This window comes from Melanostigma gelatinosum (assembly GCF_949748355.1).
Source record: "Melanostigma gelatinosum genome assembly, chromosome: 24".
NCBI classification, from domain to species: Eukaryota; Metazoa; Chordata; class Actinopteri; order Perciformes; family Zoarcidae; genus Melanostigma; species Melanostigma gelatinosum.
The window spans coordinates 8,372,752-8,433,699 of NC_136657.1; the positions used below are offsets into that span (position 1 = coordinate 8,372,752).

Below are 60,948 nucleotides of genomic sequence, written 5' to 3' on the forward strand. Positions count from 1 at the left end.
GGGGCATTAAGGCTTCAGTCCTACCGACACCCAGGGGAACTTGTGTCCTTTGTCAAAGCAACTGGTTCTGCCACACTGGCAGCTTCAGCTAGGAGGCGGCGTGTGTGTGTGTGTGTGTGTGTGTGTGTGTGTGTGTGTGTGTGTGTGTGTGTGTGTGTGTGTGTGAGAGAGAGAGAGTGACAGGGAGTATGAAAGACAGAGAAGTCACTGTATATACATACTCTATAATGTCATTAAACACAGTGGGTTCCCATGCTGCAACAACACCTTAAAAAACCCTCCATAAATCCAAAAGTACTTACAGTCACACTCAAACCGTTTGATTGACAGCTAGCACCAGTACAGCTACGAGTGCTTAGCAACAAGGACAGAGACGAGATGTATTATAGCTCTTAATCTGTCATCTTGACAGGAAGGAGGATTTTCCCCGCAGGAACTGCAGCCAAAAAACGCTGGACTTTCATACTGAATTTTAAACCTGAGACCATTCAATCTTCTTCAAAGGCTTTCGCCATTCTTTCATTATGATTTCATTCTATTTTCAGCTGTTAGCACTGCTGATGCCATTACCGTTGTTTTCTTTATGGGATACTTGTGCAATATCCTAAATGTTAAGTACGTGATAACAGATTAAAAAAAGAGAAAAGAACCGAATCATAAAATCTATAGTTGTGATATAATATTGCAAACTGCTTCCATTTCCAAGTTAGTCAGTGGAATCAACTCTTACTTAATTAATCTACTCATTCAAATATTTATTCTGAGTTCACACAGCAAGTCATCCAAACTAAATTACAAATAATTGACGGAAAAGAGGCAACCGTTGTAGATTTTGAATCTAAAAGTACACTGTTAAGTTTTGGGAAAGATCCCAGCCGTACTCAAAAGAAAACTGTTGATTGATGGTGGGAAAAGAGGTGCGAACAGATGTTTCTCATGTCAGAGGTCACACGACTTATGCATTTCTTTTGAAGAATCTGAGGTTATTGGCAGTAAAATACAACATTTTGTCACGATATCAAACTCACTTGCAATAACCTTCATTCCATAATCAATCCTGAAATGTTTATTCGAACTATTTTGATAATGGATTCATTGTTTCAATCGTTTTAAAATAATATCATAATTCATCATTTTTATCATAATTGTGATGATTTTCTGAGGTTAAATGCTTACAAATTGAAAATTGGTAATATTGTGTTTTAGAGTAATTGAGAAAATAACCAGAGGATTAATGATCCTTCATTTTCCAGCATTTTCCCATTCAGGTTCCCTGGTAAGAAACTACAAAACTATATTTAATTTCTGTCATTTAATTATTAATGCCTGATAAACTGTATGTCTACTGCATGCAGATATCTATCTGCAGCTTTTAAATATTTAATAAATGCAGTCTGGCTGTTTCAGTCAACTCCACTTACTTGAGGCCCCCGAGGTCCTCTCGAGTGTTTGTGTGTTCCGGGGACCTCTAACTTTGCTAGCATCAAAAACTGTCCTTCTGAGGTTCAGTGATGTTCCTCCATGTGTGTGCGAGTGCGTCTCCAGCCTCTGGCATGGTCAGGTCCGATTTCTATCACTGCACTCTTTGGACGAGATAAGAAAATGGTTTGCTCTGCCGCTGCAATGCACCAGTTATCCATGAGTTTATGTGTATTCTCATTCATTCATTCATTTATGCATCCATTTGTGCATCGATTCATTCCTCATCAAACCTCTTTGTAAATCATCTCCAGCCCAGATGTGTATTCTTGCGCTGCCTGCCCTGCAGTTACCCATAATCCCCTGGCTCATATCACTGTAGTTCAGCACATGGTTGCCTTGCTCATCAGCCTCATCTGATTTCACAGCTGTATGTGCCCGGCATCGTAACATGTCAGATCTCATCGGACAGTACGAGTCTAAATCCTATCAGGATTGTTCCAGAGGAGCCCACAAAATAGATTTCCGTCGTACAGAATTTGTTAGGACTCAATAGCAGTGTTCTGTCCTGTATTACCACCAAGGTAATCCTGGGATTGAAGCAGACACCCTGGGAAATATTATGTCACTGTTAACACCTCTGTGAGTCTGTCGGTTCAAAACATAATAAATATGAATGTAAATGAAGAGCATTTTAACGGCAACCGTTTCATCAGAAGAGGAAGAACCAAGAGGACTGAAATTATCAAACGTACACTTGCTAAAAGCTGCGTAACGCTGCGTTGTTGGGTGTCATTTATCAGCGAGCTTGGGACTACAAGTGACATTACACAGTCGTTTGATTCAAGGGTGAAATGAGATTATAATTGCCTAACAGGGGTTTAAAAGGAAGATGATGACACAAAAGACCCTCCCTAGAAAAGTGAGGTCAAAGGTACGGGAAGCAGGCTTAAACACCACTCAAACCACAAACGCTTCGGGTTGGCGTTTGTTTTTGATCAGGCGACAGCTCCGGGTCTGAAAAATGAAGCCAACACGCAAGTGCCAAACACTGCAGTTCCTTAAATGGCCAATTGACATTGGCTCCAAAAGCCAGCCAAAATGTTCTTCCACAACATCTCCAGAATCTCTCCAGAATATCAAGGTTAATATTTAATTCATCCTCCTTCAGAAAACAGCTTGTTGGATTAATACGGGAAATACAGCATCCCTACATGACTCAGTGTTGTCTGCTCATCAATATGTAATACAGCGTCCCTTGTGTGCGATGTGTTTTCTTCGGCGGCCCTTCAAAAAACTTAACTTCCTCATGAATAAATATTGCATCCTGCATCTGCATGGTACAGTATATTGTTTCTTTGTACAGCAACAAAGCAGGAACACAGTGTTTGAGCCCGGAGGAGTCAGACACAGTCAAAGTCCCTCACCAAACAGAAGTCTATTCATCATCGGTTTTTGCCAGGAGGCAGTGTGTACCCATTACTGGCTGCATTGACCACATCTGTGGAGCGAGTCGGGGGATGTTTTCCATTCGGAACATGGAGTTGCTTTGTGTGCAGCAGCTTCAGAGTTAAGGGCGAAGAGGGCTTTTAGAGCATGCTGAACGCTTACGGGAGGTTTATTGTGTCCACGACACAAGAGTGCTGCAGTTATGGCTATCGGGGACAAACTCAACATCAAAAGAAGATTGTTAGATTATTAAATGGAAAAAGGTTCAAAAGGGCTTCTATATTTCCTTTTAAAATACATTTGTGTATGTTTAAGTATAGCTTCTTTCTATGTTCATTGACTTCTATATTCATTCTCCACAATACTCGTTTATGCAGAGCCTGGTGGAATTTCTTCATTTTTGATGCGTTTAGAAAATTCTTTCACATCTATGTAGTTTAATGTAGCAGTCATCATGCACTTAAAGACGAGTTTGTGGGTTTTTCAAAAGGCCTAAAATATACAGACAAAGACCCAAGAGTGCATCTTAAAAATGACTTTTTATATCCCAACAACTGCAGTATTGCAAAGATTGTCATGAGATTTTGAACATGCACTGAAGGTGCCCAGAGTATGAATTCTAATAACCTTAGAGGGATGACCCCTGACTTTTCCTCTAGCGCCACCATGAGATTGACATTGTTCATATTTATTTTCTAGATGGGGCCAATGTTGAATAGCAGCTTCCACATGAATACCATCATATAACAGATTCAAGCAGCCAGACTGCAGGAACAAGAAGATAGATTAAACTTTGGTAGCAGACTAGATAAAACAGCTTACAAGTTTCAGTTTTGTTGAAATGTCAGTTTTATTTCTCTGTCTGCTCTTTCTAATCATTTATTTAATCACTTATCTGTTGAAAATGAAATGATGTGCAGCAGCGGCGTGATAACAGAAGCAAGTTTGTGCCAAAAGGATCAGGGGTTTAAGTCTCAGTTAAAACAATGGAATTACGACACAACTATTACTATTAAATGCAATGTAGACACTTGTCTTTACAGGGTATATGATGTAGCACTGTTATTCAATAATGAATCACACAAACTATCTTTAGGATTAGGGATTATCAGAAATATGATGTTGAATATATCGTCCACATAGAAGTGAAGTTTCATGCTATGTAGATACAGAAAAGCAGCAGGCCCAGACTAGTGCCTTGTGGACACCAAAGTTTACATTTCAGACTAACGTTGCATTTAGGATTTTCTAAAGGAGGATCTACCAACATATGTTCTCAAATATCAATGTAGATTTCAAGATTATGGTTATACAGGCAAGGATCCACATTTTCAAAGGACAAAATAGCAACAAGGATATCGCTGATCCCATCCATAACTTCAGCAGAATGAAAACGATCTGAAACCCCATAAAAGCAATTTATATGAATTGTTTTTGGCTGGCTATGCTCCAGTTATCTGACAGTCAGTGGTTACATGCTGTTGGTTACTAATGGAAATCAACATTGATTGCAGAGAAAAGTCTGGCAGAAAAAGCCAATATGACCCATCACTCTCCTACTTTGTCTCTCCCCCTTTAACACACATTACTTTACATAACTTTCTATTGATAAGTTGAAGCGTTCTGACTTTTTCATGACCTTCCAGTCATTTTGATGTATGAAAGAACTTTTAACTGTAAAATCACCCATTGGTAAATGTTCTTTTACCATTTAAAATTCACCTCCAAAAATGGTATGAAATTTCAGAAATTCCATGAAGGGGAAATTGTCTCACTACATGGGTACTAATGGGGTCAACTCAGCCCCCTTTTGTTGCCACTCTCCTGCATCCAACAATCAGTTGGATTGACTGTCACTGTGATCCACCTCGCTCTCTCCTTCACACCCTTCTGCCTCCATTAGGACCCTGGCACCCTGATAGGACACATGGGTGGTTATGAGGGCAAGCTCTGGTAAGGGTGGGGTGGTAATAGTGGGGTCTGCGCATGCTGGACTAGTTCATCACCTTGCTGGAGGCCATGGGCGGGGTTAGTCAACTTACAGGGCCCTGGGAGCTGCCCCAGTCCTTAGTGTGCCCACAATCTGCCATCTTGGTCCTAAAATCCCAGACTGCAATTCCTCTCTCCTGATAAGGAGCTTCCCCACATCTTAACCGGTAAGCCGTTTGACCTAAAGAAGTGTTAAAAAGAGCCTGAGTGAGAATGCGTGGCGCTCTATTTTACCACACTCTTCCTTTGCCTCTATCATTCAATGCGGAGCAAATTTAATGCTCTATTTGTAGTTCATCCCATGGGGGTGGGTAGGTCGAGGCATGGTTACCATTTTGTGTTGTATAGGTACAAAAAATTAAGAGCACATGCATATTGGGAGCATTGTTACAGAGCCATCATTTTGTTTGATATAGGACTAAGTATATATTCTTCATGAAGAGCTTCTATGCGAGACGAAAACAATCGACAATGAGGTGAAACGCGCTCTTCATTGTCTGCAATCCAGACAGCATAACCCCACTGTTTGCTTTCCCTGGCAGCTTCCTTTCAAACTGCTGTCCAACCCTAATATTGTCAGATTAAGCTCTGCACACAACTGTCCATCTGACATGATGGCTGGATTTGAGCTAGATTGGAAAATCTGGATGGGATGCCTCCAAAGCTCTGTAATTCTGCACACACACACTCACAGATAGCAGCAGATTAAAAAGCAGAGGAGCAGGGAGGCCGGGCAGGATATGCATGCCACCGTAGACTGTTGGTGCACTGTCGGGGTTTCGTGCGTGCGTTTGGTTTGCCCTCTACTTCTTTGAGGGGTTTGGCTGCATCACAAAGTTCCTCAACTGTCCTGAGTGAGACGGCAACGTCAGTGTGTTTTGAATCTAAGATTATCTGAAGACGTAGCTGGGTTACTTTTGTGTCGATTGTTATCGACAATGGCAAGGACGATGGTGGATTTCAGGGGTGCTCGACCCTCCCCTGGGATAGACGAGCGCCCTGGAGGCTACACTGATTCAGACCACCTTATACCCACCTTATACCCCCGCGATGCCCTCGTGCCTCACTAGGCATGCCCCCCTTTTGTTGCAGCCGAGGAAAGGGGGGCCGACAGGGCGGTGGGTGATGGTCACCCAGATTACGCCACATCATACGGCCTATTTACACTCGACACCAAACAGTATGGCAAACAGAGTATCGCACCGCAGCAACAAAAACTGTGCTCATTGAGGATGCCAGGCGGTTTAATTTCGTCATATAATTTCGAGAACGGTCACGTGTTCCTCTGGTCGCTCATGTGACCCTGTGGTACGGACCAATAGGGTGGCACGGTTTGTCCTGGGCAGACCGAAAGGAAGAGTGGAAAAAAAATAATTTTCCCTTTGTGATTTTTAATCTTGCAACGCTGAAAGTGGTCGTCATCTACTGCATCCTGCGCTACATGAAGGTAAACTCTTTTTAAGGCTCTTGTGAAGAATCATTTTGGTAAATTTTAGGTCACGGGGTGTATGTCTTCCATGTAACGCTAGTATTGAAATGTAAAATATATTTAAAATTTTTTTTAGAACACATTGTTTCTGAACTTCTACAAGCATCAAACTATTGAAAACTTGCATGAAATACTGATCCATGCTGTAACGGTAATTCCGTTTAATAATTAATTAACTTGATAACTTACCCACAGTCAAGAATAATCATTATCCTCATAATGAGCTGTGACACAGTACGACTTACTGACTCGTTATCTAATCTGGTTATTTGAAGTAGATCAAGTTCGCATTTTCCGAAGTTATCCCCAACGTGCCCTAATAAGGCGACGACAAAATAGTTTGGTTTTCCCCAGAGAATAGTCAATTTTATGGTCAGTCGATTTTGCTTTCGGGTTTATCTTGATCATCATTGTTTGGGTATTCATCATTGAGTCAAGCATGAGCGATTTTATTGTTTAAGAATTAGCCCTGAATGAAGGACAACTGGAAAATCTGCAGTTTATCTATTGCTAACTATGAAGCTGGACTGACCTTTCTCACAATAGGGTTGATAACGCGATGGTAGTGGAATTGATACATCAGTCCCCCTCCCCCACGGTCATTATTCCAATTATCATCACTCTGATATTAGCGCTGTGGATAGCCTTATTCTCCGCTAGTCATAGACCAAAAATGTAATTTGCCATTACATCAAACGCTGCGTTCGACTCGGAATACACCGATGAATAACTCCTTTGTTTGGGTAAAAAGCAGTGACAGTTTGGTGTGCTCACAAATCTACGGTGCTTCTGTAGGAGACGATACTAAATTAGAGCAATGACTGAAAGGGGTTTGGTCGGAATGACTCCCATAGAAAACGGGACGTGCTTTGGACCCGTTCTGCATGACTGCTCGGCAAAAGCGTCGCGTATGGAAGCCATGACTTTGTGACAAGCAGTGATCTCACATTACAAATTGTGGCAAATCTAAAATGGCCGACTTAACGCTCAGCTCGTCGCACCGCGTTTACAGCACAACATGGTGTGCCTGCATTGTAAAGCTCCATTTCATTGGAACCCCCCCACCCCGAGACTATTTCAAGTCTACACGTAGCACCCTCGAGGTACTTTTGAAGCTACTTGGTGATAGTTGGTCCCCGTGTCTTTGCTGGTCGTTGCATTCTCTGATTCGTCTGGTTGTGGTGAGGATGTGGTGGCCAGTTCTGATTGTGATTTAGGCTGAGCTATCAGGATGCTGGGCTGCTGATGTGGGCTGACAGCTCTTGAGAGCACTGTCATAGTGGCGTATAGGAAGGCCGATGGGGCCCCGCCCCCCTCCCCCACTCCGCAGCACAACACCGCACCGCATACAACAAAAGCCTACGCCAGACGAGACAAGAGCTGCTCATATACCAGTAAACTGAGGGCCAGATCCTCAAGACTTGGTGTAACTCCACTCCTCAATCTGCCTCCAGTTACCATTTCTGACAGGAGCGACCAACGCCACCAATTATTTATCATGCTTTTTTTCTCCTGCTCCTGAATTAAAGTCCTCATCCCTGTTGCTTTCCCTGCCACACACTTTGTCTGCAAGAGGTTTGCGCCTCCAAACGAGTTGAAAGAGACCTGAAAGTGAGAAGTTCCTTCATGCAGAAATTAGATGCTTTGAACAGATCTCGTGAAAACATATGGATCAACGAGGTCACCCTCTGTGCTCCCCCTCTGCTGCCCTACATGCACGCTAATTTTCCTTTTGTTCACCCTTAATTGGAGCACAAACATGTACGTGCGGAGATCTCCCCGGTCGTGGGTCAAACATATTGGCTTCATCACAAGTTATTTTTTGCTCCAGATGTTTACTTTCCTGGCTGACTGCATTGCTTTAAGTCTTCTGTTCGGTCACTCTCCAACCGTGAAATGCTAAAATGAATAACAGCAATACCTACAAGAGGATTTACAATATGATAAATATGATAGGTAAAATATTATTTTTACCACATGTTAGCATCGGACAACATGCAGAAGATACAGTGCTTAATCCACTAGAGCCTTCCACATTTATATTCAGGTTTTTATTGAAACCATGACGATTTAAAAAGCTCTCTAACAAAGACTGGAACTGCAAATATAAACAAAACCTTCATAGAAGCAGAAGTGAATTATCTTTATTCGGTTATTTGTTCAGTTAATAAAAATAGCCTTGCATTTAACCAAAACTTTCTCAGTCACCATCCTCAACTGAATAACTTTTTCAAACTTGACCTCCTGCAGAAAAGGCTTCTTACATAAGAGTTAACCTCAACATTTTAATTTAACTTTGCTTTAAATGATTGCAGCTGTTTATTTACAGTACATAAACAATCCTTAAAAAGATAGCTGTTAAAAAGGTCAAAGCATTCCAGCATAAATAGATAAACCTAGTTTGGGAGACTGGAGGAAGTTCAGGGATTCAGTCGCCCTTAAAACCAAATGCAAAACATCACAAACGAGAACTTTGACCATGAAGAATTTAAACTCCAAATTTAGTGATTTTACTTTAAGAAAAACTCCCCGATAATTTGCATAAAATGCCGTACGTCAACATTTTTTAATTGAAGCGACAAATAGGCTCAAAAGCTATTTTTCATGCTGCTTTTCATTTTCCTTTGCAATACACTGTTTATCTATTAATCCAAACAGAGACAAGACTCAATATATTGTTCAATATGCTAAATATTGGTCTTCCACTGCAGATTCATTTTGTGAAAGCTTGGCCTCACAGCTTCAGCTCAGGCTCTGGTGTAGTCATGGAGGGTTTTATATCAAAACATCATGACATATCTGTAGATATGTGGATTAGGACGGAACAGATGACAGCGGCTTTGGCCTAGATTAGAACGACGGCCGTCCATTTAATGATTTTCCCAACAGGATTTCAGATGTCTCCCTCTCTCAGCTGTTCTATTGATAGCAGAACGGATTGTATGGCAACATGATGTGAAAACATCCTTCAAAATGATGAGACATGCCATACTCTTGTCATGCAACTTATAAAATCTGTTTTAAACATGCACAGGATTTGGAATTCGTTTTTTTTTCCTTCAAATTTTCTTCAAATCTTATATCGTTGCTGTTTGGTGTTTCAGTGAATCATTTTAGTGACATATGATTCTCTAAATTTACTCTTAGTCGATTTAAAATTACAAATACAAAGAAATCTGAGCAGTAAACATATTTACAAATGCCCCAAAATACATGGTAGAGTTTGGAACAGTGACATCATTCATCTCTTAGAATGCAAAAAGAAACTGCTTTTGAATTGATTATTCTACATTGTTTACCTTTATGCGAGGTGCTAGATTAATTTATAAACATCTAAGATCTATAACAATGACTTTAAACTGAATTCATTGGCCTGAATTCTTACCAAAGAGAGGCGATTCAAAGCTATAAGAGAAAAAAGTCTTGAACTTTTTGTCTTTGTGTATTTTGAGATACACGCCAGTTTTTTCACATCTTAAAAAGGCATTTTTTGCAGGAGTCTGGTATGCCATCAACCACAGGCTCCAGAAATCATTCCCCCTCTAATCGACGCTGCATGCGACGCTGAGAGCTGAGGGATGTGTTGGTTGGAGGCCAGGGGAGGTCCGAGAGATGAGGACAGGGATTCTGTTGCCAGCTGTCTCTCCAATCTCCCAGAGGAGACCAGATTACATAAAAAGCCTTAATCCGGGTTTAAGACCCAAACCAGCGGTGCAGGTCCTCTCCAGGGGCGGGAGGGGAGGGGGTGAGGGCGTGGGGGACAGAAAAAACTACAAGATTTACGACAGGATTCAAGCGTCGTTGATGATGGATGACGCAGTACTCATCCCTTTTCAAGGCTACAGATTGAGGTTTTGGAAGGAACAGATGCAGATTTATTTTTCACAGTTAATGACTATATAACATTTTATACATGCCGTCTCATATTTTAGGAACACTGAGGCCTGTACCTACTTCCTTCGTCTGCTCTTGCACAGTAATGAAAAACAAAAGTCTTCAAAGAGCCTCCTTCCCTGTGATTTAAACACAAACTCTGCTGTCGATTTCGGTCAACAAGAACGAGATGAATGAGGTCAGCGTTAAGAGCTGTGCTTGAACAGTTGTGCTCCCAGACTGTATTTTGCTCATACATCCTGTAGCATAATAGAATTAGGTCAAGGCCCCGTGAATCATTTGCCCCAATGGGCTAAAACCTCGCAGCAATTCTGTTTTATTTTAAGGCACAAATTTCTTGCAGCATTTTAAAAGCAACCATCATTCCCCTAAAAGCTCATATTTCTACTAAATGTGTGGCCACTTCTGATCATTGCAAACATGCTGCACATGCATTGGTTTAGTGATTCACCTCCCCTGTCTCTTTGTTAATCAGACAGGAAGTTGGAGAAACACGGAGAGGGATGGCAGGGAATTTTTCATGACATCTGATGGGGAAAGTGGGTCATGCTCGGTGTTGCAGTGCTGCTAGCCTCCTCCTCTATGGCGGCTATTGAATTAATCACGCTTTACGCTCGGCTGGACAATGCGGAGCACAAAATGGCTCCCCCCCTCTTTCCATCTCTCCCCGAGTCCGCTCGGCGCTCGCCACAGAAAAAAAGACTTGTGCATTGCTCTTGAAGAACTTGAATCTAACATCTCCTCTCTTTTGATCTCTTTATGTGCTCTTAACAATGAGGAGATGCTGTTTTGCGCAGAGCCACTGATGTGCAATTGATGCAAAACCACTCGAAGCAAAGTTAAGAGGAGATATTTGGCCGGTGAAAGTGCATTTTGACGATGCGTTGGAGGAAAGTGCTGGAATAACTGATCATTATTAAATGCTATTCAAACTATATCAGTGTTTTAAAGGCATAAAAACTGTTGAGGATTATCTGCCTCTTTGTTCTGTTGGCTTTGAGAGGCAGGCATTGCTTCAGATATGGAGGCATCTCATTACAGCACTCACTGCATATACAACTAGAAGCCCCTCTTACTCGTACACTCCAGCCCGAGAGCCGCTGCACAGCTAAGTGACCATCGACTTGCTTTGGCCCCTTTTGTCATGATCCACTTCACTCTGTCCGAAAGTGTTTTAAACACATCTGTGGGTTTATTTTAATCTAGACAACACTTGAACAATTTACAATAATCTCAGAACGACGGCCTAACCCTAACTCCACATGCATGACATCCTTCTTCAGCACAAACTCAGCTAGTGTGACTTCTCATTCAGTCAGTTGAACTATAAAACTGTACAAATAGTGTTGATCACTAAAAATATCATTGTTGAACAGCTCAAGGTATTCAAACTGTTTCATTATTTATACACACAAATACATGATAAATAAATAGTTATGTTACTATTATTAAAAAAGTGAATTCGATGATGAAAAGCAGGGCTCCTACTTTTGACAGAAATGTTGAGTTTCCACCCTCTTAAATATGAATATTTGGATGTTTTCTTGCCTTTAGTTTTAGCAATAAGGTCATTTTAAATGTCCTTGTTAACTCATTGTTTATCTGTGAGTTTATTATGCGAGCGTGTGTAATCTATGCTGGTGCTATTACTACCGTGCTATCATTATGTGAGTCTGTATGGTCAACCAGTCAACAATACACAGACGTCCTCCCTAAACTTCCTACTTTACTTACTGTACACTTGACTGAGAATTAACCGAATTGATAATGAAGATCATTTTTATAGTTGTAAAAGTAAAACTTACTTTACTGAAGCTAAGAGCTTTTTCTGCACGGTTCATAAGACTAATACAAAGAATAAAACAGGACTTCTCTGTGAAGAATACTCCTAAACTTGTGTTGTCCTTTCGCTTTAAGTACTGAAATAATCTTCAATGCTCAGCATGTTAGGGATCTTGTTTTATATAGAATAAGAGCATTTCTTGCCGATAGTGCAGAGCCACCCATCTATGAAGATAGACATGCGTTTACAGAAGCTGAGCAGCATTTAGAGCAGTATGTTAAATTAGACTCATTGTGTTGGTGAACACGGTGACAGAAGAGTCAACGACTGGAACATCGACCTTTTCACAATCCATGACATGATCGGACTATCGGTCCGATCATGTCATGGATTTTGTTTGACTGATTCTAATTATCCTCATTTCTTTTCGTCGAGACTAAATCAGCTAATTGGAGAGAGGGGAGGGAGGGAGGGAAAGAAAAAAAAATCATTTCCATTTCCACATAGCAACAATGCCTCTGATTGGCAGATGGTGACATTGTCCGTCTCTTCAGTCAAGGTCAGTTGCTACAGCGGCTTTTCTTTTTCGCATATTCGCTTTCAGCAGACTACAAAAAACATGATTCATCTCATATTTAGTTCGGTTTCTCTCCGAATGTTTTATCATAAAGATGAAGCAAACTATCGCATTAGATGTGAAGGTTCATGGTGTGAAATAGATGTTTTAACATATTCTTGTATTACGTGACGCCCTGCATCTTTATTTACTTGGTACAGAATAAAAATAGGAAATCTCTCAAATAAATTAATTTCAATTCTCATTTTCACCCGTCTCTGTGCCCTCAGAATCTACCTGGTGTAATTGATCGTATTCCATTAATTCATTCATTTATATTAATTTTTTTTATCATTTGAGAAGTTAAGCTCATCATCTACAATCATTATTTCAGCTTAAAAACTGACTTCATTGCAGTCTTCCACTCTAAATGCGTTTCCCCTTCTAAGAAGAGGATACTTTTTTCAAATATAGTAGCAATCTTATTTAAAAAGTTATTTTTGTCATCATTTAGAGCCATTATCAACCATCTGAAATCTCATAATATAAATACCAGATCAAGACATTTCTGAGTGACTTCTTCACAAAACAAGTTTCAAATTTGGCCTCAAATGTGCACCAGATTAAAATACACCAGCCCCGACTGCGGTGAATGACAGATCCACCGTCAGGACCGCAGCGTCCTCTTGTGGTCGCTCTGCAAACTGAAGTCTCGCTTGACTCATTACGTCACTCGTCAGCCAGAATTCGATGGGTTCAGCTGCAATGGGCTTGATAAAAACAAATATGGCGCTCACTGTTTGACGGCTGACGGGACATATGCTGACCTACATTTCAATGGCTTTCATCGTAAACTATTTTGTAGCAAAGATACGGTCGAGTGGTTTGTAACCGAGATTGAAAAGAGTATTGTTGGCCGTCTGGTAATATGAGAAATAGTCAACATATAAACACACAACTGAAGTAATAAAACAATGTTTGTGGCTGATTTCTAAAGTTGTACTTACCCACATCAATACAAACCAATAAGCGTTGCGCTGATGACAGAGACACGAGGAGGGAAGTCAGAAAGTAAGAGAGTACGAACTAAAAGTACCTTAGTGAAATAAAACGCTCTAACCTCAGCAGGTGTGTCTGTATCTTTCCTCTCTGGCAGGTGACCGGTTGGCTGACTCCACCATCACACTCGCATTTGGCCCTTGAACTCCTCTCTCACGTGACCACGCCCCTTCCTTCACATCCAATCCCGACATGGAGCCCATCAAGGTCCAATCAGAAGGTGGACTGAATGTGACCCTCACCATCAGGCTGCTGATGCACGGCAAGGTACAAAAACACAAAAGAGGGTCTCTGGGCTCTTCCGTGACTTATTTTTTCTTGCTTTTCTTTCCAATTATCAGAAAATAGATTGTTTCAAAGCTGCCTGTGGCACAAATACACCAAACACTGTTTGTTTGTGTTTCTGCAGGAGGTTGGAAGCATCATAGGAAAGGTATTTATCACAGACACAACAAGCAGACCATGTAGAGCAGGGGTCTCAAACTCATTTTCACATCAGCATCACGGTCACCCTCAAAGGGCCGGTTGTAAATGTAAGACGGTGTAAATGTAACTACTCCTAACATGTTGTAACTACTCCTAACTGTCTCTGCATTTGATTATTTTTTATTCAAGTGTAAAAATATTGTACATGCAGTTATATAAATGTAAACATATATTTAAGCACATTTATGTTATTATAACTTCAATTATTTTAATTGAGGGTTAAGAAACCCACATTACTCTATCAAAGCTCAAACTATTAAAGAAAATATCAAAGACAAATATCAAACAAGTTATTACAATAACTTTGTTCAATGCTTAAAATCCTTTCAAGGGTGCGTTTGCACAATCCCACATGAAGTATTTCATGTGTTTTAAAGCAGGTTTAAAGTAGTCTTCAATGTACTCACAATACATTTCCATTTCAAATGTACAGTAACCAGCCAAAGAGCTGCTTCTATGTTTAAGTATCTCATCATTATGACTTTCTATCTCATAACTTCGACTTTCTATCTCATAACTTCGACTTTCTATCTCATAATTTCGACTATGGGGATATTTTTTATTATCAAGTCTAACTTAAAAAAACAAATTAAAAAAAAACAATTTTTACTTTTTTTTTTTTTTGCTGGCGGATTCGCGGGCCACATAAAATGAGGTGGCGGGCCGGGAGTTTGAGACCCCTGATGTAAAGCATCATAGCGCCTGTGGGAAATACATCATAATGTGTCCTTTTCTTTACCTCCAGAAAGGAGAAACGGTGAAGAAAATGCGTGAAGACGTAAGCAGAACTTTTCTGCAAATATTTTTGACACACTGTGTTTTTCCTCTCATAATGATGTGTTTTTTGTCCTGTAGAGTGGAGCCCGCATCAACATCTCAGAGGGGAATTGCCCTGAGCGGATAGTCACCATCACCGGGCCAACAGATGCTATCTTCAAGGCCTTTGCCATGATAGCCTACAAGTTTGAGGAGGTACAACATTCATCATATAAACACTACAAAACACCATATTATACCGAGTCAATGGCACCGGGGATGCTGCAGTGGTGGAGGACGTATGCAGATACTTTACTTCAGTAAAAGTACAAATACACAGTTACAAGCAAAAGTCCTGCATTGAAAATCAGTAAAAGTAATCAAAAAAATGCATTTCATAATTAGATTAATAAAATGATTCATGCAAAAGCAGCTTTTTATTGTGGTCGTTGGTTTAACAAGAAAAGAAACACATTTTAGAAGATGGAATTATGAAATGCTTTGCATTCTTAAAATGAAAGTAGAAGTAGAAAGTTGCATGAAAAGAAAATACTCAAGTACAGTACAAGTACCTCAGATTTGCTCTTAAGTGAAGTACTGAGTACCAGTACTGAGTTACATCCCACCACCAGTACGCTTCAGTATGTACCGACTCGTCCCTAAATGGAATACAAAGCAGGCTGGCCCGGTATGTAGGACAGAAATGTGCTGATCTAAGCTTGCAGCACTCTTTGAAAGTGGGCCAGTCCTGTGTTTTGATTTGGGTGCCGAATCAGCACACTAAACCAGAGAGTCTCCGAAACACTACACGTGAACCTGTGCTAGGAAGGAGTGCATGTATGCCAGTTTGGAAGAGGAAAAATATTGAAATACAAGTAAAGTGCAGAAGTTCACACACTGAACTGTACTTAAACCCCCCGAGTTATCAAGAAGCAGTATATAAAACATGTGATAAATTGTTGTTGATAACATATAATACGTTTAAAGCAGCAGAACTACACTCTACAAACGCATCCAAGCGAGAGTTTTCTCTACCAATGCAGAAAACATGCATGAAGGTGGATTTCTCCAATGCCACCACTTCCGATCCAGTAACAAATGCGTTCGTCTGATAACACCTGGTCTTTCCTGCCCTCAGGATATAATCAACTCTATGAGCAACAGTCCAGCCACCAGTAAACCCCCTGTGACCCTGAGGCTTGTTGTCCCGGCCAGCCAGTGTGGCTCACTCATCGGCAAAGGAGGCTCCAAAATCAAAGAAATGAGAGAGGTAGAGTCTCAAATCTATACTAATGATCTCAAATACCATATGAATTGAGATATTACCAGATTTTAGAGGCAGTGTTCCTGTTTTGGAGGGATTGAACCAACCAGAATACTTCTCTTTAATTGGTGCAGCCATGAGACATTATAGTCATCGTTCATATAAACTTTAAATCCTGCCCGTATGCTTTGTGCATATTTCCTAAAACAAATTCAGATTGAATAACTACCGGTATTCTTCTTACCTTTAGTCCACAGGAGCTCAGGTCCAGGTTGCAGGTGACATGCTCCCCAACTCCACTGAGAGAGCAGTGACGATCTCAGGGGCCCCAGAAGCCATCATCCAGTGTGTCAAACAGATATGTGTGGTGATGCTTGAGGTACAGAAGGGAGGAGGGGAAATGAAGGAACATACAGTATGTTTGGATTATGATATGGAAGATGTAGTAGTTTGCCTACCGTTAGGATTAGTTACGATTTCAGCCAAATAAACTCACTTTCATTTAATTCATGCCACGAGCAAAAAGCACAAGATTACATGCTGCATCATTTCCTGTTAAGCACCTGTCCATGTGAAGGCAATGTGGATGGTGGACTCCTCCACCTACAATGAAAACGGCAACTATATCCCAGCAAGGAATATAACTGGAACACAGCTAGACGTTAGATCTGCTGCATCAGGTGCTCTCTCATAAAAATATATCTATTTCTGTGATACCTGTTGCTAATATCATTTCCTAAATGATTCATTTGATTATTTCTTTTGGTGTTCTGACATCTTGATAGCACATTTTTCCCCCCAACTACAAATAAAGCAGAAACTAGCAATACAGTGCTACATGTCAAACCACAATAAGTCATAATGCTTTCATCAAAAGGCTCCACACTTTGTAGTGGTGTCTCTTTTTCTTGCACCATTAATGTGAACTATCTGCATAGCCAGTTCTCCATTGGGCCTTCATGATGGCACCAGCCATGGATACTAGGAGATATGTGACATGACTGTAAGTCTCCAGAATGTGGACTTTTTAAAGATATTTTAAAACACGGCATGAACAGTAGTCATCATTATCCAGTTGAAAGTGATGTTCCAGGTAAATCCAAGTTTAGTTGTGCACTGAACCACGATTTGGACATTTGATGTCAGCATGAACACGCAGTGAAGAGCACTTTTGTGTCACAGGATGTCTTCCCTAAAGGCACCGCCCCTCTATGGTTTCACTTTATGCAACTCTTTCTTTCTCTCTCTTTCTGTTCTAACACTCTCCACATCTCACCCCTTCTTCCCCCCACTCTCTCCTCCTTTGCTCTCCTCAGTCCCCACCGAAAGGTGCCACCATCCCCTACCGCCCCAAGCCTGCCTCCACCCCTGTCATTTTTTCAGGTGGCCAGGTAAGAGCAGACCCACTGGGGGCGTCCACAGCCAACCTCAGCCTCTTACTGCAGCACCAGCCACTGCCTGTTAGTGTCTCACCAGGTTTTATTCACTTTTCCTCCCTCCCTCCCTCACTGGCCCCCACCCCCGCGGACCCCCCAGACAAGCATGAAACCATCACTGCTGTTTAATGTGCCCTCACTGTCGCCCATCACCTGCAGCCACTCAAACCAGAACTGGGTTAAATGAAACTGGACAACTTACCCATGAATTGATGCGAACAGAGGCGGTGAAGGAGACTCCATGAGAATTCTAAATGGACAGAGCAGAAAAATCTTTTACTCACGAAATAGTAAACCTGAATCAAGTCAGAAGATAGAAAATCGCTACAAACAATCAAAATAACAAAATCACTTTAACTCTGATGTTGAGTTAACTTAGCCTACCAGGACAGAACCAAACTCGATTTTGGTTGCAGAGCTGGACTAACACATCCGTTGGCAGACAAACATCTGCTCATGTTGAGGTAAAAACTTGCAAAGCAAGAAAATCAAAAGTGACCCAGGCTGGAGAGCAACAGGTAAACACAAGCTAAAAGGAAGCAGCTTAAATCAGGTGATCTTCTGAGGAAGGAACACTAGAGGGCCAACTAGTGGACTGGATGTGAATGACAGGAGATGAGGACAAACAACAGAAGACTGAGGCTAATATTCATGGGAGACAGACAGTTATAAACGCTACCAGTAAAAAACATCTCACATCCACTACAATCCTCCGGCCAGCTACAAATTATTATTTTCATCAATGCATATGCGGATTATGTTATTAATCAATTAATCTTATGGTCCACAAAGAGTAAAATAATCTAATTAACAGGCTGCAGAGAAGTCTTGATATTTTTGTTGATAGATTACTTGATAACCAACTAATTAATAATTGGTTGATCAATTACTTCAGCGCTTTATTTGACTACCTTTAGCATGCTTCTTGTTCGGAATATATAAATGATCGTAAGTATTCTCATCAATCAACAAGAAAGCTAGCCAGTATTTTAATTTTTTAAATTTCATTCAAATTTCTACAGAGGACATTTTTAAGAAAGCAAAAGCATACCGTAATCTGGAAAACTTGTTTTTTCACCTACATGTCTATATTTCCACTCTACTGAACGCTGCAGAGACTTAACGTGTTATTTTCTGTGGTTACAGCTCTGGTTGCTGTCTCGGACAATAAATAAAATAAAATATAGCTCAGTTCTGACCTCTGTGGCCTTTATAAAGCTCACATCCAATAGGTCAAGTCCCATTACTCCTCTCAGGGCCGCTCCACTCCCTCCCTATCACTTCCCCACTGTCTGAGTTGTCCCTTATTGATTTAGTTCAACTGGATCCGATTGATGAACAGTAGTAGCACATGACAGGGAGTCTATAGTGCATGACTTTCTTGTAATATGGCTAAAAATACAGCTTAAAAGATAATAAAATGAGTCTGTAGAGTGCTTGTGTTGTAGAAATGTCAATTGTTTTCTTATTTAGTCTTTTGTTGTATAGTTTTAGTTTGTCATATTCAAATCACATGACCTGAGTATTTATGTGGGACTGTTTCGATGACATAACGAGATAATAAGCTCTTCTCCTCATGTTTGCAGGCTTATACCATTCAAGGACAGTACGCCATCCCTCATCCAGATGTGAGTGTAACCCCATGAGGCAGTCAACACTGCACTCTCTCCATAAGTCTGTCTCACTGCATCCACATTTCTCTCTTTACTCTCTTCTTCTCTACCCATATTAATATTAACTGTTAATATTAATACAGCTCTTTTTTTCTGATATGTAATTCCTATTTCTTCTAACTTTTCTGACCTGGCCTTTGTTTGCCATTAAACCTCATGGGGCTTGGCCTGGTGGCTGGTGTTTCACTTTAATTCAATAGGATATGACGACCAACTGGAACCTGCTTTAAACTGGTCATCTGAATGCCCAATAGTAACGCAGGTGGAACTTGGGCCAATTTGAAAAGTTATCTTTGTTGCCGCATTCGAAGACGTTCTGACATTCAAGACTTAAATGTCAGTTGAGAAAAAGCATTTCAATTCAAATCAAAACCGGAATAACACAGTGATTGAACTGAAGCAGTCATAGAAGGCTGCTTGGCAGCGCGTTGAAGAAGATGGAGTTTCCCTTTCATCGTATTTAAAACTCAGTTATCAACTCCGTCACAATGTGACAAAACATCTTTACGATGAAGAATTTCATTTCAGTGTCTTCAAAATACCTGAAATGAGTCGAAGCTGACAGCAAAAAAGCAATGCTCACTATATCCTCAACCAACCAATGTGGTCACATGGGCAATTTGACAACTCACTTAACCCCTCCCACAAACATTGATGTCCAATCACAGTTTAGCAGGCCTGTCTAGTGTTGGATTGCTCCACATGGAATGAGGCTGCAGTGGGAGTAATACTTGGAACAAAAAGAGTGTGTGTCCAGCATGTCCAATGCAATTTCTTTATTCACTTCTATCCACACACACACACACACACACACACGCACACACACACGCGCACACACACGCGCACACACACACACACACACACACAGGAGAGGGTGCAGACTGTTTGGTTTTCATGCAATGAAACTGCATTATGAATGAACATTTGCTATTGACGTATTATAAATAAGTTTCAAATGAAACTCTCGCCCAGGAGACGAAGATTCACCTTTAAAAAAAACGAGAGACGGAGTTTTTAAGATGTCCTTGCAGCTCCCCCCCAGTCTCAGGCCAAGTCCTCTATGAGCCTCTTCTCTCGGTCTTTGTCCTTCACGCGTCTGTGTTGTTACTTCTCCTCAGATCCTCTCTCTACTCTTGTAGCATTTCAGACAGACCTGTGTGTTTGTGTGCGTGTCTGTCTGGGTGTGTGTGTTCGCGAGTGTGTATTTTAACGATGACCTCATAGCTCTGCTGACCTCCTCCTCCCCCCCCCAGCAGTTGAGCAAGCTCCACCAGTTGGCTATGCAGCAAACCCCCTTTACCCCCCTCGGACAGACCACCCCTGCCTTCCCCGGTACGTACCCACCTACACTACGACCCTCTTTACCAAAGCTCCTTCTCTCGTTTTTACCTGTAGAGACAAAACACATTCTCCACCTCCTTTTTCTCTCTCTTTTCCTGTCTGTCCTTACTCTTTTTCTTCTTCTCGTCGTTCTCCTCCTAATGGTCTCTGTGGTGCACTGCCATCTTTGACATGGCCTGCTGGTGGTCTGCTCTTGTTGATGTTGAGGTTTCTTTTGTTCTTTGGTGTTCCCTTAGTATCCGATTTTGAATTATGCAACTGCCTCAGATTGTTTTTCCCCCTTTTAGAAAGTAGAATTCAACTTGTCAGGTGATAGGAGTTTTATAGCGTGAATGCAGGCTCTGCTCAAGGCTGAGCCAGATTTTCCAGTGATACAGAAATGCTACTGGTCACAAGCCAGGGAATAAAACAAAACTCCAGAACTCCAGTTAATCAATGTGCCAAACTCTATTTTATGTCCTCTTCCTTCCCTCTCTTTCTGTGTGCCTCCTGTGTTCAGCAGCAGGTCTGGATGCCAGTAACCAGGCCAGTACTCATGAACTCACCATTCCCAATGATGTGAGTACATTTATCAGGATGTGTAAAAATTCTTTATACTTTTCATTTTCCCTGACTGATAACACCACCTTTGCCCAAAATGAAAGATTTGCCATTCAAAAACTGACAGGTCATCCATTTCTTAAGAAAACAGGGTTCATTTTGCCTCCAGCGCCACAAGTATTTAAAGATAACATTGTCGACAGTATTGAATAAAACCTGTCACTTATTCAGCAGTTTTGATCATTTGTGGCTCCTTTGTCAATTTGTCTCTGCCACCGTACCTTAAAGTAAACCACTTCTTTTGAAACATCTTGGCAGCACTTTTCAGGTCAATGTGACATTGTGATTATATACCAACTCCTTCTTAAGTCCATTTATAGAGATTAGAAAGATGAATCCAGAAATAGCTGCAATGAAACAGAAACAAAGCACGACAGTGATCAGAATTTTACTGCCATCACAACACAAATTCACAAATGTCGTTGGACCATGACGTCAAAAAAACTCTGGTTTATTATCTTTTAACGTGGCTTCCTGTTGAAGCTTCCAGCGATACAATCTGACAGCAGATCAGCTGCGACTATTGAGAGCTCCTGCTCCACAGCAGAGATAAAGTACAGCCAAAGGCAGTCAGCTTCGTAAAGTGAATGTCCTTAATGGAAAAAACTTGTTTGACCAAAGTAAGAAATGTTAAAGTTACAGCTGAAAGGCTGACTTTGACTGGCTCGTATACTCCGATAGTGAATCCAGTCGAATATAGCTTCACAGTATCTTTCATGGTTCTAGCCATCCTAAGTCCCATCCCCATTTTCTTCCCAGCTAATAGGCTGCATAATCGGACGTCAGGGAACCAAAATCAACGAGATCCGTCAGATGTCTGGGGCACAGATCAAAATTGCTAATGCCATGGAAGGGTCATCGGAGCGCCAGATCACCATCACAGGGTCCCCCGCCAACATCAGCCTGGCCCAGTACCTCATCAATGCAAGGTCAGAACTCAATGGCTGTTCAAGACCAGCCTGATCTCATTTCAAAAAGCGTCAAATAGCCAATTTACGTCTTGGCCCTCGGCATCTGATACCAATGCACGAGCCATCTGTACGAGACCTACCGGGCTTTCAAGTAACTTCAATGTACACCCATCCAACCCATAGTTATCAGATGCTCGGAGTAACCGCTCTGTAAGTGAACAAACCCAGGACTTTCACCCAGGAGACCGCTGTTCATGCTAAAAGGTACATTTGTATGTAAAGTAGGCTACGTAACTGAAGTATCGTAACCCAACCACACTTTTAACCTAAGTGACACCAAGGTATTCTGAACTAGCGTCCGTTTGGGATGGTTTGGGAATGAGAACAGTTTGTAAAGCCTGGAGTGAAGAAGTCAAAAGGAATGGTCAAGAGAAAAAAGTTGTACAGATGTAGACATGCAAACAACTGAAAGAAACGATACAAAAACTACTGGGGGATAAATGCAGGCTGTTTTATTGGGAAAATTAGATTTTAATCGCTTACTTCCCAATGATGCTCCTCCAGGTTCAGAGACGTGGCGGCCATGTGGAACGACCCAACTTCCATGACCACATCCTGAGATCCCTGACTGGCTCCTCCGTTTGGCCCTTTCCAATGACAGGCTACCGCAGACAACCCTGATGAAGCCCTTAGGACTCTGGATCTGGCTCTCTGAAAACCCTGACCGCCTTCCTGCCCTGGTTCAAAATAGTTTATAAGTCAGGGAGGGTTGGTCGATAATTTTTATTTCAGAGAGCCAAATTAAATAGAAAAAAATAAGAATTACAAAAAGGAATTCTCTGTTGATTAGTTTTCTGTTAAAGCATGTTGAATGTTTATTAGGAACAACTTGTGTTCATCTTTTTCTCTCCATCTATATCGCTTTCTTTCTGTCAGTGCTGCGTCATAGAACATCATTAAAAGTATAAACTTGTAAAAGATTAAGAATTTTTGTAGAACGTAGTTATTTGCATATTACAGCTGCGCAGTGATGCTATCGGCAGAGTGTGTGGTGGGATGTAGCCATAGTATTACATTTTGATAATATATTTTGAAAAGAAAAAAAATTGGACTGTTCTGCTTTTGTCCTAATTTGCATCTTTGTCTACTTACAAATCAAATCTCTACCCATGACTCTTTGCTGCATCACATGACCCTTTTAAGCCAATGGTATCACTCCTAGAGCCTCCCTTCTCGTGTTGATTTCCTATATTTACATTATTGCTTATATTGCATGTGTTCAATGTCGAGTCGTTGTGCATTTCAGTAAACCTGTTCAGTGTATGTGTTCCTTCAAATGTTAGTATTATATCTTTGTGCTCCGTTCTTTTCCAAAAACTTTTTCAACATTTTTGGCCATTCACGTCTAGTCCTACTTCCTGCCCAAATGAGAAACTTTCCGAAATAGCCTCCTTCTATCAAAACCGATTATTAGTATTTAGATGCATGAATGGCAATTCGTGAAAAATCAGTGGCTAAAACACTAACTGAAAATTAAAATGATTGTTCACTAACTTCTTCTTATTATACTGTATTTGTTTTGTACAAGGACTTTTGTGATTTAGCACATTAGTCAACTACGCGGCGCTCATGCAATAGACTATTCAACACTTTACTCTGCACTGCCGCTGACGTGTGAGGAATTAGTTGGACTTAAAAGCAAAGTGTTGCGTCCAAACCGTTCGGCTTCCTTCCCTTGTATTGGAAAAATGTTGAGGTCTTTGAGAAAGCTTTTGAGAGAGCGAAAAACATGGGAAAGAAGCCGACTCGTCACGGCAAAGAGCCCTGAACGAAGCCGAATGGTATTTTTTGGGCCACGGAATGTTCAGGGGTTCATTGGGGGGGAACTCACAGGGCCTGGGCGGACGTGACCACTCAGTCTCTTTTTCAAGATTGTTCATCTCGTCTTTTTGTTGTCATAAGATTGATTTGACGCTTTAGGTTTGAATGTCTTTTTATTGTCATGACTATGTCAGCAACTTAATTGTTTTTATTTGAAAAAGGACAGGTTGGATGACATTTCCTGTGTCACTGGTTTTCAGTAAAAACCAGCATGTATTTATTTATGGTGTGGTGATGCACATATGACTTTTTGGTTGTTGATCATGAAACTTAAGCTAAGTTAGTTTTGTTGTATTGTATTTAATTTGAGAGGGAGGTGTGGATGATATTGGTATGGTTCAGTATTTCAACCATCCCTCACGTGTTTTACTGATGAGGATGCTCTAAATACGATTGGACAGCTTGAGTCGTCTCATTTCCGATCAGCTGAGAGCAATTACGTTTTGACATAATACAGCTGTTGAATGTTATTGTCGAATCACATTATCTACTGTCCAACACAGCATCATTCTGCATTTCCGGTGTCTCAATTTCTTTATACATACCACTACTTCTGTTTTATTGCTAGCCATATGCTGAGCTTTAAGGAAACATTTGATATCTTGGGAAATATGCTTTTTCGATTTCTTGCCAGATAAGAATTCCATTTACCAGCACCTAAAGTTCACAAGTTAAGTTAAGTTAATTTAGTTTTTCTTCCATCTTCACGCTAAGCTAAGTTAAGCTAACCGTCCACTGGTTTTTGCCTCATATTTAGCAAAGAAAGCAAATAGAACTCAGAGGGCTGAAACTATAATGAAATAAGTAACAGTCTTGACATCAAGCAACCAGCTTGAAGATAATCCAGTTAGTTAGTAGTCCGGATCAGTGCGGCTCATAACCGACCATTTACATCGATTTGTTGTTTTTACACTTTAGTTTATACAAATTTAAAAAACACAGCTGATGGGCAGATTTTGTTACCTTTGAACAGAGCTAGGCTAGCTGTTTCCTCCGTTTCAAGTCTTTATGCTAAGCTAAATTACCCAGCTGCTAACAGTAGCTTCATATTAAGAGTACAGCGATGAGATTGGTATCAATCATGTCATTTAACGCTCTGCAAGAAATTGAATCAACATATTTGCCAACAGGTCAATCTTTCCTGTAACTTTGGGTCTTAAGCGCTTCGATGACATAAATGTGATTATGTAAATAAACAAACGATGTATTGCTATACTGAACCATTCATAGTCTGATTATTCTGCAATAATTCTTACATTTTGATGTGAACTCAAGTAGTAGTGCTAGCATTGAAATTATGAATTTGTGTTTCTTTTTATTTTGAGTTGTCATAGCTTGTACTTCAATGGGAATGTTTGTCAAATGAATACAATTAAATTATGTTTTTGGGCAAACTTGCTTTTGAGAACAGTTAGCCAATACCTAAGAGGGCATTCTTTCCCAACAGTACTGTGACCGTAAAGAACATCCTCAAGGGTATTATGGCTTTTACACAACTGTTATCAGTGCATGTGTACCATTGAAATGTTTTACTTAAATTGGTACACATTGAAAAACAAGGATTACTAATGCTAATTAGCACAGTTGGCAGGTGCATTTGACAAATATCTTGTGTGCTATGAATTTGGTTGCTATGGCAGTGTGATTTCAATAACATCGATATTCATGTGTTATTCAGTGTTTGAAAACTGTATTTACATTTGCGTATATGCCTGAGTACTACAACTTTGAAACAAACTGCAACTAATGCAATAATAGGGTGCAATTATTTATTCAGTTATTATTAGTATAGATACAGGAGAACTGTGTAGCTTATTTAAAACACTTTTTAAATCCACTTTCCATGTGGCAACAGCAGGAAAAAAAGAATGACTAGACATGTTTTTTTCAGCTTTTGTTATTGCAGTTTGGGGAAAAAAGTGATCGAACTTGGTAACTATTTTCGATTGATTTATTTGCGATGTGCAGATCTATATTAGTTGTGAGTAATTACATAGGTTTTCATTTCAAAGTGTTGTAAGTATAAAAACAAATAAACTTTCATTTTTTTTCTTTCTGTGACTTGTTTTTCTCTGGTTTCTCTTTGTTGCCTCTTACAGAACATGAATGACTTCAGATCATTTCTACACGATGCCTGTGCACACATTAGGACCCGATGAACCATGAGCTAACATGGGCTATGTCGAGCAAAAATACCCCTGGGGAGATTGATAGTTACTGAATAGCTCCACACATAAACAATGGCCTTCAGTAAAACAGAAAGCATCAAGAGGCAAATGAATGTGAAGTTGTACAGTCTGAAGCAGGCAGGATCAGGGCTCTTTTCAAGGTTCAGTCATTATTCAGTGTCTAGTGTACGCAGCTCTCTCCACTTCTGGATTTTTAAAAATCTGTTAGTTTTGTGAGACAAAGTGGCCGAATGGACAATACGTCTGACTTCATGGTTGAAAGCTCCAGCCTGGTGGAAACATTATTATCTACTGATCTCTTGCATAATACAACTCAATCTGCCTCACGAAGTACAAAATACACCAACTCCACCAAGAGCTGTGAGCACGATGTGAAACTGCAAATAACCAACAATCAGTGCATCCGTCCACTGAGTGAAAAGTCTCTTCAACACTAGAACATGTGTTCTGACTGGACAGATGTCACTTTGTCTGAAACATTATTTCTTAAGTGGGACAATAAACGGGTAGAGGAGTACTTAAACAAATGAAAACATGTCACGTAAAACTAAACTTACTATTGAAAGCAATGCGTTTTCATTTTATATTCGTTTGAAGAAAAAATGGAAACAAACTCACCATCAACAGCAGCTTTTAAGCTTCAGTCAGTTTTCACCAACATACTGTAAATGAAAGCATCAAAGACAACAGGTACACAGATGATTTGTGTCAGTACTCTTATCACTTCCTGCGTAAGGTGACTCCCTTTAAGAAGTTCATCAAGGTAAGCAGCCTGAGTGTTTCCATGTGGAGCTCTGCTCTCTCACACCTGATGCAATTCGGCCAAATGGGTCTCCCTTGATTGGATCAGGTGCTTCAAACGGAAAGTGTATTTGTATATTTCTGCATATTGGGGCACCTAAACAGTCTTGGAGTTGCATGAATTGAATATGACTGGAAAGCTGAGACTCTTATGGCTCAAACATTTGAGAATATTGTCACACACACACACACACACACACACTTTCTAATGAAGATGGAAGGAAGATGCAGTGTTTGGGTTTATTGAGGAGCGAATCGTTCGCTATCATGGTGCTGCACAGGGGGGTGGTGGATGAACATGCTGAGAGAGGGTCGCTCAGTTCAGGATGAATTCTCAAAAGATATGAACGCATTTGAAGTGTGTTTGTTTGAGAGAGATGAGGCAGAGCCAGGTTACAAGGAAAGGTGAATTCTGCACTTTGTCATGTCATTTGTCTTTTGAAACCTGAACTAAAATTATTAAATTAACTGCTTTTATTTAAGGTTGTATAAAGACATACAATTTGCAAAAAGAACAAATACATTCAATTTTGTTGAGCTCATATTTACTAAAAAATATTTGTGCCGTCCGAATATTAAAACTATGAATAACCAGCTGTTTATGTGAAATACACAATTTCTAGCAAACCTTTAAACTTACACACAACCAGTATTGTTTATGTCAAATAATTTGTGTCCTCTTAAATTTACTGTTTCAGTTTTCAGGCTCCATTAATATTCATCACAAAGAAGATACAGCTTCAGGGGGACTCGAACCAGTCAGTGCCCTCAGCAGCCCATTATAACTGTGGCTGGGGAATTAATATTAATAACATTAAGACTGGACCATCCACAACCCCACATCGCCCCGTGAAACACAAACAGAAAAGCTTTAGAACTTCTCAAAAGTTTTGTCGAAACACCACGACGACAACAGAAGAAATAACAAACATTTAATCTGCGACTCTGCATCCCTGTGTTTTTTCAAACCTAGCAACACAGAACGAAACAACAATAAAGACCTTGTAGAAATAGAAGGAATGCACAGACCTATACAATGCAGAGACAAAGTACAACAAAGTGCTACAGGTTCAAACTAAGGGCTTTCAGATCTCTCAGATCTGTCTTAGTCTGAAACCGACAATCACGTCCACTCCAGTGCTCTCCTCCGAGGTGTGACGGAAGGAACGATTTCAACTTCTGGCTCAAACACTCTTTTTAGATTCTTCACCTTTTGTACGCACAAAGGAGTGCAACACCGTGAAAGCCTCCGAGGACTCAGCGCCATTATCCCCATTTGAACGATTGTCACATCTTGCAAGGCTCGAACACCCCGGCCTTTATCGACCGTGTAATAAGCTGCACTCACGTCGCTACCCAGGCACCCGTTCACACCTGGACTCATGTGACTCTGACCACCAGGAGGGCTAACGAGCTTAACGAGGCTCCGGGTGAGTGACCCTAGAAGAGGTCAAAGGCCCTGGATTCCCCTCCAACTGAAACTGAAGTTTTCAAAACGTCTATGGAAACACCAACAAAATGACAAAAAAAGATGCATCGAATGTGAACTGAAATAGCAGTTTGTGTAGCTTGGATTGCACATAAACACATTTGAGTGAAATTATCCTGACACTTTCCTGAATGTGACGTGTGTGTGAACATCAGTCTCTAATGTCTACAGTCAGTGTTACAGACAAATTATGAATGGACAATTTGGCGTGGCTGAGCAGGAAACACACGGGTATTATTAATAACATTAAGACTGGACATTCAATTCATTACTGTTCATAATACTTTGCGTTTCCTGCTTTCATATGTCAAAACTTAGGTATATCGTAAAAGTGCATTTGTTCACACACGCAAACCCATTTCCCATTGCAAGTTTGATTTATGCGAGACCAAAAAAAATGCAGAAAATGACACAATGCTTTAGCAAAAGCCTCAATTTAAGTGTTAGCAGCTTGCTTCTTGTTATAAACCGGTGTCCTCAGAGCCAACAATAACAGTGGTTTAGGTTCATGCGCTAAAGGTGAGTTTCTGTGCACAATTAGCCTTCTCTATTTACATAAATACATAACCATGTGTGACAGCTCAGTCCTTCTTCCCTTTACAACACATTGAGGTCCTCTGCAGTCTGGTAATCCAGGGGGGAGTAGCGGTCCCGCTCCTGGGCAGAGTTGATGGACGGTCCCTGGACGGGTGGGACGGGGCCTCTTTGCCTCAGCTGCTCCCGAGCTTCGTCGTCCAGACCCACATGTGTGCTGATCTGCGACGCCCGAAGGCTCCTCATGTGGCCCAGCGCTCGCGCCTCATACATCTCCACCGAGGTTTTCTTGTACCTGGAGGGAACAGATGGTTATTATCTTCACCTCTGAACTCAGGAGAGATGAAATATGATGAAGAGAGTTCACTGCAGCAGAAAATAAGATAAAACAGGGAAGGAATGTAGCTGGAATGCATATATAGATTGTTGTAGACAATTATAATACATAGTATACAATAAATGCATACTGCAAAATATGGGTAACAGGCAAAACTTCTACAACTAATTACAGATAATAACTTATATGAACAAATAGCAAACTATCTATTCTTCTTCTGCAAACTTATACGTTCACATGAACTCACATTTTTAGCAGTAAAGACGACAGAACCACTGAGACGGACGAGGCAGCCATCGCACCGGAGCCCATCCAGGGTTGGAGCACCAGGCCAACAGGCATGAACACACCTAGCAGGACAAGCACTCAGTTAAAGCTCACCAGGAAGCTGCAAGTCATGTTGTTTGGAAACAGATGTTTCCTTTAATACCACAAGATGCCAGTATTAACCAATTGTTCCTGTGAAATCATTTTACTACAAGGAACTTTAAACTGGTTATGAAATACGAATGGCTCTATCGGGCCTACATAAGTAAACGAGACCATCAGACAGAAGATATGCAGGTTCACCAGAAACGTATACCAGCTCAGACTCCAGGGAGGCACAGGAGAACCAGAAGCAGGACTGAGCGGGGCAGACCGTCTGACCCTGCTGCAGTACAGGACTCTGGTGCTCGGAAACACGACCACTTTTGTCCACAGGGATTTTCTGTATTTCAGTATTTTCTGGCTAACAGCTCAGTGTTACCACCTTTTCAGTTTTATGTCCTTGCCATATTAATATCTTTTTCTGCTTTTTGATTCTTTCTTGTCAGATCGTGAGGATGCTGAGTCATATTTTGGCTGCTGATCATCCGTTCTCACCTGCAGCGATGGGTATTCCTACGAGGTTGTAGATGAGGGCGAAGACAAAGTTGGTCCTTATCCTCCGCACCGTCTTCTTGGACAGCTCAATGCTGGCCACCACGTCCAGCAGGTTATTCTGCAGAGTGTGAAAACCTTCAGTTTAAGGACTGTATGTCTGCACCGTCAATCACGACGTGTCACTCACTCGAATCAGGACGATGTCGGCCGCCTCGATGGCCACGTCGGTGCCTGTGCCGATGGCGATGCCGACGTCGGCCCGAGCGAGGGCGGGCGAGTCGTTGACGCCATCCCCCACCATGGCCACTCGCTGGCCTTGTTCCTGCAGCTCCTGCACTTTTGCCACCTTATGTGAAGGCAGCACCTCCGCATACACCTTTCTGATCCCCACCTGTGATCAAAGAAAACATTTGATTTCATATTTTACACTCCTTTTTTAGACTCCTTTATAAAGGTCTTTTACCTGTGCAGCGATGGCTTTCGCAGTGCGCCTGTTATCGCCTGTTATCATCACCACCTCGATGCCCATGCTGTTGAGCGTGTGCACCGCTAACGCTGACTCTGCCTTCACCGTGTCTGCGATGGCTAACATGGCACACAGCACACCTACGGAGAACACACGCAACACATCATGAGGTGAATGTCAGTGTTGTTTTTTGATTTGTATCCTCACCATCTACAGCCACCAGGATAGCGGTCTGTCCTTTGGTTTCGTGGCTGGACATGGCGGCATCAACGTCTGCGCCGATGTGGTGGCCGTTCCTCCTCATCCACTCTCTGTTCCCAATCAGGACGCAGTAAGACAGCGGCTCACCTGGAAGCAAAGACACGACATGTCTGTGAGTTAACAGGTGAACATTGAAGCAAAGAAGACGTACAGTGTTTTATGTAAAATAGCTCATTTAGCAGAATTTGTTCCTTTAAAGTTCAACCAGTCTGTATTTCAGTTACATTAGAGATGTATAAAACCAAAGAATCACTCATTTATCAGCAGCATTTATAGGTTTAACATCGAGTGATATTGGTGACTACATTAAGGTATTATAATGCACCTTTAGGTGGATAATTAATAGATTGTAATATATTACGGTATTTTAACAGATTATTAGCAAGGTTTAAGAGGTTTGGGCTAAAACATTTTAATTAAGATGGAAATTCAGGAATGACTTTCATGCTATTTGTTAAATCTAACGACTTGTAAATGCTTAACCCCCCCAATCTAAGGTAACCCTGTTAAATACATGAATACTGAATAAGAGTCTCTTCAAATATCATTCATTTTCACATGAAAGTATTTCAGAGCCCTGCAACCACAACCTCAAATTAATAATTATAGGTGTGTACATTTTCAAAATTTGTATGAAAATGAAGGCTAAAACCACAAAGCACTTAAGATGTACTCAATTTGTTAATTTGGAGCTTTTGAAACTTGTGTTTAAAGGAGATTATTTCGGCACAAATCCTTTCTAAATGGGAACTGCAAATGCTAAGAACTGACCGGTATGGAAATTGAACATGAATTGAATATGATAGCACCAATTTGTTTTTTGCAAACGGCACAAATTTGAGCTTGCACAAAAAGTGAAGCTGTTCTTCAAACATCATGATTGTGAGTGCAACCGCAGACACTGAAAGCCATCCGACCTGCAGACGTGGTCACGGCAGCAGACAGCAGGCTGCTTTCGTCGGCGGTGGCTCCCGGCAGCAGGAAGCGCTCTTCATTCGGCTGCTGCAGCAGATGTTCCACGTTAGAAACCCGGCAGCTGATCCCACAACCGGGCACGGACTGGAAGTCCTGACAGTAGCCCAGTAAGTCACTGGCCAGCTCCTGTTACGAGCACACAGACAGATGATCAACCGTTAGAACCGTTATTAAAGCTGTAGTAAACACAATACTGACACACAGCATCTCTGTCACCTCTTTGCAGTGTTTGGCGACGGCCATGCCCAGCGGGTGCTCGCTGCTGGCCTCCGCTGTGCCGACCACCGCCAGGATCTTCCTCAGGGGCATGCGGGCCATTTCCCACAACACCAGCACACGAGTCACCCGAGGCACGCCGTTTGTAATCGTGCCGGTTTTGTCAAACATCACCACATTGATCTGAGGGAGCAGAAACACAAAGAGACAGTCATGAATCCAACTCTATACTCCACGATTCAGTCATATAACGTTTAGCAGTTATCAATCAGCAATTTGCATCTTCATAGTGGTTTAGTCAGCTCACTGATCCCCAGAATGATAAAAAGTTTGTTTGGATGTTTCGACAGACTGTGTCGCTCTCGCTGTCAGATTTAAACTTTGGCAAACAGGTTCTCATTCTGGGCAGACTGAGAGATCAGGAAAATCCCTGTGAAGACCTGCAACCTGTTGCTGGGACAAATAACCATCTTAGGGAGTGTTGAGTCACAAAATACCTGCAATCTATCGTTCATAGTTTCTAATAAAAGGTTACAGATATTTGAGATTAAGTCTTGTTTGGAAAAGAGCAGCTTGCTATGAGTCACGTGTAAATATAGTGCGTAAGAAATTAACTTTGCATTTAAAATACACAAAATACAATCTGATAAAATGGAAGTATCACAATACTAATAACAAAAGTGTGCAGCAGTCAGCAGAAGCAGGATGTAAAGCGCATTGCCTTGTGGGCCATCTCCAGCGGCTCGCCTCCTTTAATGAGGATCCCGTTCTGCGCTCCGATCCCAGTGCCCACCATGACAGCTGTCGGGGTCGCCAGCCCCAGAGCGCAGGGGCAGGCGATGGACAGAACGGTGATGGAGGCCTGGAAGGCAAAGCGGACGATAACTTCCGCCTTGGAGATGTTCTTGTTGTAACCCTGTGAGGAAACGAATGTGTTATTGGAGTGATGCCAATAGTTTTCATGAAACAAGCTTTTGTTTGCATGTGAAAACACAATATGTGCGCACCTACCGGGAAGTTCTCCTTCACAATCTCAAAGTTGACAAACCCGATTGCCAGCCAGGCGATCAGTGTCAGCAGAGAAACGATAACTATGAAGGGCACGAAGTAGCCGCTGAGCCTGTCTGCAAACTGCTGGATGGGGGCCTGAAAACAGAGTACAGAGGAAACATTTCTATGGGAAAACATGTTGTGAGAGCATTTCACCTTGCGTAACAGCATTTCCTCATCATAGGTGAATGGATTTTTCTTGTTTTGTTTTGGAAATAGCAAAAATCTGAAGATGAAGTTCAAACTGCGTCTTACCTTCGAGGTTTGGGCCTCTTCCACCAATTTAACGATTTGAGACAGAGTTGTGTCGGCACCGACGTGAGTGGCCTCCACCAGAAGAGCCCCGTGAGCGTTGATGGAGCCGGCAATCACCAAGCTGCCCACCTTCTTACTGACAGGCATCGGCTCCCCTTACCACCATAGAAGAAGAGAGGCAAAAGATGTAAATGTTTTAATCAAAGAGTTCTTCTTCTGAAATAGGACAAACTAATGTTCCCTTTGGATCTTTTATTACGACATATTTTTCAAGGCTGTTAAATCAGATTTCATGTCGTTAATGACTTGGTGCCAGCTAATGCATCCACTAACAATCGTCTATTTTTAAGTATTTTAAATGCAATAACTGCTTTTACATCACACCGAAAGAAGAAGCATTGCTGCAAAACTTCTACTTGGAAAAATAAAGTAAATTGATTTTACAATAATAAAGTTGTGAACATTTCTCCAAGAGACTCATACGTCCTCCAGCATTATCTGTCAACAGGCTGTAAATTCACCAGTCAGCAGTCCCATCCTCCTACCTGTGATCAAGGACTCATCTGCCATGGAGTTTCCCTCAATCACTCTCCCGTCGACAGGGAACTTTCCTCCTGGAGCGACTTTTACGATGTCGCCCCGCTGGACCAGCTCCACCACCACCTGCTCCTCACTGAAGCATCAACGCACTGACGGTTACAGACCTCAGATCGAGCAGATTCACTTCTCAAAGTGACACACTTTAAATGCTTTCGGTATGCGGTGTGTCTCACCTGATGATGGAGTGGTCTCGTCCCAAAGTGACCACAGTGGCATCAGTGGCTTGAAGTGACATTAATTTGGCCAACGCCTCTGAGGTCTTACTCTAAATGTCAGATGGCAGAGCAAGGGCTTATGGGAAATGTGGTCCAATAATACCACTTGTAAAACATAGACTCTAAAAAACTATCTTGTCCACAAACTAACAGGGTTTTTCCAAGATGTCATAACAATATTGAAGTTTCTAAATAAAAGACATTGCACCTTTAGATAATATGATGTAGCAGTTTTATCAACACGCATTTCAAGGGTAAATCATCATGACGTAAAGAAACGTTGAGGGAAAATATGTTATTTTACTTTTGCAATGTGCTCCAGCCATCGGCCCAGCGCGATGAACACAAACAGCATGGGCGGAGTGTCGAAAAAGGTGACGGGGCTCTGGCCGGCTCGCTCGGCCATGGCTACAATGAGGACCACGCAGGAGTAGATGTAGGCAATAGAGGTGGCCAACACGATGAGCACGTCCATGTTGGCTGTGCGGTGTTTTAACGCGCGATAAGCCTGGACGTAGAAGTATCGGCCTCCAAAGATCTGCAGGGAAGAAAAACTGATTTAACGTTTGGATGAAAAGAACAAACTCAAGACAAAATCTTCTGGTTGCTGGAGGACAAGCAAAGAAGGAATACTTGGTAATATCATTCATAAAAGTCGTTGGCAGATTATTGGTGAGCCAGCAGCTATCAAGTGTCTAAGTCTAAGAGCTGCATTAAAGTATTAATGCAGCCCCAGCCCCAGTCACGGCCCCTTACCTGCACAGGTGTACAGAGCAGGAAGAAGGCCAGGTTGAGGAGGGAGAGGCCGGGCAGCAGGTTCTGCTCCTCAGGCATGGAGCCTCCGTGTTCCTGGTGCTGACTGTCCATCACCATCATGTACACCATGAGGCCCATGACGGGCAGGCCGAAAACAAGGCTGAAAAGAAAGGAGTTCTTCCACCTGGAAAAATAAAGGTGGATTTGAGTCGCATGAGAGGTGATTTTGCACCATTTTGTTCATGACATCTGTACTGCCAGGTTTCTGATGTGGGTCACTGCAATTTCTGAATAATCTTCATATAGTCAGCCTCATGCAGGACACGTTTCTGATGTAATTTGCACTTATTTAATCAAGGTTTAATTAAGATTTTACATTCATTAAAATGCCTATAAACAGACGGAATATATATTTAAAAGAAATCAGTTTTTATAGAATGCACAAAACCACTTTTTTTTAATTCATGAAAGCCGTAAAGGTGATATTTAAAAAAAACACGTTTTGTCTCAAAATGAGGACATTTTAAAACAGATACTTGCTGTCGAATTTCTTCGATGTGATCGAGGTTGTTTCTGAAGCTCGCCTTCACCAGACTGGCCTCGAATCCAAGACTCTAGACAAGGAGACATATAAACCAGGTTATTCTGTAAAAGCAGCGCTTTACAGGGGAGGAGGTTAAAACAAGGGACGTGATCATCACCTGAATGATCTTGATTATATCTCGAGCTCCCAGCACTTCTGGGTCAAAGTGGATCTGGGCTTTCTTGGTTGCAAGGGCGACGGAGGCCCCAAGGATCCCTTTGGTGGAGGTGAGCTTGCACTCAATGTTGTGCACACATGACGCACATGTCATGCCCGTTATCTACGAGGGAAGAACGGTGGGATTAAATAACGGGCAGTATCTTTAACACAGAGGAACCAGTACATGTATTTCATTCTTCTCAGTGGACTCACAGTGAGGTCCAGCTTCCCGTCTGTTTCTGCATTGTCCTCTATCAGTTTGGCACCAAAGCCTAAGTCTTCTATGAGCCGAGTTACAGCAGCAACGTCCAGGACTTCTGAATCATACTTCACCTCCGCCTTTCCAGCCATGAGTGACACCAACACCGTGACGATTCCTGGAAGTCAAAGCAGAACATCCCACGTGTGAACTGAAACACACACACTCTATAACACCACCGGAGCTTGCTTTACCTCTGTGTTTGTGCAGGTTCCTCTCAATGTTGGCCACACAGGAGGCACAGGTCATTCCCGTCACGCAAATGAAGCATTTCTGTGCTTTAATCTGGCTTCCAGAGGTCGCCTGTGATCCGGTGCCATTGCTGACTCCTGCTTTATTGGGGGGTTGCAAGTCAGAGAGGTCAGACAGGTCAGAAAGTCCAGCGCTAACAGGCCTGGAGTTTGCATGAGGCTGGATGGTCTTTGCAGATGCAGGTTCTGTAGAAGGAGGAACAAAGTCAGAGGCAGAAGGATGCTTGAAGGTAGATTAGTCGTGTGTCAGTATCCTTAAATAGAATGACAAACTGCTGGATAAATACTGCGGCTTCTCCCAATTTAACAGAGGAACTGAAGTACAGTTATGATGAACTTTTCTTGAGTATTTCCAAATACAATCCAAATACTATTGTGATGAATGTAAATGCAAACAAAGTGACCATTTTTACTCCGATGTTATGCATATGGAGGCGTGTTCTTTTCCTCAATTAGAATAAATAAATCACAATGTATTTCCTTTCCCTAACATTTATTCCAAAGCTGTAGTTACGACACATGAAAGAATCTGCTGTTCATCTGCTGTCTGAGTTAATTCCACGTCTTGGCAAGCTGTTAAATCATTAAATCCAACAAGAAAGCACCGGCCGGTTTAAGAGCCCTCCATGTGCACTCAAGCATACTTTGTCTGGTTTCCATGGTAAGCAGAGGAAACTGAGTTGAGGTGTGCTGGAAAGAATTGAATCAAAGCCTTTCTGCTCATAACCAGGGGATATAAATAACCTCATTTTCCTGAATGCATCTTAACATACCATGCACAATAATTCATGGGGGATCACAGCTTGAATGTCAACGTACTTTCTGCATCGAGCTGCAAAACCAGTTCAATGCTGTTATTTCCCGTTTGATTGAGATTAACCCACAACTTAAACATCTCTGCCAACCTTCAAGCGAGGCGTCAAAGCCCATGTCCTCCATAGCTGCCCTGAGCTGCTCCGGCTCCGTCAGACTGGGGTCAAAGTTCACCGTTCCCTTTTCCTCCTCCAGTGACACCGCGATGGACTGCACTCCTGTCATCTGAGAGATCCTCCCTTCTATGGACCGCACGCAAGAGTTGCAAGTCATCCCTAGAATCCAAACGGTGACCGTCGAGTTCAATTCGTCCCTCTGCCAGTAGCTTACATCAGATCCAGGTGGATCGTCGGCTGATAAAGAGGCACCAAAACCCATCTCCTCGATGCTGTCTCTCAGCTCCTGTTGGGTCACGAGATGAGGTTGATACACAATCAGCGCTGCAGCGTCCTGAAGGGACACCTGAATATGTGACACCCCAGGTAGAGGACCAATCTGTCCCTCAATGGACAGCACACAGGACTGGCAGTGCATGCCATCCACCCTGATCCGCGCCGCTGACTCCACGCTGAGTCCCAGCCCCTGGAGCTCCAGGGCGATGTCTTTGGTTGTGATAACTGAGGCATCATAGTCCACTTTGGCCAAGCTGCTGGGTAAAGACAAGCTGACGGCAAGAACTCCATTCAGGCTGCAGATTCTGCTCTCGATGGCCTGGTTCTGGTGCTCGGGGCCGAGTCCCAGGAGTTTAAAAGAAGCTCCGGAGGCCGTTTTGGGTGGAAGGCAGAGCTCGCTCTGACTCCCATACTCGTAGGCCAAGTTGTCAAGGCCTTGTTTCTCGATGTCAAGGCCATTCTCCTGGAAAGATGAGAGAAATAAAGTCAGTACGCTTCACTTCCAGAAGCTCAGGGACTGTATGAATGTGTATTTTGCAGATGTGAGGGGTTTATTTTGTGTGAATATCATATTTGAGTGGAAATAGTCTGCAAGAATCATAAAAACCAACTATTGTAACTCTTTTGTGTGTTTGGACAAGAATATGGTCTCATCTCTGATTGAAAAGACTGAATGCAGCATCATACGTGTCAGCAGATACATCTATGCTTGTATTTTTACTTTTACATTCAAATAAATGCATTCCTGGAAATAATCAAATCAGGAAAAAATAAACAAATAACATAAAATAGTTTCATGCAGAGTTCAAAAAATTCTTATTTTGCATTGTGAGTCTGTGAGTCTGTGATACGAGAGTTGAGCTTTGTGGGTAAAACATGCAGAGTTTAATGTCCGTGTGAATAAACACAGCGAGGCCATCGCTTTGTTAAAACACAGACCTGCTTTCTGCAGAATGTACTGCAGGAGTTTAACTGGAAGAGGATTAGGTGGTCAATTTAAATGGTACAAGGAACACTTGATGCTTTCACCCTCTCAACAGGCTGTCAGCTGAAATGGGGTCCAGCATTGCTGCTGTGGAGCTAAAATCCACATGACTGGCCCTTCACGTAATCTCCCGATGTGACTCTTCTTAAGGCAACAGGCCCCTCACAGAACTGAAGCACAAGTCTAGAACATGGAGCGCTCCACTTTACCTTCATGCTGCTTACGTTTTCCACGATAAATGCTTCTTCATCAGATGTGTAAATGACCCTTTAGAAGTCAATTCTTGATATTTTAGAAGTCAAGTATTACTTTACTTTAATTTGGAATGCATCTTAAGACTTAAAACCCACAGTGACACACATTAAAAACCTGTGAGTTGGTACTTAATTACAAGTAGATTTGATGTAACCAAAGGCCACATGGGGGGAGTTGGGATTTTAAATCAGAAAAGGATGGTTGCAAACCTCTGCACACGTCTAAAGCCTCAAGTAAAGTAGAGGATGTCTGCAAAGTCATGCACACTTCTGCTGCACCCAGATGAGACTCAGGCCCACAATCCCCGAGGAGGCCAGCGCCTTATGAGAATGACAAATCACTTTCATCTTCTATCGCATGAGATCCACCAGCGACTACAGATCTGCCTGACAATGACGAAGACAAACAGCGGCATGTTGACTTCTGGGCTCACGAGTGCTTTCATCTGTTCAAAGTTCAATACCTCACACACAGACAGCGAATCACGGCAAACAGTTCCCAGAAACATCACCCTCTCGTATGGCGTCACAGTGTAAACGGTGTCCCAGTGACCCCGCTGTAGGTTATGCTTTATCTTGCAGACATGGAACAGGAGCTCATGAAGCTACAGGCCTCGGCCTAAACGTGTCCCAGGAGGTCCTCAAGACAGAAACACTGCATCCTGGTCCAACTCTTCATTCTGTACAGGAGTGCTTCATACAGCTCGATGCATTTGGTTTGCTTGAATTACAATAAAGTCGCATCAAATCTGACTAAAAAAGCAATTATGGGAATGGGATATAATCATCATTATGATTAATAATCATGATTTGTATCATTAACTTTATTTACAGGTGATAACACTGATAGGTTTCCTATCTGCATCATGTCTACCTGCCGTCACACTTCACTTCTCCTTTTAACAACTGTATATAAATATGATCTTCCATGTTATCAATGAGGAAGAAAACTACCTGCAGGTGTTAATGACTGGACAGCTGCAGCACCAATCAAATCCCTCACTAACAATCTGCACTGGGATCAGCATCATTGATTGGCTACAAATTGGCTTCACAAACCATCTTTTAAGTCCTGCCGTCTTTGGTCAGTGGAGGACGAAGACAGGAAACACAGGAACTTGTAATGTTATTGCATAACTCTCTATCGATTATAATAGAAAGGCTTCATTAAAGTAAGTCCTTAATAAGGTTATTGGAAAATACAGCTTCTCTTTACTTTACTTTTCTTCTGGTCCTTCTTCTTTCTTCTTCTAAAATGATCGTTGGGATGTATTTAGAAAACTAATATTTATTGTTAGTTTTCAGAAAGTCACTTTAAACAATGCTGAGATAATTCACCACCGTTTTGCTTCGATTACGACAAAGTTCTCACACAATGAAAAACCATCATTTGGACTAAAATGAAACAGTGTGTTCAGTGTAATTCAGGATTGTTTGTTTGACTTGGTGTAAAAGTGGACTGAGTGAGTTTTGAAAAGAAACCATTTGTGTTCTCATGAACAGAACAATGTCAGTGTGTTCATGTAACAATCGAGTGCGTTTGATTTCCCTGGACACTTTCATCGAGTCGTCCGACACCAGTCTGAGCTGCAATGACTTGCATGATTCATGTGGCTTTTGTCCAAAGCACAGACAATAATTCCACCTGCGGGGCAACATGAGCTGGATGTTACAGATGACACATGAGCGGAATCACAAACTTCCTTCACCTCCTGACAATGAAACGTTTGTCAGACGCTCAAATGATGCGACACACGTGAGGGCTTGTAAGCTGTTAAATGTGAGCAGTGTCTCACAAACAGCGAACAGTATTTCACAATAACAACTTGAGAAGATACAAGTATACATATAAAATATACTGTATGTTTGCCAGTCGTGGTAACGAAGTAGACTTACTCAAGAACTCACGTGAGATGTTGAGGTACATCCACTTTATGCTGCTGTCACATTTTAGAGAATAATATTGTACTCTTTGTTCCAGAAATTGACATTTGTTCTGTCCATCGATTAATCAACCAGTGCTGAAGTTATTCATTGAAGTAAAACCAGCAATACTGCAATATATACACACTTTACAAGTAAATGTCTTGCACTCAAAATGTGCTCTTACAACCGAAATAAATATTGGCAAAGTAGACTTTAAGTATCAAAAGCACGAATGCATCAGAATACAGGACGTGGTCCAAGTGAGTGCTACACTATCACAGCTTACTGGATTAATACTTGACACGTTTCACAATCTACAAATCTACAAAATGCTTCATATTTTATAAATGAATGAACATTTTTTCAAACATAATTTTCAAAGTAATTTCTAGCCAAAGCTGTGCGATACATATTTACCTCTGATTGCAGAAGTATACATTTGTGCTTCTACTTTCCACTTCTGTATGACTGCAGCTCTGAGCTTCTGAACAGAAACTCACCTAAAGATCTCCACTGGTGCCGTTCTGTGCCAAATGAAACTGAACCCAGACACATGTGGGTCTGTACCAACACAACGTCTAAAGTAAAGTGGAACCTCCGCTGCAGCTGGGCCGCATGCTCCCCGGAGGCCTACCTGAAACTCGGGCGCGCAGTGTCTCCTGCTGCCGGCCGAGTGGACGCCACAGGTGCAGTCCGGCGTACAGCCACAGTCGACCATGCAGATCTGATCCACCGCGCAGCGCGACGACTTGGAGACATACTTGGACGGCTTTTTAGGCAACTTTGGTGAAAACATGTTTGCGCTGCTTTAATGCCGGTTGTCTTATCTTCACCTATCAGAGTCGGAGGGCAAAAGTCCGCAGTGTGCAAGCGCTCCGGACTGTTGGCGAGAGGAGCGCAGCGCAGCGCCGGTGCGCACACCGGGAAAACGTCATGTTTTTTAAAGTTCAGAGGCTTTGTGACTAAGAAAAGCGTGGACAAAGCCTCCATTCACGTGACTTCTGCAGCACGTGCAGAAAAAAGGACTTAATTACACGCATATCTGCATTAAACTACAATTTGAGGACTTTTGTAGTTCTTTGAAGATAAAGTTTGGTACAGAAACAAACCAATGTATCTGTAGAAAAATAATTTTATTTAAGTTTAAGTACAAGCAGTGCATGAAGGCAAAATAAACCTGACTTTGTATTATAGCGGGATTAGGTTGTAATTTCAAAATAAAAGCCAAATTACATAAATGCAAAATACCACTAATGCTGCCTTGAAACAATTTGATCAGATTTGTAGGAAAATGAAAGTGTCCACGCTCAACACAAACCGACTCTTGAGTATATATATTTATAAAATACATTTTATTGAGTGTCCTCGAAGCCTCCGGTCAGAGTGTGTGAGAGTGTGTGTGTGTGGGAGAAGAGGTCATCAACGCAAACACACGAACGGAGAGGAAAAATAACGACTCTTCATTTCTTTTCTGTGACCTAATGAATGTCAGATGTGGCCCACTGCAAAGAAAATCCATCTTTGGTCATTTTATCCGTTGCTTCTTAAAAGCGGATTTTCCCTAAAACAAATGCAGTTGATTGAGATGATTCCACTCGTCTCTTATTAACTTTCAATGGATGAGACTGCATAGAAATCTAGAAGGCACACGCGGGGCTGAAGTCAAACATGTCACCGACATGCTGTTATAGTTCCTTAACATTTAGATCTTAATTCTCCTAAATACTCTTCTATGATTTGGAACTACGTCTATCTTTTTGTTCTTTCGTGATGTGGCTCAATGAAGGAACAATCCCACCGACGAAGCTCATCGTAAAAACTAAAGGAATCACCTCATCCTGCATCGGCACCTTTTCTCACTTCTTTGTTTTTTTTTAAAGGAAACGCTGTATTTTTTTTAGACCCCACCTAATATTAAATATTCAAACAGACATTTCTTGCAGTGTAAATCTGAACACGGGGCGAACGGATGGAACCAAAAGTTCTTCTTCTTCAGGTGGAACTGTTCAGCGCTGTCGGTCCCAGCGCCAGATCGACGCGTCGTCACACACGGCTATCAGAATGCTGCTGTCGCGGCTGAAGCTGGTTTGCCGGATGGCCGATGTGCATTTGGGGAGCGTCAGTGTGGTGCACCTGGAGGACAGACAGAGTTGATCGGGCAAAAGGAGACATTTAAAGACACAGATCGGCATAGTTTTGGACTATTTTCGGGACTAAAGGATTCTTACTTTGCTTTGTGTGGGTCTTCCACTTCAAGGTCCCACACATAAAGCTTCCCCACCTGGTTCCCCAGAGCCAGCATCTGAAAGATCAGCATCACAGGAGACACGCGATCAGCGACAGCACAAAGAGATCTCAGCTGCACCTCTAGAGTCCACCAATCAAACGAGGTTAGGGCCAAATCACGAATATCAAAGATTGTACCACATGTGCAGCTATGAATGAACAATGCTGATAAATAAATGACTCCACCTTCTGCCAGAAGTCCATGGAGAAGCGCATGTACCAAATGTCACACTGGCTGTAGTCGAAGCGTCCCAGAACGGTCACGTTTGACTCGCTTGGTTTCATGACGTCGATGTCTTCCTCTATCTTCCCTGGTTTCCAGCAGACGATGGCGTTTTCACAGGACTGCAGTGAGACAGGGAGCACGTCAGACCGAATCAATGGAGACAGCTACACAGAGCAGCTTGTGTAGAAAAGAGCGATTTCACTGCCAGTAGTCGTGTCATTAAATATCGTCACACTCGGTCCTGACTTGCCTTGGAGAGGATAAGATCCCCGAGCCACCGCACACAGTCCACATAGTTTCTGTGGATGTCTCGGGTGGAGAAGTCGGGGAAGTGAATTTTCTGCGAGACGAAAGGCCTGAAGGACACAAAACACGAGATGTTGAAAAGTGTCGGTTTGACGGCCCACACGCCGACATGGTGCCGTGTTAATATTTCACCTGTTGGTCTTGGAGGGATTGTACTCATAAGACCCACGGATGGCTTTCTGCATCCTCTCAGAGTTGATTCTCCAGAGCTTTAAGGAGTGGTCCATGCCGCACGACATTATCTTCTCACCCAGAAGATCAAAATCCTGCAGCGGGTATCAAAAATAAATATTCACTTGCAGGTAGTTTGAGTTTATTGTTCTTGTGATTGAAGTGAACACTCACAGCACTCAGGACTTCATCTCGATGACCTTCCACACCTCCAAATATCGCCACTAATGTGTCCGTCTGTATGTTCCACAGACGGAGAGCGTGATCTGAGAGAACAAGTCACAACTTTATTAAATGCAAAGAAGATTTCATTTAATGCACGTTAGACCGTTTATAACCAGCTTCTTCACGCAGGAGTCAAATGATTTAACAACTGACGGCAACAACATGAAATGTGCTCCGTCAACATTCACCTGATTAAACAAAAGATTAAACTCCACACGAGCGTCATCAGGTGAGCCGTTTCTGTGTGAGAGTTTAATGATATTAAGAGAATTAATGGAGGTTTTTTACCTTTGCTGACAGACAGGAGGAGATTTGGATCCCTCGGGTGAAACTTGAGCTCATTGATGGCGTTTCCGTGTCCGACATAATGCTGCATTTAAACACAAGAACGGTTCAAAGTCTAGGCTGGGTAACGGTGGGAAGGACAGCATCTCTCCATCATGTGAGAGACTAATCAGTGTTTACTTTAAAGAAATCATGTTTAATATACAGAGGAATGAGAATAAATGTGAGGCTGAGTACTGTTGAAAAGGAAACCACGAAGCCGTATTGTTTATCTTTACCTTGATACATTGCATCGTGATGTGGTTGATCACCCGGATGATGCCGCGGGACCCGGCGACAGCCAACAGAGGATGACTCGTGTTGGTGTCGTAGGTCCAAGCACACGTGTAGAAGTTCTCCTCGGCCTTCACACACATTCAGTCAAGGAATTAAAAACTGAACAAGATCCTGCAGAGCATCTCACATCAAAGGCTGGATTTAAAACATGATGGGATGATACTAAAGTGTCTGAGCTTCGCTATGAACACTGGTCTGTGTTTTTTACATCTAGGTTATAGAATAGCTGTTTAAAACAAATACAACTGGACCTGGAACTGTGTCCGAGTGACAGGATGACAATGAGGGAGTTAGAAACGTTTAAGGATACGTCGGCATCGACATAAGACTGCAAGAGTCTCACTTCTCCCTGAGAGTGACATTCATACAGAGTTACCTGGTGAAGAGAAGACAGCATTCGTTACGCATGGAACAAGACAACAAATGGAGCCAGTTCGGAATAAATGAATCCCTCATCACCGCTGACCCTGTTACTCCCGACGGTGGCAAACACCAGCGGGTCTCCCTCCTTGCTGTGCCAGTTAAACTGGACACCAAACAGCGGCTGGCCGTGGTCCTCCTGTGGAAATCATGTCATTAACAAAATTCAGAGGGTGAAATGAATACAGGTCACCTGACACATGCTGGCTATTTAAGGCTGCATTCCTTCACATGGAGCTGTATGTAAGAGGTTTCAATAAACTTTGGATGGACAGGAAAGGACATGTACATCATGTACATATATGACAGCTTTTAGAAAAGTATTGGAAGAAGAACTGATGAAACCTGGGCTCAACAAACTGTCCGTACTCACCCTCAGGCTGTTCACACATTTAAAAGAATATTTGCATTTCTTGGACTTCCACTTGCCCTTGCCCCAGCTCTTTCTGCCCGGGGCGTTGGCAGTGTTGGTGGGTGTGTCTGGGCGCTCTGCGTTGGTCCCACTCTCAACACTGACAGCATCATCCTGCAGGATGCACAGAGACACAGGTGGTGGGTACACATGTGTTATATTTCTCCTGCAGGAATGTCAGTCTCTGTTGATCACCATGTGAGTGGGCACAGTAACAATAACAAACTTTTATCCTTTAATAGTTCACTCTTATCAGGACTGAAGAAGTTTGTAGTCTAACATGTGACAAGCAACAGTACACACAGTGAATGTCATCTTGTACATTAAGATGTACAATAACCTGCATTACTGTACTGAGCTGTACTTCTGCAGCAATTACATGAAAATAAACACATAGTTTAGGTTTAAATCTGCTGACAGGAGCTAAATCGTATTTGCATGAGGTCCAATATGGCTGATACTCAATAACTCAGGTTACTTTGTATCATCTCACAACCCTTAATTCAGAAGACATCTCAAGTCAACATTGTCACGTGATTAACTAACAGTAGATGCTACTGCTAACGCTAGCATTGGACAGAATGACTGTAATCTGAGCATTAAAAACAACGTGTACAAGTACGTTACACAACAATGACGCTAACTATGTCTTCGGTCGGGTGGACAGACTTAAGTGGTTAACGGCTGTTATCATCACAGCTTAATCACATCTAGCCGGTACAGACGAACAAAGATGCTAGCTAGTCACGGCTACTTTAGCACGACGCTAACTCGCTTGAGGCGGTTTATGGGTCATTCTAACACATTTTACACATTCTAACTGCTTACATTCTCGTCTCCGGATAAATCCGGGTTACTGTTCTCGTCACTGCTTAGTTTTTGTTTTTTCGCCGGTATTTCTTTTCCCGCTTGAGAGGGGGACTCGGACATGTTCTTATTTTCCCTCATTTTGGCTCAAACTCCGCCTTTTCCGCTCCGCTGCCGCAAGGGCTGCTGGGTATGACAGTTTGACAAGCTTATATCAAAGTAATATTAGATTTAGAGTATGAGTTTTAACGCCCTCTGGTGGCCAAATTCAGCAACTACAGCAGTGTTATTATCAAGCTAGACAAATTACATATAATTAATACTTCCGGGTGAATCATTCAAAATAAAAGCTTGCAATATGTAATTACACATTTTGACCACAAGAGGGCAGAGTATACGCATGATTATTGACGACAGTGATAAAACTGTCACTGCAGTCTTTAAATATAGAATTAAATGACACATACAACAGTGGGACCGCTGGGTAATACAATCAGCATTGTGTTCAAACTAAAGATGAGCTTGTAATTGATCAGCTAATGTTAGCCACAGCGATACAAAGTTAGTAAGTGTATATCAAAGTAATATTAGATTTACAGCATGAGTTTTAACGCCCTCTAGTGGCCACAGTCAATAACTACAACGCGGTCATCAAGTTAGACAAATTACATATAATCAATACTTCCGGTTGAATCATTTAAAAATAAAAGCGTACAAGATGTAATTACGCATTGCGTTCAAACTAAATATGTGCTTGGAATTGATTAGATAACGTTAGATACAGCGATACAATGTTAGCAAGTGTAAATCAAAGTAATATTCGATTTAGAGCATGACTTTTAATGCCGTCTAGTAGTCAATAACTACAACGGTGTTATAAAGTTGGAAACATTACACATAATCAATACTTCCGGTTGAATCATTTAAAATAAAAGCGTACGAGATGTAATTACGCATTGCGTTCAAACTAAAGATGAGCTTGTAATTGATCAGCTAACGTTAGCTACAGCATACAAAGTTAGCAAGTGTATATCAAAGCAATATTAGATTTAGAGCATGAGCTTTATCGCCCTCTAGTAGCCAACGTCTACAACTACATAATGTTATCAAGTTAGAAAAGTTATACACAATCAATACTTCTGACTAAATCGTTAGAAAATAAAAGCATACAAGATGTAATTACGCATTGTGACCACCGGAGGGCAGTAAATACTCATGATAATTGACTATAGTGATAAAACTGTCACTGCAGTCCTTAAATATAGAATTAAATGACACATACAACAGTGTGACCGCTGGGTAATACAATCAGCATTGTGTTCAAACTAAAGATGAGCTTGTAATTGGTCAGCTAACGTTAGATACAGCGAGACAAAGTTAGTAAGTGTATGTCAAAGTAATATTAGATTTACAGCATGAGTTTTAACGCCCTCTAGTGGCCACAGTCAATAACTACAACGGTGTTATCAAGTTAGACAAATTACACATAATCAATACTTCCGGTTGAATCATTTAAAAATAAAAGCGTACGAGATGTAATTACGCATTGCTTTCAAACTAAATATGCGCTTGGAATTGATTAGATAACGTTAGATACAGCGATACAAAGTTAGTAAGTGTATATCAAAGTAATATTAGATTTACAGCATGACTTTTAACGCCCTCTAGTCAATAACTACAACGGTGTTATCAAGTTAGACAAATTACACATAATCAATACTTCCGGGTGAATCATTCAAAATAAAAGCTTGCAATATGTAATTACACATTTTGACCACAAGAGGGCAGAGTATACGCATGATTATTGACGATAGTGATAAAACTGTCACTGCAGTCTTTATATATATAATTAAATGACACATACAACAGTGTGACCCCTGGGTAATACAATCAGCATTGTGTTCAAACTAAAGATGAGCTTGTAATTGATCAGCTAATGTTAACCACAGCGATACAAAGTTAGCAAGTGTATATCAAAGCAATATTAGATTCAGAGCATGAGCTTTATCGCCCGCTAGTAGCCAACGTCTACAACTACATAATGTTATCAAGTTAGAAAAGTTATACACAATCAATACTTCTGACTAAATCGTTAGAAAATAAAAGCATACAAGATGTAATTACGCATTTTGACCACCGGAGGGCAGTAAATACTAAGATACAGCGATACAAAGTTAGTAAGTGTATATCAAAGTAATATTAGATTTAGAGCATGACTTTTAACGCCCTCTATTAGTCAATAACTACAACTGTGTTATCAAGTCACAAAAATGACGAACTTGTAATTAATTAGGTAACGTTAGCTGCATATCAAAGTCATTTTAGGCCCAATCCAAAAACATGTACAATTGTGGGTATTTAATATATACTTTTTACTCCCTAATTTGAACATCTTCCAGGTTCTTTCCTCACAAGAGGCTATTTCAAATAATCTATTCACTTTTTGTCAAAACAGCTTGAATGACAAAATGAAATACTTGATGAAAAAATAAATAAATATCCTGATTTCATGTGGTATTTTTTGTTCCATCTTTAATCCTTAATCCTCTTCTTTGTTTAGTTTTTTGCATCTCCATGCTTCCACTGGTTACCTGTGTTTAACATCACATTGCAATGATTTGTGGGTAATTCCCTTGGGCAAAGTCTGCATCTAATGCTGACTTACAGAAAGGGTTCATACATATCTGCCACAGAGCCCTCAAACAATCAAGGATTTGACAGCAGGACAAAACTAAACCCTCACAGACTTAATAAATCACCTGTGTGTGCAGGACATTTGACCAAACCAAATGCAGGCTAAAGAACACATAAAAACCATACACATTACATGTATTTATTAAAAAAACAAACATAAAACAGTTTCAGTAGACAGAAATGAGATTGCTATTAAAGTCATTAGTTATTGTCCTCTTTTTGCAGTAATGTCTGCCATGTTGTTCGACTGAGGTGGATTGACTTCAGGCCTACAGCATCAAGTCTGCATCCTCCAAGGAGGCCACGCTCATCTCCTCTGACAGCTCTTCATCTTCCTCATGTTCCTCCTCCCCAACGTCCTCCTCAGCTGCTCTCTTTATGCCCCTCTGCTTCGACAGAGCCGCCGCGTAGCGAATGTTATACACGTTAAAGTCACACCTGTGCAAAGAAAAGACTTTGGTTTCAGGGTTCACTGGGGACACTTGTACTATAACGTGAAGGATAAGATGACATCAAAGAAACAGAAACATGTTGAGACTTACAGTTTGGACAGGTTGTCAAAGTGTCTCTGGATGCTCTTCTGTAGAGCCTGGATGGTGGGCAGTATGGTTCCAGACCTGCACACCAGAAGTAGTCACTCACAATTATATGGAGACAGTGATGTGACAAAACAATGAAATCAAAATATAACGGCCTGGGAGCCGACCTGTTCTTGAGTTTCTGTCCGTGCAGCATGAGCAGGCTCTGGGCCCAGGTCATGTAGAACTGCAGGTGACCGGACTTCTCCAAACTCTCCGCCACGAACCCCAGCAGCTTCTCAACGTAAATGTCAGGAAGAGAGCCGCAGACGACTGGGACTGGAGCACAAACCCAAACACCATTCAGATACGGTCGGCTTCAGAGGGAGTAGATTCAGAGCCGAACATTTAAAACAGGACGGTTTACTCACTCTGCTCGTGTGGAACCGTTTCCAGCACTTCCTGCTTGAGGGCTTTTTCGTTCAGTCTGAACGACAGGACGATGGCCGCCGCCCACTCCTGAAGCCTCAGCTGCTTACGTATGCTGGCCGGCGTCACGTCCAGGTCCAGGTCGTACGGGTCAAAGACCAGAGACCCATCGAGGGAGTAGACCAGCAGGCCCTCGGTGGTGGTGGCCGCCCAGCTACGACCTGACAACAGATGGAACCCCTTTATGAAATGACCCAACCGTGATAAGAGACTGAAAGACCAAAACCTTCCAAAAGATAAGCAACATTTTATCTCTTTTCGCAGACTTCACTCCGACTCCCAAAACTTGATGAAGCCGACCTACCAGTAGGGGAGAACCGCAGCGAGCTCACTCTGATCTCCGGCTTGAAGTGTCGAGAACTCATGTCACCTGTAAAGACGCACAAAAAGAAAAAACATGTATAGATATGTAGAAAAGAAAAGGAAATACAGGAACAGACATAAAGTTATCGAGCAACAACGAGAAGTGATGTCTTTGTCTTCATGTCCGGGAGGTGGGTTGTCTCTGCACCAGCAGCTGGTCTGAGAGTTGAAGTGAGCATCCTACCTGTCCTGACTCCAGGGAGGCTGATGTTGACCCCGTCCCCGTCTCCAGCTCCCTCGTCCACCAGAGCCAGGCTGCCGAACTCGGTCATCTTCCGTCGGTCCAGGAACTCCTGAAGGGCCACAGCACAGAGTGAAGTCCAAGGACCAAGTGAGCAAGTAGAACACTTTCAAGTGAAGTTATAGTACCTCCATGGCATCAAAGGACAGGTTGCAGGAGATCTCAAACTTCTTCATGAGCATCTGCTCCTTGATGTTGTAGATGCAGACGAACTTGGACTGGCCTCCCGCCAGAACAGACTCCCCGTCCGCAGAGTAGCAGAGCGACGTGAAGGACCTGAGCACACGAAGAACAGAAAACACAACCTGAAGCATAAGATCCACAGAAAGCCATCAAATGTGACTTGCCCAAAAGAAACACGCCATCACTCACTTGCTCTTTGCGGTCTGCTTGGCCGTGATTTTATCCGTCTCTTTGCGGCCCGTCTCCAGGTCGTGGCGTCCGACCACGGAGCCGGTTTGTGTGGCTGTTTGTGGGTCCCAGAAAGAGATCTCACCGTTCAGAGTGGCCACAGCCAACTCCTGACCGTCAGGGCGGTACGCCACTGACAAACCTGAGGGAAAACAAAAGAGTGACTCCACATTGTCCATCGTTAAAGAGCGACGTGGAATTCAACCTGGGGCCGTGTTTACCGTCAGCGGTGAGGTGAAGCGTTTCTTTGACCTGCCAGCTGTCCGACATGTCCCACAGCCGGATGGTGCGATCCCACGAGGCGCTGGCCAGGATGGACTGGACCGGACTGAAACACAGGCAGCTGACCGGCCCCTCGTGGCCCCCGAGGACCTGGTCATCACAGGGAGGAAGCAGGAGGAGGTGAATAAGAGCATCTTCAAACATCGGCCACATTAACATTGATGCGTGTTCTGTGCTCACCTCCAGCAGTCTGCCGGTCCGCATGGACCACAGAAAGATCTCAAAGGAATCCTGGGCTCCCGCGCTCACCAGCTCTCCACTGACATCTACTGCGAGGGAGGAGAACTGCGCCGGCCGAGGCGACGTGAACGTCCTGAAGTTTCTGTACCTGGAACCCACAAAGGAACACACGCATGTTTAGAAGCCATTCCTCTTCAGACACATCTCTGTCATTTACAGTCTCCCCGGCTGCCCTGAACGTCACCTGTGCAGGTCGAACGCTCGGACCGTCCCGTCCAGAGAAGCGCTGACGATGACGAAGCCGCTGGAGGTGAAGGTGACTTTGGTGACGCTGCTGGTGTGCTCCGTGAAGGTGACGAAGCAAAGGCCGCTGTTGGTGTTCCACACTTTGACCTGCGGAGATGAAACCGCATTTCTTTTACATTCACACCCCCGACACAGCGTTGATACCTCCGTCTGTATGACGGTGAAACACGCAGCAGTGGACAGTCACGGACTTTGCCATCGTCGCCTCCCGTCACGATGTGCTGTCCGTCTGGTGAGTACGCCAGAGCGGCCATGTTGTTGAAGTGTCCCTGCTGCTTGAAGACGTACGACTCGCTCTGCCACTCCCACACCAGCAGCTGACCCATCCCTGACACAACAACATGGACATTTAGGAACAAATAATCAGGAACTCATTGAGTCAAGAAAATAGAAAAGAAACACGACACAAGAGGAAAAGACTTCTTACCCGAGCACCCAAAGCCGATCCAGTCTCCAGAGCTGTTTATAGACACTGATGAGATTCTCCGGTCGGAAATACTGGGAGAAGAAGCATTATATTTAGTATATATATATATTCTTAATGACCCAGTCAGTAAGTCATGTCTTTTTTTTTTTTTACTTCTGTGCAAAGTACTAAAAACATGCAACATGTATATTCGAGTCCTCTTCTCCTGAATTCCCACTCCAGCGTGAAACCTAACACGTGTCTCACCTCAGGGAGTGAATCAGGTTAAACTCCGGAAGTTCGTGCAGGTGGAAGACTCCCGAGGCGAACCCCGTGACCAGGATGTGAGTCGGCTTGTGGAAGGCGACAGCTGTCAGGCTGTTAAAATCCCCTTCCTTGTTGAAGAAGTGTCTTAAAGAGCAGAAAAGAAAGAACGTTTCTTTAAGCCTTCGGACTACTTTGACATTTTGAATCATCCGATATTCATCCTCCCTTTGTGGGACAACAGGTTCCTGCAGCTTTAATTGGAAAGACAATAAGACTACAAGACGATGATGAAACAATAACAACAATTGGCACTGAAATGTATGAACATCAGTGTTTTGGAAAGACGTCTGGCTGTGAGGAACTACTGGGACTGTCTTACTTGCTGCACTGCTTGTATCGAACGTTTTTGGTCTCGTCCTTCTCTTTGGGAGCTTCAGCTCTCCCTCTGATGACCTCTCCCTCCATTCTGTCCTCCTCATCTTCCTCCTCCTCCTCCTCCTCGTCCCCCTGCCTCGGGGGCTTGGGTTTGTCCTGGCTCTTCTTCAGGACGAGGCCGTCCAGCTCGGTGTCGCTCTCCCACACACACAGCGTCCCGTCCTGGCTCACCGTGTACAGCTGACAACCACGGGACAAACACAATATTCCTATGAAGATATTCTCTTTTTTTATTTTCATGCAAAACCACATTTGTCCTTTCAAACTCACATCCAGGCTGTCCGTCTCAAAGAAACAGCCCACGATGACGTCCTTGTGTCCGCCCAGGGAGTAGTAGATGAGGTTGGCCCAGCGCTCTGCACCAAACACCCACGTCGACATGTCTTTGCTGCCCACCACAAAACACCTGAAGGAAACATGTCAAAACCGTGACCCGATTGGTTTTCCTCAGGATTCGCGAACGCTTTGATGTCTCACGAACTTTTACTCACTTGGAGTCGTCCGTCCAGTCGATGCAGGTGGTTTCGTCGTAGGGACCGTAGTAGCTCTTGTCCAACACGAAGGCATTGAACTCACGCTGCTTTCCAGGAGCGTGGTACATCAGAGCGACGTTGTCCTTCGTCACAACAAACTTCCTGAGACACACAGGACACACATCGAAGCTCAGCAACAGGTTTGAGTTTTAAGTCATTTAGGAACTTTATAGTCAGTCATTTGGTGAACTGGGAATCGTGTCCACCAGACGTCCGTACCTGCCATCAGGTGAGAAGCGGATGCTGCTGACGGGCTTGTGAAAGTGGAAATGATGGAGGACGGCTCGGGAGACGAGACTGACCAACAACGCTGCGCCATCTGTGTGACACAAACACAAAGACGCATTCGAAACACAAACTCCTGTTTAAGTTCATGCAGGAATAGACAAAGTGTTATCTTACCTTCATCCACCACGACTGCTAAGCTCCCGTCAGGAGAGAGACCCACACACGTGATGTTCTTCGCTGTGGAGACGGGTAACGTCTCAGACGTGTTGCTGGAGGACAGAGAAGGAAAACACTCAGTCAACTCTCAGTTACTCACTTTCTTTTGATGCACTATTTACAGTTTTCTCTCTTGCAACATCCAGGTGTCCTACACCTTACACATGACAGCATGAACAAGTTCCCGTATGTTCATGTATTTAATAACCACCACTTACTTTTTCAGGTCGAAGACAGAGACTCTGTTTCCAACCGGACTGATCACAGCGTTGCCATCTTTGGAGAAACTCAAATTTCCCTGACGATAGACTGCTCCGAGCAGATTGGAGAACTACAACGAAGACGCAACACTTTTTATTTTATAAATCACTTACAAGCTCCTTTTTTTGCGTCTAAGCAGAGAACGTCATCACGAACCCCATTCAGACATGTGTGCAATTCATATTCTCTTGCTTCAATAAATAAAATGCTTCTACCTGTTAACGAAACAATCGTGTTCTGGTAAACTTAAGACTTCATTGAGATGTTAGATTAGCTAGCAGCGGCGTACTTACCTTATAAGCAAACTTCATTTTACTGAATATCCCTTCAACTTAACGCATTTGACTACTTGTTAATAGCTTATATTTCTCCTTTGAAGTAAAAATATATGGTTAATATTACACATGCTGCTTCCTCCACTACCCCACACGTGTAAGCGTCTTGTTGATTTTTGACACTTCCGGAGAGAGTGAGTTCCGGTTAAACGCAGCGCCCTCTAGCGGCAGGGAGGGTAAACGACTGAAAATAAATTACGTTCTTTATAATACTATGTTATTTATTGTGTAAAACATACAATATTTGCTTATAACTATTATATTCCTAATATTATGGTTTATATAGGCTCCTCTGGTGAGGTATTATGATAACTGCTTTGAATGTGTGACTATTGTTGTGTATTTTATGTTTTTAGTGTATTGCTTTTATGTATGATGATTGTAATGTAAAGTGTATTTGAGTATTTTGAAAGGCGCTATATAAATGAAATGTATTATTATTATTATTATTATATTGTAGGACGAGATCTACTCGATCGTTTACCAAATTACCGTCACATGTAACTGACAAATGTTTAGAATATTAAACACAATATTTGACATATTTTCAGAAGGGGAAGCAACTAAAAAGGTACACATTTTCCACTGTCAGTAATGTCAAATAATTTCTGCATTTGAGGCAAACCCGCTTGTTTATTAAACATTAAATCACAGTATTTTTTAAAAGCAACTTCAGTAAAACAAAGCAACAATTTCAAAGATACATCATTGACTTAAAGTGAAACTGTGTGAATTCTGAAGTAAAAAATGACACAACCTTTATTTTATAAATAAAAACCCACAAGGTTCTGTCAAGGTGAATGCAAGTGGAAAGAGCTATTAGTTCTGATAGGCTACACACACACTGGACACGGTGAAAGCAAAATAAATGACACACTTGGAACATAACAAAAGCAGGCCGATGCTGGCCTTCACACGATCCCTTCCATTCATTTACACCCAATACCCCCGCTGAATAATTCAGCAGCTGGCAGCTACAGTACGCACACAGCACACGGGTAAAGGTACACTGAAAGCGATACTGCGCCTCTTATACCGCAAAGTGAGCGATAATACCAAGTTTATATTTATACATATTTGACTGAAAAAGTTGGTGCCTCAAGGTGTTACAAAGTCCAGTCCAAGTGCAGTTATCATGACTTTTATTTGAAAGATTACAAGAACAAACATCTCAAAACCAGTTGCACTTATTTTGCACCACCAGAACATGAACAAAGCCCTTTTCTTTTTCACCTCAGCGTTTTGTGCCAGAGGTCGAAACAGGGCACAACATGCAGCCGGACGTATTTCTGGCCCCCGGTTGTGCACTCCAGACAGCCGTAAACAGTTTCCCGCCTCTGGCTGCCCATGCCGCAGAGCGCGCAGGGCCCCTTGGGGATGTTGTGTTTGAGGAGGTTGACCCGTGTGTGGGAGTTTTCTCTCAGGTAGGTAGTGGACACGTCCGTCATGCTGGCGGCCTTCTCGTAGTAGTCGGTAACCATGTCGTCCATGTATGTGTCGGACTGGGTGAGCTCCTCAAACGTTTGGTTTTCTGCTCAGTGTTTGGATAAAGCAAAAAGGCAAACGTGTCGTGAAAGTAATGGTGCTTTTATTATGCAGTCAAGGTGATTTCGGTACCTGCTCTGAAAGGGTTTCCATAGATGATTCCAGACAGGAACCGACGCAGTCGACCCATGGAGAAGTGACCGATGAAACCACCGAGCTGCTCCCTGATCTGCTCCCGCTCGAATCCACCTTGAGACTCCGGAGCTACACAGATATCTGACACAGAGGAAGAAGATGTCGTTCAGAGATCATGCCAACGTTAGAGCATTTTGTTTTGTGCTGTGAATCTAAAATGTTGGCAGCAATGAAGGTGTATTTTCATTCAAGGGTCAAATTAAGCCGCAATTCATCAGTTGGTATAATGTGGTGAACACAAGATGAAGAGATTTTAATGTTTTGTTCTGCAGCATTAAATACGTCAGTTAATCTTTATTTGCTCAAAATATAACCTGCTCGCTTTTCATGTGAGAGTTAACGCCCACGTTTCTGCAGAGCAACTCTCTATTATCGAAGAGAACACCGTGGCAGCAGGAAGTATTGTTTGCGTTGTCCTCAACAACATGTTTCCATCAAGTCTCCTCAAACAAGATCAGAGCTTTCAACCACAAAGGGACTCGAATCTTCAATGTTCTGATCCAGAGTCAGACACATTGTCCATTAGGGGACGTGCTCATATTAAATAGAAACTTTATAATACTCATTTCAGGTGCCACAATCATAAGACACAATGACACCATAACTCTTCATGGTTAAAGGTTTAGAAATTGTTATCGTAAGATAAGAATGTGTGGCATGAAGAGTGCTGAGGAGCCTTTCATTTCTCCTTATCCTTTAAGTGCTCTGTTGACTTTCATCTCAGCTCTGTTCGCAGTGGATTCAAAGTCGAAGTCAGCAAAACATTGGAAAGCTATACGTCACCCAAAGGTGCAGCTTCTAGTTCCAGCACCGTTATTTTGTATGTTTTGTGTTTTGCAACAGAAGATCATTGAAATGCAGCATGCATTATGTGGATGTTGGAGCAGGTTAAGGATGAATCCGCCTTCCTACCAAGTCGCCCGTCCAGTCGAACAAACAGCTGGCAGATGCTGAAGGCGATGGTGGTGTGGGCCGGGATGACGATGGCCTTGTCTCGACCTTTGGGATTCCTGCCGTCGTCGATCTGAAACTGCAGCACAACAGAGAGCTGAGTGACACGCCTGCTCATCAGGTGACTGTCGGCGAGGTAGAGCGGAGAAAAAGTGGCTCCGGCATTTTGGGGCACATTTTGGGGAGGCACTCTATCTGAAAATCTAGATTATTTTTGTATTAATATATATATTTGAGATGTTTTAGTAGTTTTCATTTAAAGTAAGACGATGTAATTTTTGCTGAACGGTGGCAAACAGTAACACAGAGCATCACAAAGTCAGCAAAGTGTAAATTTTACCTAACTTTCTTGAAACTTGAACTTTAAATTTGCCTCTTCAATACAGTAAAGCCATCAGTTTCACAATAAAGAAAGCTTTTAAACTGGTGCCATCTTTAAATAGAGGATGCGTATTAAAAGTATTACATATTCACCATTGGTACCTGGTTTTAAATCAGTAAATCTGGAACATCTTGGTATGAATTATTGTCTCCAATTAGATTTGTATTCAGCACAAGTTGCATCCCAAAAGTGAGCTGAATGTAACACTGTATTCGTGTATGTTTACCCTCATGGTGGTCCCTCTCATGCCGGCGTGGACGGTCAGAGAGCACTGGCGTGTGGTGCGGATGCTCTCCACAACCACACAGAGAATGGTCCGACCGCTCTCCTTAGACTGACGAACCAGGCAGTGGTCCAGGTCCACTTTCCTAAAAGACAGAAAAAGGAAATTTGTCATTTGGTCGTGCATTCTTGTTGCTAAAAAACAATATTTCTAACATAATACACCTCAAACAACACTATTTACTTTCCCGCATTGTCTTCCTGTATGCAGACCCTGTCCTGTATGTGTGCCAGTGTAGAATAACATGATCATTTATTCATCCCTACAAGGAAACATGTCTTCTCACATTCCCTCTGTCACAAGGAGGTCAAAGGTCGTGTATCAACTTATAGCCATTGTCAGAATCTAGACATCTAAACACCTGTCACCTGGAGTTGAGCTCTCGCAGTAAGGTGGGAACTTCCAGCTCGTGTTTGGTCACAATGCCGAACGAGGCTTTGACGGCTACAGAGTCTGACCCGCTGATGTTGAACCCCACGTCGTTGATGAGGTGGTTTCCTAAACGGCCGTTGAGGGCGACGTCAGATTTGTCCTCGTAGTTGAGGAGCTGATACGAAGACACTCCTGTTTCACAATAAAAAAAAGAAAGTTGTGTTTTCTGCATCTTTATTCTTCTATCCCACTATAATTTAAAAGGAAAATATTTTTAAAGTACATTTTTGTGACAATACTTGAATACTTTTACATTTTACAAACATTTCCAGGACATAACTTTAACTTGTACTTCTACTTTTACTGAAATACTTCCGTCACCGGTGGAAATATTCCACAATTTTCTCTCACTATTAATTATCGGAGGTTGAAATGTGAATACAAACCCCATGGCTTGGCAAGAAAGCTAACAAGCTAATGGGCTAGCTGTGGACTATATGACTGATTGAGTTTATGGTCGGGTTTATGCACGATGATTTTACAGTGTCTACAATTAATTTGTCCTTCAAAATTGTGGGATACTGAGTGCTATTGTACCTCTGAAACCTCACTAACCCTCTCAAACGCGCATGCTGTGCTGCTCGACATTGTTCAGACCCAAATAACTTTATCTTAAATTCTAGTGGGGATCCCATTGATCCCATTTCCAAACATACCAAATATCTCAGATTGAATTTTTAGGAAATGTGTATAAAATGATGCAGAAGACATCTGGAATATTTCCAATTGATTGGATTTCACTTTAAAATCATACATCTTCAATGTGGAGCGGGAACAAGCTGAAACATCAAATATGATACTTTATTTCTTCCTTGAAGCTCCGTAAAGAGAACACAATTGGGACATTTTAATGTAAAAAAATCCACAATCAACATTCCACAATAAATAGTTTCATCGGTGTACCTGCTGTGATCTCTTTCTCCCCTACCAGGACGTCCTTCAGTGAGAAGGGGGTCGAGGCGTACTTGTTCTTCTTCCAGAAATGCCTCTTCCTCTTCCTGGTGACCAGGCTGAGGGGCTGGTAGCGGTCGGCCTCGCTCAGGCTCGGGACGGGGATCAACCTCCCGGTGTCCCCAACCTGCTTCACAAAGTTCTTAGTGGCTGCAGCGAACATGTCGAGTGATGCACGAGTATGTAACCAGGCAAAGAAACAGAATTATATTGTTCCACTCAGTCACACACACTGCTGGGTTACTGAGCTCAGAGCTGCTCATCTCAACGGGGAAGCCAATTCGAGAGTGTTCTTTCAGACTCGTGAAATGTTAAATAATGCAGGCACAGTGTGAAAGGGAATACGGGACACGATGTGTGTTGACTTGATAGGTATAGGCCTGCAGCTTCCTGTCACATGACAAATGCGGAGGGAAAAAACGAACAATTGGAAACTGTTTCACTTTTTACCTGCACATTATCTCAAACTGCTGACCTGCCAAAACTTATTGTTTTCACTTCTTTTCACAGATCAAAATGAATTCACTTAAAACAGCCTAAAAAATGCTATTTTTCAGGGATGTCTGTGTTTTTTTTGTAAGATCTAAAGTTTTTTATTGCAGTTATTTTTGTTCAGTTTGGATAATGTCCTGGTCTGTGTCTGTGTGTGTGTGTGTGTGTGTGTGTGTGTGTGTGTGTGTGTGTGTGTGTGTGTGTGTGTGTGTGTGTGTGTGTGTGATCATGGGCTGATCTCTGCTGTGGTTGCAGTGCTGTCTAGTCTGTACCTCCAGAAATAGCCTGTATGTCTTTAGGTTTTAAATGCCACATGTAAGAAGCTTTCTTTCACCACAAGAGCTGTGGTCACTATTAGTTTTCTATGCATTGCGCTCCCTGTAATTCTCACGTCTTGGCCAAGAAAAGTCTTGTAGTTTTTTGGAAGCTATAAAAGAAATCATCACACTGCAATTTACATTTAGGCGTGCTGCCAGGAATTTCAGGTTTGAATCTCTTCAGTTCCCCAAAGTGGATTATCAGTAAGTACCTACAGCTCTCACCTGGAATCACCTGCAGACTTTCTAATGGGCAAAAGCAGCGAGTGCGGGTGATAAATAGCATCTTTAAGTTCCAATAGTTTTTGTAAGATGAGTTCAGTGCAATACCTTTCAACATTTGTGCAGTTTTTACAGATCAATGCAGAGATGGTTGATGTTGAATCACTCACTTGTTTTGCAGTGTGGTGACTGATAATTAGAAGAGTTGAAGCAGTTGCAAAGAGTACAGCTTGTAGACCAGCTTGATGACGCTTTAAAATAGTCTACACTGTTTCAAGGGCTGACACTTAATGGACAAATGGATATTTCCTTCATCACACTGCATAAAAAACTATGAAGGTAAGGAAGCGGAGGTCTCATTTGATGGAGGAACTGTCTTCCCATCTGCTTCAGGTTCTGTCCCCCGTGGCTCTCTGACTCTTTAATGGGAAATCAGTCTGCTCTCAACTCCAGCACTTCCTGACCCAAGTTGTTGCAAGTAGCAAGTGAAATGCACCTCATCCACTGACAAATGTGACTTTTGGAAGGCTTTTGATAACTCCCTTGTTAAGAACACAGTATTTTGCATTACCAGTGGAGACGACAGCAAAGAAGACATGATGTTTGTTTTGTTCTCTACCTCCGGGACATCACCTCCGGGACCGATGGTCTGCTTGACGCACCGACTTGGCAGAGCTTTGCACTGGAAAACACATCAGATGAATGTAACATGCACATTGTAAACCGCTCAAGCTGGAGCGCACAGCTTTTGGTCGACAAGAATTTCAGGGAGATGGCAAAAGAAACGTTTATTTTTGTCTGAAGGTTGCTTTATTTGCAACAAATTATTTCAGGTACAATTGATACAGTACAAATACCAAACAATCATTCATTTTGGTGTTCCTTCAGCTTTGGTTCTCTGCTATAATATGTAAACAAAAATCTCTTTATACTTCACATTATACTGTAATTCTTTTCTCTGACACAGGTTGAATTGTGTGGGT

General features: G+C 42.3%; 5 protein-coding genes across 7 annotated transcripts; 1 reads left to right on the top strand and 4 right to left on the bottom strand.

Moving 5' to 3' along the window:
• Positions 1-13,830: 13,830 nt before the first annotated feature.
• LOC306796966 (poly(rC)-binding protein 3-like) lies at positions 13,831-22,724 on the top strand (the record flags this gene model as incomplete). Of its 2 annotated transcripts, none has more annotated exons than XM_079296066.1 (12): positions 13,831-13,905; positions 14,048-14,071; positions 14,870-14,902; positions 14,980-15,096; positions 16,019-16,150; positions 16,395-16,523; positions 17,461-17,604; positions 19,167-19,208; positions 20,510-20,585; positions 21,100-21,152; positions 21,954-22,123; positions 22,670-22,724. In XM_079296066.1, the coding sequence occupies 12 exons, from the start codon at positions 13,831-13,833 to the stop codon at positions 22,722-22,724; spliced, it is 1,050 nt and encodes a 349-aa protein (XP_079152192.1). The 2 variants fall into 2 exon arrangements, with proteins under 2 accessions (XP_079152192.1, XP_079152193.1); XM_079296067.1 differs by having other exon boundaries at positions 17,461-17,535; positions 20,507-20,585.
• Positions 22,725-29,062: 6,338 nt separating this feature from the next.
• Positions 29,063-41,412, bottom strand: atp7b (ATPase copper transporting beta; the record flags this gene model as incomplete). The annotated part of the gene is made up of 21 exons (XM_079296849.1): positions 29,063-29,294; positions 29,584-29,686; positions 30,201-30,318; positions 30,388-30,591; positions 30,664-30,806; positions 30,874-31,014; positions 31,845-32,028; positions 32,119-32,301; positions 32,840-33,034; positions 33,130-33,264; positions 33,424-33,578; positions 33,969-34,096; positions 34,197-34,288; positions 34,543-34,776; positions 34,995-35,178; positions 35,535-35,608; positions 35,696-35,857; positions 35,950-36,113; positions 36,190-36,432; positions 37,152-37,914; positions 41,251-41,412. The coding sequence occupies 21 exons, from the start codon at positions 41,410-41,412 to the stop codon at positions 29,063-29,065; spliced, it is 3,999 nt and encodes a 1,332-aa protein (XP_079152975.1).
• Positions 41,413-41,949: 537 nt separating this feature from the next.
• eed (embryonic ectoderm development) lies at positions 41,950-46,249 on the bottom strand. Of its 2 annotated transcripts, none has more exons than XM_079296301.1 (12): positions 46,112-46,249; positions 45,301-45,397; positions 44,918-45,010; positions 44,762-44,827; positions 44,394-44,519; positions 44,119-44,200; positions 43,780-43,871; positions 43,567-43,700; positions 43,379-43,484; positions 43,089-43,247; positions 42,845-42,918; positions 41,950-42,749 (listed from the first exon to the last, which is right to left on the bottom strand). In XM_079296301.1, coding segments are annotated over exons 1-12 (1,158 nt in total). In that variant the 5' UTR covers positions 46,114-46,249; the 3' UTR covers positions 41,950-42,622. The 2 variants fall into 2 exon arrangements, with proteins under 2 accessions (XP_079152427.1, XP_079152426.1); XM_079296300.1 differs by having other exon boundaries at positions 45,245-45,397.
• A 2,660-nt stretch (positions 46,250-48,909) lies between these two features.
• Positions 48,910-54,361, bottom strand: pwp2h (PWP2 small subunit processome component). The gene is made up of 21 exons (XM_079296258.1): positions 54,214-54,361; positions 53,878-53,990; positions 53,618-53,712; positions 53,435-53,534; positions 53,174-53,317; positions 52,953-53,088; positions 52,627-52,862; positions 52,248-52,391; positions 52,002-52,072; positions 51,766-51,902; positions 51,513-51,661; positions 51,269-51,416; positions 51,028-51,178; positions 50,768-50,948; positions 50,524-50,671; positions 50,339-50,447; positions 50,096-50,161; positions 49,734-49,952; positions 49,491-49,641; positions 49,327-49,401; positions 48,910-49,222 (listed from the first exon to the last, which is right to left on the bottom strand). The coding sequence occupies exons 1-21, from the start codon at positions 54,229-54,231 to the stop codon at positions 49,054-49,056; spliced, it is 2,760 nt and encodes a 919-aa protein (XP_079152384.1). The 5' UTR covers positions 54,232-54,361; the 3' UTR covers positions 48,910-49,053.
• Positions 54,362-55,484: 1,123 nt separating this feature from the next.
• pjvk (pejvakin) lies at positions 55,485-59,097 on the bottom strand (the record flags this gene model as incomplete). Its single annotated transcript, XM_079296254.1, has 6 exons — positions 55,485-55,786; positions 55,873-56,016; positions 56,848-56,965; positions 57,495-57,636; positions 57,920-58,115; positions 58,887-59,097. 6 exons carry the CDS (start codon positions 59,095-59,097, stop codon positions 55,485-55,487), a joined length of 1,113 nt encoding a protein of 370 aa, XP_079152380.1.
• Positions 59,098-60,948: the final 1,851 nt, after the last annotated feature.

Excerpts from the sequence above, each read along its gene's own strand:
- eed (XM_079296300.1), bottom strand. The coding sequence starts at position 46,231 with ATGAGGGAAAATAAGAACATGTCCGAGTCCCCCTCTCAAGCGGGAAAA. Across the intron at positions 43,701-43,779 it reads GAGATGAAGTCCTGAGTGCT|GATTTTGATCTTCTGGGTGA; the intron begins GTGAGTGTTCAC and ends TACCCGCTGCAG. Across the intron at positions 43,248-43,378 it reads GGGATCTTATCCTCTCCAAG|TCCTGTGAAAACGCCATCGT; the intron begins GCAAGTCAGGAC and ends GTCTCACTGCAG.
- pwp2h (XM_079296258.1), bottom strand. Across the intron at positions 52,863-52,952 it reads TTGAGACGGACAGCCTGGAT|CTGTACACGGTGAGCCAGGA; the intron begins GTGAGTTTGAAA and ends CGTGGTTGTCAG. Across the intron at positions 50,162-50,338 it reads CCTCCCTGGAGTCAGGACAG|GTGACATGAGTTCTCGACAC; the intron begins GTAGGATGCTCA and ends GCGTCTTTACAG.